Source organism: Gasterosteus aculeatus, chromosome 5 (genome assembly GCF_964276395.1).
Source record: "Gasterosteus aculeatus chromosome 5, fGasAcu3.hap1.1, whole genome shotgun sequence".
Taxonomy (NCBI): domain Eukaryota; kingdom Metazoa; phylum Chordata; class Actinopteri; order Perciformes; family Gasterosteidae; genus Gasterosteus; species Gasterosteus aculeatus.
Genome location: NC_135692.1, coordinates 11,671,984 through 11,741,987, shown reverse-complemented (window position 1 = coordinate 11,741,987; position 70,004 = coordinate 11,671,984). Strand labels below are relative to the sequence as shown.

Genomic DNA, 70,004 nt, shown 5'->3' with positions numbered 1-70,004 from the left:
CAAAGATTTAATAACGCTGTGTGTGTTTCGAAGGGCTCATTAAAAAAAAATACACATTAAAATGTGCATTATTCAATATTTAAAATGAGATGCATTAAAAAGCTGTTCCGGTGATGTTCTTGCAAAAATAATTAACAAATGCACAGCACTTCATTTGGATAATTTGTGTTTGATAATTGACAGCTAATTAATTAAATAATAATGCATCAACCATCCATCCCACAGACCATGTGTTCAATGTGTGCTTTAGTGCCACATCAAAGAAAAACCTGCAAGCATTATTATTCTGCTTATTAGACCTGGGCAGGTTATTCTGGAAATGGATACGGCTAATGTTATTTCTCATGACACTCCAGAAAAACATTAATCCATGATAATTACCTTGGAAGGAAGCAAATAAAGACAAACTAATGGTGGGGTTGATCATCAATTTCAAACATTCGACTCAAATGCCCTACATTTTTATGCAGGAAGCATCCAGTTGCCTGTGCCTCTGCTTGAAATGCCTTTTTAAGTGTATATTATCCTGTCCTTGACTGGGGAAGTGCTAGGAGAAATCATTAAAGCAAATTAGACTATTAACATCCTAAAGAGCATTTATCTTGTGGATCAATAGGCTCTCATCTTCTTTAGAGGACCCTTCGGTGTCCCAAATCCATTACGAGCCAGATCATGAGGATAGAAAATTCATTACATGAAGAATAATTATTGACAGCTTAGCTACCAATAATGATTTCAATAGCATATGTATTGCAACTTTGCAATGTTGTGCACAAGTTTTAGTTAATTGAAACAACCTGAGCTGAATTTATTAAAAACGACACAAAATCCAGCCGCTCGCTGAACAAGATATTTAAATCATCCTCTCAGAAAAAGCAAGAAAAAAAAAGTCTCTTTGGCTTTGACACGCTTGTCGCAGATCAAGCAACACTTCACCATATGATTTTTCCTGCTTTGTTGACTGTGTGTGAAGATGCCATACACCGAGAACGGATTGGATCGGCACTCTACCGTCACAAGAGCCGCGATGCTCCAATCAACACGCAAGATGTTCAGACATTTGCAATTGCATCATTCTGCAGAGCGCCGCGCGTGACGTCACCGGCGCCTCGTTTGTGTTTGCGCGCGCTCGCGTTCGTTTCCCTCGGACTTGTCAACGAGATAAATCGACGCATACATGTGTTTAGTTCCTCCCGTTGTCGTTCCAGCTATCTATTGTGTGTCCAATATGCATTTAAAGAAGTGGAAAGAAAGGAATAATGAGATCTCACGTGGCCCAGGAGTCAACACACACAAATCACCCCGAGCAGCCGCCTCTGACATGATGTTGATTTGATGAACATGGTGTGTTGCCATTATCTCTGCCCGAGCCATCCTCAGTGTGTCGACCAAGAAGGGTATTGTTCAAAACCCATAAATCTCACCCCCTTGCGTCTCGCCAATAATAGCCCTAAATGGGGATAAAATGACTTTCCCCCTTTTTTCATCAGTTGTTATGCTAAAAAATGTAACCCTAAAGTGACCGCTGCCACGCATAATACGCTGCGCCTGTTTGATTGTGCGCTGAAAAGGCGAGCGGGAGATCCTTCTGTTCCCCATATGGCCCCATTGTCTTGGTAATGCCGCACAATGCGCCCCCCCCCTTCCAGAGCATGCTCCCGGCCCTGCTGGTAGAGAATAAACTGTTGGTTTCACAGAGGCGAGCAGGAGGCCCGTGGACACAGAAGTGTGTAAGATGTGGGGCTGTCATGCGCGCGGCCGGTCGATTCCACCCCACGGCCCCCCGCGACAAGCCAGCTGGAGAAATGGGAGAGCGTTCCCTGAGCAAGGGGAGGAGAGGAGTCCGGCACCACGGGAGGGGGTTTTGAAAAGTTTGTCGTAAGTTTTTCTGGGCTCATAGCTAGAAAACGGGAGGGGGGGGAAGTGGTCAATGAGTTCCCGAGTCGCCGCCCTGTTGTTATTTCCGACGGATGGTCACTCGCCATCTGATGACTCATTCCCCGACCCAGCTAAGAAAATTCAATTTCAATCAATCAAAACGGCCATGACTTTTGCAACGTCTCAGCTGCATCCATTTGGCTTCATTTAAAAAATAAGTTTTGATTTTTGCTTTTGCACACACTCCGTCAACAAATAACTACAACAACCTCCGTCGACAAATAATTGTAAATACTTAATTTATTGATTCATTAGCTATTGACAACAGCTGTAGAGCATTACCCTAGCTGCATGCTTTGTGTGGGCTGGGAGTGTTTTCCCTCCATAGCCTCCATTGTCGGCCCGTTGGTGTCACTCAAGCTAAGCTAATCAGTCAAGGAGTTGCTGAGTAGACAACAACGCCCGCGTGGTAAAATAAAACTGACCATTAAAACACCAACTGGCCATGTACTTCACTCTTTGGACGGATGCATACAAGTAGAGGGGGAACGAACAATTATTGAATAGAAAATTTGAAGAAATTAGTCAAAAATGTCACATCACAGTTTCTCGGAGCCCGATGTTTCAAAAATACTCCTTTTTTCGGAAGAATAAATTCACATTTGGGACCAAAACTGAAGTAGACATTCTGTGTTTGGCATTTGTAGGCAAAAAAAATATAATTGAATCAATCCTAAAAATAGTAATCCATTTAATAATTGACTAGTCATTTGCCGGTGAACATCCCTCATTAGAGCATATGCAGCCTGCAATAATCGTTCTCCTTCCTTCTTTGTGTCTTAATAAACAGTTTGGACATTAATGAGAGCTCGGTGGAGACATGGACCAGGGAGTTTGTGTGGACACAGCTGGACGCTTCGGGAATGCAAGGGTCACCTGCTCAACGAATACCAAGGCCCCCTCTCATTATAAGTTTGTCAATGACAAATAACAAACTGTTGGTATATGAAACGCTCCGTTGTATCATTTTGTGGAGGACAAGGAACATTTTAAGCTTGGCTGCTCGTACACCAGCCTTTGAGCTGGCCCTGGAAATGCTGTTTGTTTGACCCTAAGGAGTGAGAATTGACAAAGCAAGCCGGGAGCATTTGTTTCATCTGCTAAGCCATAGATTGAAAATGATTTCCCAATGCCCCGTTTGAGATCCCCGTGAAGGGGGTCATCAATTATTTCCTGATACGTGACACACTATTGTACCTATTTTACTGACCACTGCTTTCTGGTTGGTCAGATAGCATCTCTTTTATCAGCCCGTTATTGATGGTGAGCGGAAAGCCCAGCAAACAGACCTGTGGGTTTATTTCTACTTTCTCTCCGCCCAGGTGCTGCAGCTCTGCAGGTTTAGGTGTGAGGTCAATAACGCAGAATGAAATTGGTACCAAAGAGCACGAGCCTGGTTATACAAACATTTTAGAGCTGAAACTGTTGGTTGATTAATCGTTTTGGGCATCTAAAAAAAGTTTGTTTAAACATTAATTCACTGTTTCCAGCTTTTCATATGTCTGCAATTTACCGTTCTTTCTCATGAATGACAATTAGCTGATTATCTTCCGAGGAACAAAAAGATTTGAGGACACCCCTTTGGACCAACTCGATGCCTGCACATCTAATATGTTCTGACACACATGTTCTTGACAAAATGACATTGGAGAATTGAAAAAAAGTGCAGATTAATTGTAAATAACTCTCGCAGTCATAAGACGCTAATACATGTTTATTCAACCCATTTCTATAAACATACATCAAACAGAAGAAGAAAAAAGACAACTAGAACAATTGTAAGACATTCATACACAATAAAACTCTTTTAGGCAATGCTGTTTAATCTTCATTGTGCTGGGAGAAGTGTGAGTCTGCTGAAAGCACACTGTTTTTTGAGCAAATGGAGTTCTAAATTGCTTTTTTTAAGTACCACGCGCCAGGGTAATGTCTAGAGGTACCGACACAGCATTCCGGTGGCAATGATTTATGGCGTGGGGCAGCCACAAATTGACTTGTATGCAAGAAATGTAAATGGAAGTGGGACATTTGATGGAGAAGCTCATTTCCAGCCTTAAATGTTTTAAATTAACCACACAAACTCACGAGGCAAAATGTTAATGGGCATTTTTCACTTTTTTTTTCTTTCTCCCATTCTGTTCTCTCCCTTGACTTAATCTACATTACAGGTCAATTTGTTATACAAACAGTAATATTGCACCAGATTTGCAAGGATCAACGGATTTGACAAACGGGATTCATTTCAGGAAATAAACCTTTGAAATTAGCCAGGGAATGAGGTAAACATATGAAATGATGTATGTTTAGCACAGGGCAGTGCAAATTACATGAAGGTGCCAGAAGAACAAAGGAAGCTGGAAAAACAACAACAAAGACAGCAGTGAAAACCCACTCGCTCCTCCACCCGGCAAACTGGAGACTGCGTTCTTCTTCTTTTTCTTAAATAATACTCCAATATATATAATCTTATGCCTGTCACACTTTACACAAACAAGATTTTTGCGGTTCCAGCTGTTTTTTTGTTCTTAACCGCCTGGTGAAAACAATGAAATCCGTATTACACTTTTCATTAGAACTGAGAATCACACTTTCTCTAACTTTGTCGCGTCGTGTTTTCACTCGTAACTTGACGACAGGTCGGAGGAGTGAAACCTGAAGTCGGCGTGCCCTCAGGCTGAAGAAGAAGAAGTGGCCTAAAGGGAGAAATTGTTCTCTAATAACAAGAGCCTCTGGTCCCCCCCCCCGAGGGACAATTACAACGTTAGTTCACTTGTCAAAGTAAAAGCCGCTTTCAAGCTGCTCCTTTCATGGTGCTATCATGTTTGCCCCTGAGGTAAGCCCGTGGTCCGCGTGTCTCCGTCTCTTTATTTCTCTCCATCACTATTGATTGAGGGGCCATTTATATTCACAGTAGGGGGTCTTAATTATGAGTGTGAGTGAGGCCGGGCCAAATAGGGCTAAGTGGTAACAGGGGGCCGATGCCTCTGCCACGGGGCTCTTTACCTATTTAACATTCAGTGCCTCACTGCATGATCATTGGCAGTGCACTTATGAAATCAACGTTGCTCAGCGGAGTAATAACAGTTTTTCGAGTGGCTTCGTTTAGGCTGGAGGCGCGAGGAAAAAATTGGGAGTTCAGTTTGGGAAAACGATGTTTATTTTTTCACTCAGCGAACGCTGTTAAACCATTTACGAGCAGTTATTTTTAAAAAAGTGTGTTGTTGCTTTTAAACAACAACTGTGCTTTTTATGCGTCTCTTTTGTGTCACTCAGAGATCCCTGCGGTTCATTTTCTGTGTGTTTTTAGTTTTGAGTCTTGGTGGTGTGTTTGAATTTTAAATAAAATGATTATCCACAATAAATGCTTTTCCATGTCATAATTCTGAAATTATCTGATGCCAAGTGAAAGTATTACAGAATTCACATCCGTTTGCTTTTTATTTTCACGACATGACTCTGGTTTCCCTCTTCTTTCATTTAACATCCCCTTTTGCAGTTTTGCAATGTAAGACCATCCAGCCGGTGGATGTTCTGGGTGAGTGTTCAGTCTCTACCTTCCAGTCAGCCGGGGGAAATTAACCCGACTAAAGTAAAAAATATCATCCTTCTCACAGTGAAAAATCGGCTGAATTCTTCTGATCGCTCAGTGTGTGGACGCCGTTTGCTTGGACAGTTCCATCGCTGGACTCTCAAACACGTTGCAATAGCTTTGATTAAGAAACATCTTGTTGTAGCAGCTGGAACTGGACACGCTACGTCTTCTTGACATCTGACCTGGTGCGGGACTGAGGAGCGTTTGGGTTCAAGGCCTCTCTCTGTGTGGCATTGCTCACGGCCACCGTGGTTGAAGCGGCGGCCCACGGGTCACACGGTGCCTGGCTCGTAGGCCTCTGTGTCTGCAGTTGCTGACAGGGGGACATTGTGTCCCTCCTCCGTTTTTCTCCTTTAACCAGTCAGCCATGGCTTACATGGTTTGTTGTGGCCCCAAGATCAGAGGGAGGAAGCCGAATAATGTGTTCCTATTTTTTAAGGGGGGGGGAGAGCCACGGTTGGTTGATTATAGAATAGCTTTGACAGACCAGAGGGAACTGTGGCTTTTGTCCAATTCCCCACACAAAGAAAGGTAGGTTCAGAGAAGGGTTGGCTTTTTTTAAGCAGATGCTGTCTGGCCTACTCCTCATCATGCCATCATAAACTTAAAAAGCCTTTCGGGGCGTCCCATCTAAGAACAAGGCCGTCAAACAACGAGCAGCAGCTCACACTGTCGTTTTCATCAAAGGCCAGCCTGAAGTGAAAGAATGGATTTAGGGTTCAGACAGAAATCTTAATGATTTGTTGTATGTAACCGGCAGATATCATCTTAAATGCATTTATTTTACCACATTTAGACTATTTATTCTTTCGAAATGTGTACGTCACAAAGTCTTATTCCTACGCACAATGTGCAACGTGTGTGACCACACACACACACACACACGCAGACAAAGACCAACAATCCTCACAATCCCCACAATCTGTGGAAATTAGCATTTAATTCAGTATTACAAGGGCCAATATGTTTCCAGAAGTGCTGCCATACTGAAACAAGTCCCTTTACAAAAACAGAGCCCGAGGGCTGTGGGACGGACTCGCGGGACCCCGGCAGCCTCCACGGCCTATTTGTTCAGGCAGAATCTGTTATACTGTCGCAGCAGGCCTGTCACAAGTGAAATCATTTAAACGTCCAATCCTGTATTTAAGCAGACTGCCTCAGCGCGAGCAGATGAGCGGCATTCCCGAAATCTACAGCCAGACGAATGCAGAGGGTAAGCGGAGCAGTGTGCGACCTGGTGAAGCAGGGGGTCCCGCGGGAGCTGATTTAGTGGCGCTCTCCCGTACGCAACAATGGCAAACAGTCCCCCATAATGAACGTCCTGGGTATTCCTCATCGCAAATTCAAATTTAGCACTTTACTTTTGAATATTTGATGAAGGACTCTTAATACCACTCATTACAAATAACTGTATGAATCAATTCTTAAAAGTTGCTGCTACTTTAATACAGCACTGTTATTATTGAAATGAATGTCCAACACAAACAAAAACACAAAAAAAAAATCGAGATCACAATTTCAAACTGCCGCTTGTAATACTTTGAGTGGGACACAGTGGACAGAAAGGGTTCGGACCACCAAAAGCAGTTTGATGTTGGTGTGTAATGGACCTGTCAACTCTGATGGATTTTCAACTCCGCCGTGTTGTTTGTCCCACTACGGACGATGGGAAGCTAAGGAGGACGGCCATGCACGTCCGTCCGTGTGGGCAACACACTTTGATCAATAGTACGTTTTTATCTGCAATCGCACCAAAATGTATAATTACATGAAGCAGACGGGGGGAAATACGATGCAGACTGCTCTTAGGGTGATTTCTCATAAACATAAAAGCTGTTTGGAGGATTATAATCAATGGTGCAACACGACCCACCACGTTGATGATAGACTATCATTACAGATTGTTCGCCGTGAGTAATGGGACTGAAGCAAAAACAGATAATGTGATTCAATAATATATTTACTGAAATTGTGAAAAGAAAGAAATGGGAAAATCTCTGGAGTTACCCAGAGGCCTTAATTAGAAGTTAACCGGAATAAGGAGGACGCCACAGAGACGCCAGTGAGCCGGTCATTGTCCGTCCACTGAATGTGTAGTCAGATTTGAAGTGTCTCTCGGCGGCCAAATGTTTGTTGTGTACTCGCATTAAGATCGATGATTTGTTTATTAGCATTTGAATCAGGATATAATGGCCTTGAAGCACCGGCTGCTGCCGGGTGGAGTGTGTCTTCTGAAGGGCCCCCCCACACCCTCCCTCCCTCCCTCCCTCCAGGTTCCGTTGCTCTTCCCCTGAGTGTAAACAGACCAGAAAAAGAATTAAAAGAGATTATATCGCTGTGCGCCACGCCACTGTGCAATTCCCGAGAGATAAACATTAAGCAAAAGGCAGAATGGTTGTGTTGTGTTTTTTTCTTCTTTCTCAGAGTAATAAAAAGGCCCCACCCTCTGAGACTGTTATTAGCCGGGGATCCCGGGGAATGTCATATCAACAATGAATGCCTGGTAGTGAGGGAGATTGTCCTAAGTATGAGGCCGGCGGGAAGCTCTCTTTAACTCTAATTCACAGTGAAATCAGATCACCCTGCTAGGATCTCATCAGCGTTAATGCTCCTCTGCCCATCCAGCTCCTTCTCCCTGTCCGTGTGTGTCCTGCCATCGCAGCCCGCCATTACCACTCCCTCTCAGACTAACGTTGATCGGGTCCGAAAGAGAGGAGGGGGGGGGGGGGGGGGGGGTAATATACCCTCCTCTCTACTTTTTGTTTCCCTTTTTCTGTCCCTTGAGTAGAGCGTCTGTGCAGGGTTAATGTCCTTGCTACATGAAAGAAAATACATTTAAGATGGATTAAAAATGAGACTTCATCGGGCGAGGACTCCGCTTCGGGCGTGATGTGTTTGCTTTTGGCTGAGAGGCCGAAGGGGGTCGAAGACTTCACTTGTTACACTCAGATGGATTGGACGGCGCGGAGGCTTCGCCGTCTTGATGGCAAACTTGATAGAGCAATGGGCCGTGGTGGCACTGAACACGGGCTTACATCGATAAAATGCAGCGCACTGTGTATACAGTGTATATCCGACGAGATGTGTGTTCAGTTGAAGCCATTAAAAATGCTGAGGGAACCTTATAGCGTAAATGAAGTTGTTGTACATACTCACTGGGCCCTGACCGACAAAATGGAGTGCAAATGTTAAGTACTGAGATGTAGAGAACAAGCACATTATGAGCAGGTATTACCTTATAAAACCAGCAGGGAAGAATGTGAACAGTCCTTTTTCTGCTTTAGCTCCCCCAGCTTCATATAAAGGTCTGTTACTGTTTTCTGAAAAAGTAGAATAATTCGATATCATGTCATGATATTTAAGAGTAAGCAGAGGGATGTGCACCGTAAAGCAGTTGCGTTTTCTTTTTCATTTGTGTTACTAAAAGGTATTTGGACCTGTAATATTCAGCACAACATTCAGGTGTATTTGATCTGATAACATTTGAGCGCCTTGTCATTTACAAATCCACCTCAAACTTTGCCGGAGTCTTTCGTCTTTTCGTCTTGAAGGGGGAATGCTCACTGATTTGTTACCACTCAGCAGTACTTTTCCTCTTAATGAATTTTTAATATCCCTAATGACAGCAGAAGAATGATGTCATTAGGAGTGAAAACGCTGACTTGAACTCTTTTGGGCGACCATTTTTATAATGATTTAATATAGATTAACGTCATAGTAATGAGCAGTTTGGCTTTGAGGGGGGCAACCATTTAAATTAAGACCCCACCATCCATTTGGCTGTAAACTTTTTTTTCTCTTTTTTTCTCTGACCCTTCAGTTTCTTTGAGTTTTAGATTGATGGCAATAACTATTTAAAACAACAGGTTATGGTGAAACCCGACACTCGATCATGCGGACATGAAATCAAACGGCACGTGCGCATTTTTAAAACATTCAGTTTCCTCTTCAAAGATTTCGTCTGACCCATTTTCAGAATATCCGTGGCCCCTCTTCTCTCCCTGCGAGTATCTGCGCCCACTGATGCCGTGATCATCTCTGGACGGAGCAGTGGTGCCACGCAGGCACAGAATTAAGATTGTGTCCTCCTGGTAATTTACCTACTGGACCTTGTGCTCTGCTGAAGTGTGAATCAATTTGTAAAGGATAGTTAAATTTCTATAACAACCTCCCCCTTCTTCACACTTGACTATCCCACATCAGCTATTAAAAATGAAACGAAAAAAAAAAGAAATCACGTGGCGCCTTATGAAGATGATCAAGGGGAAGGCCTCTCGCTACGAATGATAAAACGACCGACTGCACAATTTAAGCCGCTTTTTCTTTCTTTTTGCTGAATGGACGACCTCTACCTCTGTGTACAGTGTGTGTGTGTGTGTGTGTGTGTGTGTGTGTGTGTGTGTGTGTGTGTGTGTGACAAGCACGTGTGTTTGGCCAAAGATAAATAAACAAGCCCGGAATATGAAATGAATAAAACAAGTAGGAGGAAGCATGCTGGCTAGGACACTGATATCCCTTGGCAAAATGTTTTATCATATTCAGCAAAGGAAGAGCCTTTATTTTATTGATTTAAAAAAAAAAGAAAACCCAGAGGCACTAAAAGGAACAGGCAATGATTAATGTCCCTCTCAGAAAAAGAAATTATATGGAATAAATTAAACTACTGCGGCAGCAAATTGAAAAATAAGGATGTAAATGAGGTTTGAATACTTAATATCTTATAAAGGAAAATAGTCAATGAGGCCCAAAAATGATGAGGGATTGCCAAAGAAACATAATATTAACACTAATGACTGAGGGAAGATATTCTGTACTGTCAGAATTCACCTGTCACAACTGATATTCTGGCTCGGGCATGAAAAATGAGGGACAGTCTTCGAGGGAATTGTACGAACCCACCGCGTTCCCAGTGGGGAAACAAGAGAAACAGAATGAAATGACCCAAAAAAAAATGTAAAAAATCACTTGATACTCGCTTAATCAATTAAACAAATCCTGAACTACATTTACTGTGTTGCCGGCAAATGCTTCATTGTAATCACACATCAGCCTGTTGCGATAGTACGCAGGTTGCTATGTGCATCATTGGAGTGCATTATCTTCAACTGCGGAGCTCCCGTTTATCACAGACTTCATCTCCAGGCTCCATCAAACCCACGAGCACGTCTTTATGCTTAACGCCAAATGATCTGTGTGTAATTTACCCGGCATTATGCCGTTTGCATTTCCCTTCTCTATCATCGGCAAATTTCGAGCTGCTTAGAGACAGCTCCAGCGGTAATTGTCATTTGCGAATTTTTAAAACATTTTTTTTTTTTACATCGTTCTCATTGCGATCTCGTGCTCTCAACTCCTCCAGCTATCGTACACGTTGCAGTTTGCAGTAGGGGGGGAGGGGGGGAGAGAGAGGGAGATATCTGTGGCGTGCTATCAGTCGAAGTCGTTGTAGAGTTGGCCCCCGGTCCTCCCCATCCATCAGAGGTGGGGTAAAGATGAGAGAGTGAAACGGGGCCCGGGGAGTGGCAGTCGGGTGCTTGCATTGCACCCCATTACTTCAGATGGATGGCAGAGGGGTGCTCCACATTAAACACTGTTCCCTCACTCGGAACCTTTAATTATAACTCCTCAGTATCACTTACAGCAGCCCAGCACAGATGTTGAAAACCTTTTGCGGCTTGGTTACCCCACCTTACTTAATCTCAAGAAGGGTGGGGGGGCGGGGGGCATACAGATGGCATATCAAGAGTCTGAGGATATGCTTGATCTCTGACAACCAAAGTGTTTTTTTCCTGTCGGGGAGGGTCGAAGGTCTGTGTTTTGCATCCGTGTGTGTGGCAAGTGAGTCAGAAGTTTGCAAAGTCGCCATAAAAACTGGTGAGGGGTAAAAAAAAAAAAAGAAAAACGCAGCGGAGCTCGTACTGTCACTAAAGCGGCGCAACCAATTCAGCGGGGCGAGCGAGACTTGGGGCTCTTAGGCCGGGAGGGGCCGGTGTAAATCACAGCGCCTCTGAGCAGCTCTGTTTACATATCGCACGCTTTACTCCACATCAGCCGGCCTTCTGGTCCGTAAAACCAGAGGAGGAACATGAAGCTGGTGGCGTCAGTGTCCAGTAGACATGGAAACATCAAAAGGATGTGTTGATTTATGTATCCCGGGACGTCAAACCCAAATGTACAGAAATAGTTATTTTGTAGCTACAAACACACTCAAAGGTGATCCGTCAACACATTCTCATTTCCAACGCTCGAAACTGTGAAGCTCTATTTGCGCCTCTATTGTCACTCTTGGACTTGTGTGTTACGTCTCTGCGCCCTACATAAGTGGAAGTCTCTTAAAATGATATTGTTTTTATTTAGCACAGGTTTGAAGGTCCTTAGAATATGTTGTTGGATTGTAAGTGTTACATGTCCAGTGTCTTTTTAGATGTAGGTTTGTGTAGTTTTTACTTTTATTGCACAACAAAACTACTACTTGTAGTTTCACCCCGGGTGACCTAAAGACCCCATTTTATTTAGAGAGGTTAATAAACACAATTCCTCTGCAATTGAGCCGTGCTGTGTGCCGTTGTCCTCCAAAACAGTCATTAAATAAAGACCCTACAAGAATCCCTTTTCCCAGTCACCTACATTAAACCAAGCAGGTAGACTCGTGGGCAGAGAGCAGCGGTTCATCCTGCCTTTGCACTCCAATCACTGTGTTAGAATTACATTATACCGCAAGAGCTCCACTGTATGTCAATGGGAAACAATTTACAGGATGTTACTTGCTTTTCACTTTTAACTTTTTGCTGTTATCGCTGGCTCTGCACACCTGCCTCTTGCCTTCATGAGAGCCCACTCGTTTCAAAATGCAATAAACTGCGTGAAATCTTGTAAAAAATTGCTTATTGCTGTCACCTTCAGGTTTGCGATCACAAAAAAACATTGCTGTGTTTTTCACCTCCTTTCGCACCGCCCAAATCTAAAACACTTTTAAAGATGTCATTTAATCGCACGTCCTTATTTGATTGTATTTGGACAACCAATGCAGAGTTATATTGGATGAGTATCAAGGTCCTAAAGCTTGGTTGTTAACTCCCTCATCCAGCTGATTTTATTACGCAGGGTTTAATTAATTGACCTCTCTTCTGCGCTTTTGTTGTCGCAGGTCGTCGGTGAAACACTGTCCATAGAGGAGATTTTATATGGGCCAGAGGGTGTTTGTGTCAGGCTTGGATACAAGGTGCCACACTCTAAAGGTTTGGTAAGTGTGATATCCTGACATCAAATCCATTTCCCCCTGAATCTATAAGCCTTGCCTGAGTGACTATGTATTGTGTGAACAGATAACTCCCTCTCCCTCTCCCTCTCTCTCTCCCCCCTCCACCTCCCCCCCCTTCTCCTCTATACAAACATTCATTGCTGATGGTGCGTGCATGGTACCTGAGCAAACGCACCAACAATGTGTTACAACAACCACATTTCAGTTTTGCCACATTGCCGCTGTGATCCTGATGATCTGTCAAAATGTCGCACAATTTATTCTTTGAAGTTAATAAATTGCGTCATCACTCATGTAAACCCCACACTGCCTCTTGTGTTCAGCCACCGCTGATATTTTTATATATATACACGCATATATGGTTTTCATACAAGGCAGGGGAGGAGAGGGACTAAGCCACCAAGGACCAACACATTAGAAATAAATAAAATGCAACTGTGTATTGTTGTGATTGTCCGCTTAAGGGTATAGGGGTTAACTTACTGACGTTTGCTTAAAGATAACAGTCAACCATCAAAGTCGCATAAATAGACTTTTTTTTAATTATGTGAATCCTTATTTTGAACAGAAAGAAATCATAATCCACCAGATGAAAACACCAGTGCGGATATTGACTGATGTGTTCTTGTTGTGGCACTTGTAATATTGTCGACTACACAGGTGACTTCGCTGCACAGCAATGGAATAGAAAACTTAACTTAACAGACCTATGCATTAAACATATTGTAGAATACAGTGAAGCATTTATCACTGTCAGGGAGAGAGTTTGTGTAAATTTAAATGCACTGAAGCGTTGAGAGCATTTTTTTTTCCTCCTCTTCCTTTGTCTATGGGTGGGAGTATATGTGTATCACTATCAAGCAGCTGTGTTCTGGTTTTTATTTTTTTTGTAACACTGCAGAATTAAGTATGAAGACTTCAAGAACACGATGTTCTTGTTGTATTCAGCGAAGGTCAAATTATTTAAAGTGAGCTTAACCATTAGGGCTGCAATGCTTTGTCTCAGTGTGACGTGAAGTCAATTCAATAAAAACCCAAGCAAAAAGAATCGCTTTGAGATTCGTGGGAATAGCTTGTTCAAAGATGTAGCCTAGTTTAAAACCAATCATGGCCCCAAGTGCCGAATGTATTGGGAACCGAGACATGGCTTTGTAAGTGCCTGACAGTTTTAACATTAAAATAAATTGCCTAACCTTTCCAACATCCAGTGACAAAAACAGGAAAAATGGAAGATAATGGGTTATTATTCACTTAGGGATCCTATACATAATGATATCATCAATAATGGTGCACTGGGGCTCGCATGCAAGGGGCTGCTGTGGCTTAAAAAAGAAATTAATGGAATTACTTATTTTCAATCATCATTCCAAGTATGTAGCTATTCAAATGAAAAACTGGAGTGTAAACGAAGAGAGTAGAAATATCAGTTGGCATGAAAAGAAAGGAAAAGAGTGAAACAGAGACAGAGAGGGACAAAGAGCCGGAGAATGTAACACGTCACCATTTCCAACCTTCAGCCACGAGTCAATTTGCCAAATAACACAAGCAGAACCACACAAAATAGGCACCATCAGTACCGGCTTAAAGTACATGGCGGTAAGTGGCCAATAGACTTACACAAAGCATCGTGGCGCTCGCCTGACAAATGCAATAAACAGCATTATCCTTCAGAGGCGATGCCGGCGGTGGCGGCTGTGCTCCACGGCCCCGTGCCCGCCACCTCCCCACTGCGGAGGCCGGGAGGGGGGCAACACACAACACTTGGGAGAGTCGGCGAGACGTGGGGGCAGCGTAGCGTGTGTGCGGAGTGGAAGCGAGCGTGTGAGTTCTTATGGGTTCTTATGGGGGGGTTGGTAGAGCGGGACTGGCACCAACATGCAGGCAATCTACAGAACAAATGGGGGCACTATCGCCTGTCATATTTCACGTTTTTCTTCGTTCTAAATAAGACAAAGACCGCGTGAGCCGGGCGAGCAGAAAGCTCTTAGGAGGCGTAAACAGATGGAGGATGCGGCGCCTCCACTGCACTGTGACCCACACCACCATAAATCCGTATGAAAGTGATTATGATGAGGCAAAGTGATCAAGCAAATGAAATATCTGGGCTTTAGCATATAACTCAGTGAGGTGAGGTGAGCTTTATAGCCCTTGCTCTAGGGGAGCCATACCTTGCATGTCCTGGGCAATTTACTTCTTCTTATTGAATGTTCCTTCTTTACTCTGAGAGGGTTTTTGGCAATGTGAGCGCTGCATGTTTTAGTAGCTTGCTAATGTTGTTGTTTAGATGCTTGCAAATAAAGATTAGATGGATTTGAGGATGAATTCCTACATGCTGCTGTAAAGTATCTCATGTGTTGTAAAACACTTTTCTTCACCTGAGTGGCGAGTTAGTGGAGCAGACAGGTGGAATATAAATGTTCTTTTCCTGAGCTGGACCGAGTCGTGAGCAGATGCTCGGGATCCCTCAGCCGCCAACAAATGACAATTGGAACTTTCATCGGGTGTCTTTGTGTGTTTTTTGATTGTAATTTAAATATTTAAAGATACATCACTTGATTTTTTATTGTGTGACGTAAATATTGCACTCAAGTAGGATTCAAGTAGGAGGTATTTATAAAGCAGTTAGGGAATTATGAGAAAATGTTGAGAAGCAACGCTTGATTTGGAGCCATTTTGTCAAATTTATAGATTCTAAGAAATATTTTATTTGGAGGATTTCCTAAAATAATCACTACAAAAAATATAAAGGATGCCATACTCAATTTTGATATTTAGGTGTTTGAACAAATTAACAGACGTTTTTGCATGTGGTCTTAAAAAGCTACATTTTAGGAATTTAGGGTCCTATCTAAGAAAAAAGTTGGAATTACAATGAATAACAGAAAGATAAAAGTTTGAACCATCTCTGGCCTGAAGGCCGCTCTCGTTGCCTTTCGTTGCTGAGTTCAATCAGTTTCTCTCTGAGTCTATATAGTGATGATCTAGCAATGATAACTGGATCAATACCTCCAGCCATGTGGACAGCCGGCCGGGAGCTGCATCGCTACTCTCACAGGCGAACGAGTTACAAACCCCCCCCCCCTCGTCACACCACTCTCCCTCCTACTGCCACTCTTCACAACTCCTCTGACACAATTCATCTTATAATTTGATCGAGGAAAGTGTCACATTAAGCAGATCTTACGGTCATAAATGAGAAATATGTGGATTTTATGAACTGTAAATGAGTGCCACTTCATGGACGGTTATTTTAGTGTCAAAAAATATTAAATACATAGGACGGTAAGGCTGGACCCACCCGAATGCTGATTTCATATAGTCAGCACTGCATTGTAGGTGTAGCTTGATCTGCTTTGGAAAAATCGTATTCGATCCATTTAATAGTTCCGGATAACCAGCCAAGGGATGAACTATCAAATACCTTTTTTTTGTTGCAAAATTCTATTCAAAATATAAAGAATCCCATACATGTGAGCTTGGAATTCCGCATAGGTAAAACCAACGGGATGTTCCTTGTAGAGGAGGGAAATTGGTTAATACAAAGGCATGTCGGTAATAACAATGTCCTTTCTCCGGTGACAAAGACAAAGTGCCTGCGTTCTGGAGCGCACGAGCGCAAGAGACAAGTGACGGCTGAAGGTAGACTTTCGGAGAGCATTTGAATTTCATGTCCAAGAAGAGGCAGCCCATCATTAAAAAAGCCTAATTTCTGTGTCAGGTAGAGTTACAGGTAATCGATCATCTTGTCACACATTTATTTTTTTCTGCCCGTTCAAAGGGAATTCTACTTTTTTTCCAATTAAACTTGTTGCTGAAAAAGGAAAAACGTCTCTGGCTATTAAAGGCACATTTTGCCATGTTAGGTCTTTTTTCCACCAAAGGTAATTTCTGAACATTTGGAAGACAAGAGCCCAAGGGAGGCTGTGGCTTTCAGGCAATTCTGATCTGAACAAAGCAGACCAAAGCAGTTTGGCATTGAACATCTATTTATGTACATGCAATGTCTTAAAGCCTCCTTTTGGATCTCCTTAACCGGCACTTGAACAAAATAGAAATGCTGCTTTTAGTATTTATTTTCCTTCAGTAATTATTCTTATCAATTCACTTACAGCTGCAGGTATCAAAGGAGCCTTTGACGAATGGCGTAGCTGCAGCTATTGAATGAATAAAGTTTATTAATAAATTGAAAATGATGTGTGTTTCACCAAAGGACCGATAGATGCTGCAGGTCTCGAGAGGGGCTCATGTAGGTTGAACTGCTGTGACAGCTTCACCCAACCTGACTCTGGTGAAGTGCGGCCGTGACGGCGTGCGCCACCAGGGCATTGGGCACGCGACTGCATAAAAAACATTTATTGGTACATTTCTGCATGTTAACGGTTGTCAGCTTCAGTTTCCTTTAAAGACCCTTGACTCAAAGGGTGGGGGGGGGGGGGGGGGGGGGGGATACAAATGTGCTGTTCTGGGGAAATACTCCTCAGTGCCTGACAGACAATGACAAAAAAAACGCCACTGCTTGTGGCCCCCGTCGCCGACACCGAGGTTTCACATGCGAGCGAGTGCTCCTTTGTCCCATGGTCTAATCTATTTATGTGGCTAATCTTCAGGGGGTGGAGCGGCCATGCTCAGAGGTGTGTCATTTCACTGGGGGGGGCGACGGAAGGATCAGTGACCTTGCGGAGACTCGCCACGATCACGTGATTTGTTTCAATTAGCGCACAATATCTGTCATTGCTTGCAATCACATAAACAAGGATCATTAAAGTCAAGAAAAGTCCTGAAATGTTGGTGTCACTGCTGTCACCTGTCACCTAGGTGAGCTAAATTCCTCTCGCATCCATCATTTACGGTTGTAGTCAGCAGAAAGATTGGATTAGATTACCTAAATAGGACAAACCACTACTAAACACATTCAAAGTGGACGGTTTCTTTGAAAGTTTTAGGTCCGGTTAAACATGACAGCTGCATCACAGACTCCGCATTCATCCTCACCCAACAGCATTTATTTGGACAGAGATGCAGTGGCAGCAAAAAAAGAAAGAGCGGAGGAGATGGAGCCTTGATTAGCAGCAGCCTCCTATGACAAATGAATGACTTCGAACAATATCTAAGGCGATCAGGATAAAGTACAAGCCATTTCAAGGCTCAGCAAAATTCTAATTCTAATTAGACTTTGCACCACACACACACACACCAAATAAAAATAGTTCCCATGGCATTTTGGCCCATCAACTGTTTCCCCCGATCGCTGAAACAAAACGAATAAAGAAAATGATTAAAGTGATAACAAAGGCATAAAATTTAAATTATTGAGGCACCACATCAGGGATCTGTATGTCACTGCGCCGCCATTCTTAACCTCTCTTTCAGCACTCCATTCATTCTGCATGACAGAAACTGCAAAATAGAGGAGGAAGGAAAGGAAAGGGGGAGAAATAGCGGGATGAATTTGTAACATTAAAAGGTAGAAAGCGAGAACGCAAATAGGCCTTCAGCTTTAGAGTTATTAATGACTCTTCTAAGATCTCCGACTTTTCCAATCTCTCAGAGAAGCGCATGAAGGAGTCTGAAGATGAAGCTGACCTTCAAAATGTTCTTTGGTCTTTAGTTAAGAAATTCAGTCGCCATTATGGCATCATTAAGGAAACAAGGATAAAATTACTCCATGGTTAATGGCCTATAGGATCCCCCACCAAAATTTGTTTCAGATCTAATAAAACTGTGCTTAACACACTCGGATGAATTATGAGGACTGTTATGTGGGTTATTAAAATGTGGAAAATAGATTTTCGAGAGCTTGGAGGACTGGACTTTCTAAATCAGATAGCAGAATGGTATTTTCTGCACAATAAATTCCACCATGTCTCAATTTCATTTATTTTCTCTCCTGAATCTGAAACTATGATTTATCGTGTGGTTTTGATAAGCTCTAGAATACACTGTTCAATGTGGCCAACTTTAGCATTTCCGAGAAGAATAAACATTAGTATTCATTCACATGTTGTTCATACATGAACACATAAAAAGCTGGTTTTCAGACATTATGTTGATTATGGAACTACATTAAGAAAAGCTAATTAACAAGATGAGTCATTTGAGGCAATAACTCATTATGAAGATCTCAATTAAATTGCGGTTTGCTTTTATATTTGTTTGACGTGGTTTGGAAGTAAAAGGCTGCAGAATTGGTTATTAGCATATTTCATATGAGGTTAGAGAAAGCAGGCAGGGAGAAAAACGAAGCTGCAGGCTATTGAGGCTCTGCATTGTCTCATATGCAACCGCATGGCAAACCTGCAGAACTGTGTCATTTGCACCACTTATTACCTGCTATTGTAATCCGGACCTCGATGCCATGATGAAATACAGACTTGTTATGAAAAAGGGTAAAAGTTAGCCCAAGATGGTGCCACAGAGAGGTGGTTTGTGTGGTAATGGCATTTGCTCTCTTTAAACTTTAATCTTTCCTATTAATTCCCTGCAACTGGAGAATGTACGAGAGTTAATGTTCCATGAACGTGTTTCTCACTACGCAATCTCTTCAAGCTAATTACCTTCAGGTGCTAAATGGTAGGAAATTGCTATCCATTTGGATGAGAAAAATTTCACCTCCTGCTCCCTAGTGAAACATTTTTTTGCCGGGCACATTAAGGAGGGGAAAAAAAAGAGAGGAAAAGAGGCTCGCCTCCACCAAGGTAAACAGTGGACATAAAACTGCCTCTTCTTGGTCTTTTCTGTCCTCCGGCCTGAAACAGGAAACCATGGTCCCTCTCTCTCGCCACGGAGGTCAGGTGGAGGTCAACAGGTGCTCCTCTTGACAAGGGGAACGCAGAACAGATGTTTGATTGGCGTGAATCATCCGTGCTGCCCATTAGAAACTTATGATGTGAAAGGATAGCTCTCCCGGTACCGGGACTCGGTTTAATTTGACATCCAAACAGACAGGAGTCTGGAGTTGCATACGGTTCTGTATCTAACTTCCATCCAACGGTTGACCAATTATTGAATCATTTCCATAATTCGGTAAGCACAGACCACATCATTGGAGTCAGTGGATGTTTGTGTCACAGTTTGGGTTTTAGAACTGTCTCTCCAGGATACCTGAAGTTTCAGCGGAGATTTAACATTCTACACCAACTTTGTCATCCCAGCTAAGCGTAAGAAATGTTGTTTTGCGAGATAAAGAAAATATGCTTTTCTGCATCTGTACTGTTTACGTATCAATAAGAAATGTGTATGACAATGGAAATGAAACAAAAAGAAGTGGGTAGAAAACGTAATGACTGACCCAGCTCCAAAACCAGTTATGCAGGACAGCCACTCAAGTATTTAGACATATTTGAAACAGGTCCATAATATCTTATGGGAAATGGCGTGATAAATTTGACTTTTTAAAAAAGATCAATGGTTTGTGTGTGCGTCACCATGGAGATAAAAAAGGATATTCCCAAGTATTGATACAACTACGATTTAAGATGAGTATTCAATCAATTTTTCAATATAATCAGTGTCAATATTGACTATTCTGTATGAAGTCCATACTTAAATTAATTTCAGGGTAAAAACAATTGCAGCTTCAACACAAACACAACTACCGTAACGCAATGAGGTGAAAAGTTAAATCATGCAAACCACATGAAAACATTTTATTTCAGCGTTGACCTTTAACATTTTAGTTTATTGTTCGAGGCACACAACTTTGCATGCCAAAACCCCTCGAGTCCGTCCAACTGTATTCAGCGCCACGTGAACTCCATGTGAAACCCTCACGGTGCAGTTCAGCGGGTTCTCAGAAAGAGTCCCGGGAAGATGCATCATATGAGGGGAGTAAAAAGGCCAGCTGGGATGGGTGGGCCACATTGTGATCACTCACCTTCATCCCTGATTTGTAGTCATTATCCCTACCAGCGTTTGAAGATCAAAAACAAGGACAGGGAGAGTGATGGGGGACAGGGAGAGGCAGCCGGAGAAAGAGAACGGGGGAAATGAGTGAAGGAGGGAGGGACAAAGAGACGGCTGTCCGTGTGTGTGTGTGTGTGTGTGAGGCGCGTCTGTCCCACTGACTGCCATTTGCCCCTGTTTGGTGGATATAGGAGCGTAGGTGGCGGGCGATGCTGGGAAGTGGGCGGGGTTAGGAGGAGGGTGGATAAGGGTGATAGCACCTTAAAACCAACCAAGCTGCAAAAGCAATGAATATTAAATCCACGCCTAAATAGCTGGGTCTATGTGAAGCATTACTGTATTATAATTTTAGATTTGTCACCGACGGGATGCAGGTTTGACTTGGAACAACAAGGCACGTCAAAGCAATCTTTACTTCTCTGATAACGGCACAGCTGTAAATTGATAATCTCATGTGAATTATTTAGAATTTGGCTTTCGATGGTCCTGCAATCGGACAAATGCAAATAAAGTGTGTTTTTTTATTTGTGCTGGGAAGTGCGATAAGGTAAGACAGTGAAAATAGGGACGTATAACAATTAGAGGAAAATATCATTTCTCTTTACCCATCCATGTCCCAGGCAGAGTGTAAATGTTGAAGGACTCCCATCAGGCCATTGTATAAATTATCCAAACCCTCACTGTGCTGAAATCCATCCCCAACTGTTTGACTGAGAAAGCAGAGATTTTTCCCTCCTTTTTTAGATTTAATTATCTTTTGTTGTTCTTTTTATCTACCTTCAAGGATTGTCCTCAGTGGGGGGTTAAAAGAATGGGAAGTGGAAAAGACGAGGGGGGTGTCTGATAGCTAGTGCTGGGGATGTAGGGCTAGTTTGTCCTCTGTTTGATCTGATTCCTTACAATGACACAGCGGGAAATTAAATATGAAGCCGAATTAACACCACTACTTAATGAACAACGGGGAAATAAATCTGGCTTCCTTCCAAATTGAGTGGAAGTCTAACTCCTCCTCAGAGTATTTCCTCTTTAGTTCAGCTTAGTCTGAGCTAATTTTCGCTTCATTTAGACACAACATTTATGGAAGTGTTGATTTGTAATAAAATCCTAATTTAAAACCATCTATCATGCAAAATATAGCGCAAAAAAAAAGTGCACAGAACATTAAATCTACGCTTACTTTTGACAGTTTGAAGTTTACAATTCGGCAGTTTAATTGCTCACTTCCCTTTTCATGAGATCTATTGGAGGTGAGTTATCCACATAGTGGCAAGCCTTTCCTCATACCTATTTAATAGACTTTCTGGAGCTTTGCCCCTTTGAGAGAAATAACACGTGTAGAACATTAGCTCAATTGTTGTTAAATAATTTTGTATCAAGTTGCTCTGTATGTGCAGTCATTCAAGTGACGGCTGAAGTACGGCACAGAAATAAAACATCGTCATAAGCTGTTCAATTTGTTGTTCGGTACTTCTGCCCCATTCCGCTCTACATCGCTGCTCTTTGGAAACTGTTGCAGCCATCAAAAATAACCGCAGCTACTTGAGTTTTTTGTCATGTTTTTACTTCATTGAACCTTTACAGACGAGTGTGTGAGAATGTCAGCACGCGAGTTAGCGATAACTCACCTGAACAAAAGCGGGCATTTAATAATAATTGAATACAAAAAGAAAAATACGTTGTATTTCTCGTTTTTTCTGTCACAACAATATTTTCCTACCCGTAAACATCTCTGCATATCGTTTCATTCTTGACAGGTAGAAATAGGGAGGGATAACTTAACCTGACTGAAAGAATACTGCATGTCAGGTAACACTGTCGAATGATGCCTTTGGCAGGTGGAACTGCTCCCCTGCCAAACTGTCACCATTTAGGCCCCGATAACGCAGGTAATTGCATTTCCAGAAGAGCAGGAGCAGATGAAACATGCCGCGGACAGATACTGCTGGCACACCGGCCCCCTTCTGTTGGAAAATTTCATTTTTCCACAAGGAAGCCATGAATGCTATGAGGCTGAATCCCAGTGCGTTTTTCCGCACTTTATCAGTGTGTGGCCCACCAAGTGGGGAGACGGAGGTAATTCATTCGGCTGAGACTCACCACCCTAATCCAATTTCCAGCCTCCCCCAGCAAGAGATAATTACAAGTATTAAAGCTGTTAGGACAGGGGGGGGTGGGGGGGGGGGGCTTACTCTGAAACTCTGCTGCAGGCCCTGGAAATATCGACTGAGTGGAGGGGGGGGGGGGGGGGGGGGGTCTGTTAGGAGAACTCAAGCTAAGGTATTGTTCAAAACTAAGAAAGTGTGGTAACTAATGAGGCAACGGGATTCTCAAGGTACGAAAGGACCCCCACCCCCCCCCCACCCCCCCCCCCCCCCCCCCCAACCACACGTCATTACGGATGCCAGGAAATCACTTAAGGCTGCACAAACAATTTCAGGTGTCAAAGAAAAAAACGGTATTCATATAATTGTCTGGTCGCTTTTATCTACCTGTGAACTTCACATTCAGATGTACAGCACTCAACGAAATACACTGAACTCAAGCTCTGCCTCTTATGACTATTTACAAAAGTGCTTCCCAAACTACGTACAAAGTCGCCCAGTAGTTTATCATAATGATCTCTCGGCAAAGAGTCTCAGACACGCAGCCACCTACACGCCGACCAGCGGTAAACTACACCCTTTTCCAGCCTTTGAAGACACAATGGAGGAGTGGAGGTTGGAGCAACACAGAAGATTTTCTTCTTTCTCTTCTTTTTTTTTTTTTTATCTCTCCACCGCTTAAACTTTGACTCCTCAAGGAGCAGAAGCCCCCCCCTCTCAAAAAAAAGGCTCTAATTAACGGAAGCAGAGACGCTCCTTCGCTCCCCTCATTCAGGGCTCCACAATGGGCAAACCTGTGAAGCAGAACCAGGAATGGAATATTAAAGGAATGAATGGAAACACACCCAAATAAGAGCCCCGGCATCACCCCCGGCCACTCTCAGTCCTTGCTCCTCATTGTTTTTGCTTTGTGGAAGAGGGTCTCCACCAATTACTGGAGATCAAAGAGTCACAGAGAAGAGGCATGCTGACGTTAAGGAAGGTTTGTATTTCATATATCATCACACGCAAAATAAGAACCACACCGCTAGTTCCACAAGGCCAGACAATCCTCTAAAATTCTTATTTGACAGTGGAAGTGGAGCAGTTTTTTACTGTGCATCTTGTCGGTATGCAGAAGGAGCACAGGTATGAAATATTTAAACGGTGAAAGAAAGAAAAAGTGTTGCATCTGGGGACAGAAAGAAAAAAACACCTGTACCTGCGGACCTGCATCAAAGAAAATCTGTTGTTTCCACACAGGAGCTCTTTATCGTAAGCAATATATCTGAAACAGAAATTTACTTTTCCGCTTTAATAAACACTTCTCCACATATAGATGTGAAAATGTTCTGATTCTAATTACTTGAGCTGAAAGTGTCCTGTGTAACTCACATTTGGGAGACTCCCTGCAGCTCCACGCGTATTCTTACGGCCTATTCAGATGGTTGTTAAGCCGATTAATGAGACTGAAACTGGTCCTTTCCCATTGCTATTTAGGCGCTCCGTGATGAGTCAGTCGGCCCTCTTTGAATGTTTTAGTAATTGAAGGAATGCGTGTAAAATGTTTCTACGACATTTTCCGTCAAAATAGACGAATGCTCTTCGAAATTCTTAATCGATGATATTTTTGTTGAGAGCATTAGGTCATTTTCCCCCCTGAGTGCAAACTATAAATACTTGACATATATTATATCACATTACATTAACAGACATATACATCGTTTTAATAAGGCCAGGCAGGTTGTTTTGGTAGAATACTTTTCCACAGCAGGGCATTTAAAAGTGCTTTACAAAGCAGGCAAAATGTCATTTATAGGATATCAAAGGAAAGGAGGCAACATAAAAAGACGCACCAATGGGAAATGAAAATGAAAATAAATAAAAGATTTTAATTTAATTGTCAAACAGAAAGAAGACAGAAAAGCCTTCGAGTCGTTACCTACGTAAGTCTGGGATAAATGTTTGACATGCAGGTGTGAGGCATTTGAAGAATGACCTTACAATAAACAATGTTCTCCATTTAAACACTTTGTCTTTTGTCATTAACAGTAAACATTATATATAAACAGTATATTGTTATTTTATATATTGGTGCCAAGGCAGCAGAAAACTTGACGTTACGTACTGAAAAGGTTTACTACTGTTTGCAGGCTTTATTTACTTGAAATATTACACATCCTTGGTGAAGGTGGGGGAACTTTTGTGGGGAGTTTATAATGTCCACCCCCCCCTCCCTCTCTCCCGATAATCTATTCTGCTCAGCCAGGCGCACACATTGACAAATGTTTCCAGCATTAGGTATTTACCTGGTGGAATGTAATGGATGTAAAGAGTTTGTAAACGCCTGGCGCACTAACAGCACGGGCAGTGGCAAGACTATCTAGACTGAGGAGAAAATACACTGTTCAAAAAGAGAATCGATGCTTCTGAAGGATGGTGTGTGCGTTTGTGTGCATGTGTTCATCTCGCTCTGTATGTACGTGTGCATATTCATTTGTGCTCTTGAGCGCCGACTGTAAACTTTCCACACAAAGTCACTCCTGACGCTGTAATAGTTTTGGCAAAATCCATGCAGTGGAAACGTAAATAGAGACAAGGTAGAAGCAATTAGTGTCACAACGTGTTCCTGTATGAAATAGTAAATTGCTGCTGTGAGTTTAGCTGGTAGAGACGTTGATGCAGACTGCAGGGTTTTTAAAAACACTTCCACCACAAGACACCAAGGATTGCGTCTCTTTTTTTTTGTCATATTTCATCAATGAAGTATTTTCATATCATTTGTTTCCATTTCTGAGCTTTACCAAACGTCTACTCGGGTCTAAATGCTGCTATCAAAGAGGGACTGAACAATGCCAAATTCTGTTTTACCAAAGATAGCCAATAGTCAAAAGACACAAAAAAAGTGTTCCCATACACACTTTCTGCTGTGATCATAAACCTTTTTATAGCCAAGCAACTTCTTGATATGTTTGTAGCAGCTGCACAAGCACGTTCTCTAAATGAGATTAGATGATCTCATATTCTGTCGGGAAGTTACGCAAGGACACAAAACTATGAATCTGACAAAGCATTGGACACAAACTTTTAGCATTTGACATTTTTGGTCTCCAGTTATCGAAACCCGGGGCTCTGGACAGATTAAGTCTTTTCCTACGAGATGCAAACGCAGGACGGTTTGAAGTGCTGATCATCGGTTCAGCTTCGATTCTTCTCTCAACATCTGTTGGCTGATCTTTTTCTCTCTCTCTCTCTCTCTCTCTCTCTCTCTCTCTCTCCCTCCCTCTCTCTCTCTTTCTCTCCCATTGACAACTTTTTTTGCCCTGTGGAGGCCACACCAGCCATCTCATTCATTACACGTACGATGCGTCCAGTCAGACGTACAGGCGGCCGGGACGCTTTCAGACAAAACGGGGTAAGCTAATTTAAAGTACGAACGATTTTTACTAATACTATAAATACTAACACTGCACTTTACAAACTAGTAGCAACGTTATCGGCTTTTGTATTGGATCAGATGTCTAATTGCCATACGTGTAAAGTAACTTTACTCAGCGGCTTTAAGGTCTCTCTTAAAACACGTGGTTAGGGTCAGGAGACATCCAAAGTCCCATATATCTTTTCCGAAATGGGATTTATAATCCAGCCTACAATAGGAGGGCTACTGTGATGTGCAGTCAATATATGGGTGGCACTCCCCATAAAGGCCTCGGCCTTCTTTCGGTGTTTGATTTATCGTCTCAGTAGCTCGGCTCAGACAGCCACATGAAACCTTTGTCACTCCAGTAACGACACTGTTTTTGTTGTTTGAATCATTTTTTGCCATCCTTTAAATGTTTCTCTCTATATCCATTCCCCAAACAAGTCACTGTTTTACGTCCACAAACAGTAACAGAACTTTTATTTTTGCCATTGAAAGGGTCCAAGGTACAGTACTGTTTCTAAAAAAGAAACTGATGGATATAATAAATCCCCTAACGTTTAAGAGATGGGCGGTTTGAACAATTATCCAATCATAGTAGATGGCTCAGGTTCAAGGGTGTTGTTTACGTTTACATATAACCTGATTTAATGTGGACACAACCTTCTCTTTCTACTTGAACAGTACGATGTTTTATCGCGGTAAAATAAGTTTGTCCGTTCAAAATGATTATTGGAGATTTGTTTTCCACAGATTTAAGGTTAACACAGGTCTACAATTAATAGAAAATCCATGCATTTTCTTGGTTATTTTATTGATTTTTCCTAATATTGACATTTCTTTACTTTAAAGAACAGACATGTCATCTGATGAAACTGACCTCGGCTAAAATTTGAAGTTTAACGTTGCTGCAGACAAATTAAGTGCAAGTTAATGATTAAGCCATGAATCCGAGACACTTGGTATGGGAAAGTTTTAGGGAGGAACCGCTCGGCCCGGCTCAACGATCATTAAAACGTGCTGACAGCGATGGGAGAACGAGTTCTCGCTTTGATCCACTGACAGACCTGAACTCTGTGTAACGTCATCATTCTGCTCGCTAACATTTATTAACTCTGAGAAATAACGCCATCCACTTCAAATCTGGCACTTATATGAACATGAAGGGTGTGATGCCAAAAAAGGAGCATTATCCACCGTCTGTGCACCTAAGACCTGTGTTGCCTCTTTTTCAAGTTTCATACATAATTGGTTATGGATCACAGATGATCAAAGTGGGGAGTAAAGATTTTAGGATGTATAGTTTTTCTCTATACTTGTTCTAGTGCCATTGTGCATCCTTTTTTAATACTTGACATCTAACAATACCGCCCATTAATGTCCATCTGTGCAATGGCATCGGACATCCTTTGCAATCTCACAGCTATCTCTTTTTTTTTCTCAAAACACAAGGCTCACATAAATAAATTAAAGATTCGTTAGGAGGATCTCTAGGAATAAAATAGAATTCGCATTAGACAATCGTCTTGCTGTCAGTTACGTTAGTTAAGTCTGACTTTCTGCATGTGTTTTAGCCTCTGAAGCGAAAAGACAAAGGAAGGAATTAAAGGCATTCCTTGGAAATCTTTGTGCAAACTTCACTGTTTGTTTGTGAAGGACTTATCAGCAGCCTGAATGGTGTCATGACTTGAGTGTGAGCTGTGGGAGACGGTGGTGGAAGTCAGTTACAAGCAGCTGCCCCGGAGTAGAAAGGAAGGTCTTCTGCTGCCCCCCAGGGGTTAGCGGAGGAGATCACACACGGGCCTGCAGCCAGAAACTCCCTCATTTGAGGTGTGAGAGCTTAAACACGTGTTTACGCTCATGCTGAGGGAACCGTGTCATGACAGTAGGTTGAACATTGTTTGGTTCCGTACGAATGCTCAAAACAATATAAATCCAACTTTGCTACCTTTGCGAATATTTCTTTACATGTGTTTTCAGGGCTGCATAGTTAGATTTCACATTTACATTTCTATATAGTAAAACCAAATATTTCTATTATGCTACAGATGAAACCAACAAACTTTATGCAATAATCAAATATGGATTGTATTTTATTGCTAGTGCTTTTAAAGGAATTTTCAAAAGAGAGTCAGAAAAATAAATCAAATTAGTATTTAAATGACAATTGTGACACTCGTAGAAAAAACAACCATGGCCTTTATTACCGAGTACATATTTTCTCCAGCTACAGAACACGAGGCCTTAACAACAAACCTTGTGTAAAGACATTCTATTGAGCCCCACTGTATAGAGATCAAATGCTGAAGTGCATTAGGACACAGAAATGCTCATAACATCTGTTTCCTTTGTGTTACAGAGGATATCGCTTTGTACCAAGCGATGTATGCCTTCAGTGACTGGTGGAATAATATTTGTGTTCCGCCCTCAAACAGACACACTGTCACAGAAGCACTTGTCTACATTTTGTAGTTGCTCGTGGAAAATAATTGCCCTATCTGCAACTGTCAAAATGATGAATGCCCCCGAGAGCGCCGAGAATTGACTGATGGAATTGGGGGGAAATCTAATCCCTGATCTGAACACTTTGTGTAATACATTAACCCATCTGGTACAATACGCTGCACAGAAACAGATTTGTATGGACTTGTAGAAATAAATTCAACAGAGGCTGAAGGATCGATAAAAACATCAGGAGTTATGGCGTTGTGTGCAGCGAGTCAAACAGCGTCAGGAAGCATCAAGTGTATTAAGATGCATGCAGCGTTTGAGTCTAAGAACATGGGCCAAAAGATATAATGCAAACATTCTGCATCACTTGACACACATAAAACTAGAGGCGGATTTGAATAAATACGTTGTGGGACGTTGAGGGTTTACAGCAACTCAGGTGAAATATGAAAATGAATTAAAAAGGTAGAAATCTAAATAAAATTATTACTTAAATAAAATAAAAACAATAAAATTAAAAAAAAAATCAGAGTGGTAAAATAGAAACTTCTAAATGCACTGAATATACAGTATACTGTACAGTGATTGTGCTAAAATATTTATAATGTTTCAATTAATGCTTTTGGTGACAGATCTAAAAAATAGATAAAATAAAATACTAAATAAAAAACAACTTTTTTCCCCCTGGCAGCAAAGAGAAGCACACTTCCGGAACACGTATCAGACTTATATGTTAATTATGAATACCCAATATGCTATTTTCGGCAATATGAAATCATGTATTCACAATTTCTTATAAAATGGCCGTACTGATGATAAATGCATCTATCGATGATCTGGCAAATCTATAACAAAATGCAATTTAAATAACTTCCATAAAAGCTCATGTCATATATACGTAATTCCAAACAATATCAGGAAATCTAAATATTATCACAAAAAACTGTTCTAATTGGTTTTAAAGAAGTTTTAATATGAAGCAAAGCCCAAATGTAAAAGAAAAAGGATACTCATTCTGTTATACAATTGTGCTTGAATGCAATCTTATCTTCAGATGAACATTTAAGTCACAATGGCAAATAAATGATTATTTGGTTAAGAATTTAGAGCTATAAATAAACACTGTGCTATATGCACAGGAGGATGATTGCAAATTATTTTGTGCTCTTCCTCTATTGGTCTTGAAGCAACAGAGTGGAAATCACCCAGATATGAAGGGATAGCGCTCTTGATTAAAAAACACATTAACTTTTCATAGGCTAATGTTCCAGAATGAAGTTTTTCAAAAAACGAATACCTGCGAACGACTTCTCCCCCTTTTTTGTCACACTTGGGTGGGAAACATTATCCCCAATATTAGGGGAGAACATATCTGTAACAGGTTAATGACCTCACACTTTCCACACCATTTCATTTAGCGGGCCGTGGCCAGGAAAATCGAAATGCTTCACTCCCAGTTCACTAAATTATGAATTAGCCAAAAGTTGAAGCGATTAAAGATTCAAAATGTGATGGTTTGGCCAATGGGGGATCTTGTCGTTGAGCTCGAGTGGCGTTACCTTCAACCATTAGCTGAAAACTGTCTTGATATCCATTACGGATGGTATAAATATTGGAAGAAGAGCACAAATAATCCTGAAATTACCAATCAACCTTAGTATGACTAAAATGAACACCACAACATACGTTTATGAATAAATTAAATATCTGAAAGCATTGAATTATGGGGATTTTACATATTTTTGTGATCAAATAGTGTCAAAAAACGACAATATTGGTCAATGTTATTTTCAACAAAATCAACTTTTTCATCCAAACGCTAACAGTTTCCTCGACGTGTCACACTTCTTAAGCCTCAGCTGCTCCGTAACGAGCGCTGACAGGTCACATGGCGCAAACTGTGATGTCTGAATAATTCGAACAAATGCTAAATCATTGCAAAGCAGCCAGAGAGATCAGCGACGTGAAAGTGAAGTGTTTGCACTTCCCCAAGGCTCAGTGGCATCTGTTCTACATGTGTGCAGCCGAAATAGCCATGTTTCACCAATTAATTGTGCTTGTATTAGAGTAAATATTTGAATTTGCGTTAATTGGGGGGGGGGGGGTCCCTTTCTGCAAGGAAACCCATGTGTTAATATTCAAAAGTAGAATGTGATTAATTTAATGGGGAATCTTTTGAAATGGAAATCCCTTCTTAAAGTGTCTAAAATTCTTATTTGACGGTTGTGAAGCATTTGAACCACATTTTCAAAATCTCCCTTTTCCTTTTTTTTTGTCTTTGAGTGTTGGTCCTGAGCAGGATGAGACAGGCTGATGGCTCTCCTTAATTCTGTAAATTGGGACTTTGTGAGTGCACTTACGGTCCGTTGGTTCAGCTGGAGGCCACCAGGGAGAGCTGCGCTGGTTTCTTAGAGTCACTGGAACAAAGCACTACAACAGCCTCTGCAAAGGAAAGTCAACCGCTAATTACTTCTCCACTACTGTAGTGGCTTTGTTAAATTGCAGCACTGTTAAAGACAAGGTAATTTGTAACAATAATCTTAAGTTTGAAAAGTTCAGATGTGGAGGTGAGGTTGTGACTTTCCCTAAATATAAGTCCTGAAGTCCTGAAGAAAAAGATATGGATTCAAAATTGCAATTATTATGAGTTTTCCCAATTAGGGACTTTTTTTAACCTGGCAGAGGAATTACATGAAAACCTGTGCAGGATGTGAGGCTGTCGGGGTCTGTTGCTTCTGCTGGCCATTAACTGGGGATTAGTGCTGGTGGACCACACATCCCTTTGAAGAGATAATTCCTCACACTTCCTTGCTATAGAAAATCAGGAAGCAATCATAGATGAAACTATGCAGATGGTCCAGACGGTGAAAAATCTTCTCTTAAGTGACCGTTAAGACTTAAAGTAGCTGCTGCCATTGTGAAAACATCAGGACATTCAGGAATTAGATCCCGGCTTAAAACTGAAGGAGGGGGTGGGGGGGGATTGTAACTGTAAACATTGTTTACAAGCTTGTGTAACCCTGTACAGTCACTTCAAAGTTCCCCAACACATCGGAGCATGTGCAAGTGGTTGGAGGGCAAATTATAATAAAGTTACTTAAAGGTTGCTCAATAAATATCTCCGTTGAGTTCTGCAGACTTTTCCATTTCAAACAAAATGAAGTCCTCTGTGTATTCTATCTAAATTCTACAAAAATTCCTGAAAGTTACTCTCAAGTTACGACAATCACCAGGTCTCACGCGTGTCTTTCCGGTTTCCTCTGGTGGTCTTTCTGGTAGATTGTTAGCATGTTGTTTGAGCTAACCAGTGTTGTATATAGCACCGGGGGTTTGTTCACTCTTCCCGGGCTGTTTCTGTATTTTAAATCACTGACTTAGAAAAACCAAGAGACCACTTGGTTTTACTTGCACAGCTAAATTGAGGGGTGGCGATAACACTCGTACTTAAAGTTTGAACGTGGGTGTTTATTCCGTTAAGTTTGACATCAAAACACCAACATGTTAATTACTTCTTTTATACGGTGAAATCCTCCCTTTAAGGAGTTTGCTTTGGTTTCTCCCAGTGGAGAGTCTGCAACGGTCCATTTTTTGGTCCTTGCGATAAGTGTTATTTTAAATCTGTGTAGATTTTGGCAAACTTGCATTCATCGCAGCAGTCACGTTGTAATGTTATCTCTGTTTCCCTCGAGCCAAACGTCGGCCGTGTGACAGCTGGATGGGCCCCGGAGCCGTAGTCACTTCTCCCTCCGCTTCAAGCTGCTGCCGCCGGATTATCAGCGGCTGGGTTCCATGCCGGCCGACCACAGGTTTCGATAAGCAGCATCGGCGGAAGAGAAAAAGTCAAAGGCGAGCATGGGAAGTGACTCATCCGCCTGTGTGCAACTGGTCATTTACGAGGCATGTGAGGGGCCCCCGGTGCCCGAGGCTGCTGACTGGCACTCTCTGGGGATTCTGCATCGGGCCTTTTTAAGGACACATTTTGATGCACTCGGTTACTCTGTGTAGTATGTTGAGACCACTTAGAAATGAATAACACTGGCAATGTAAAACCCAGAAAAGAGTTTTTTCCCCCTTCACAGATCAACTCAAATCAAATAAATAAACCTTGGGTTTCAACTGCAAGGTAACAAGGTGGTTAAGACTGAAATTTCACAGAAATAATTTAAATTCTCTTCACTGTGGAACATCAAACAAGCCAACAGCATCTCTCGAATCCAAAATATATATTTTACAGTGCATGTTAGAAATGTTAACATAAAAACATGCGTCATAAGACGAGAAGTGCGTTCAGTCCTTTCAACGAGCGTGTATATCTGTCACCGGTCCTTGATGACGGGTCCGGGCATCACTACCTGTTTAGTATATTCTAGTGCTGCGCCGGTGTTGCTGTAGCTGTGTGGGACGCGTAGCATTTGTTGTCCTGCACGGTATCTGCGGCACCCGTCCAGTTTGCCCTACTTCTGTGATTATGATGACGATACAAGTGTTCTCTGTTCTTTGTTTTAAAGTATGCACACCTTAAAGTATATTTTAGAATAAACAAGCTTGATGGACAAAGACATGAATCTTGCAATAGGAAATTTGACCTTTTTAGACTCATTGGCCTCTGTATATAACAAGCTCTGCTCCAGAACCGTTATTTGCACGGACCAACCATCCGTGTCTGAGAGCGCAGCCTTGTGCGCTAGGAATAGAGAAGCCTTGTGAACATTAATGGCCGGGGAACAGTTATGAAAATATTCCTTTCCTGCTGCCCCCAGTCAAAGAGAGGGCACAGGGCTGACTTGTTTTCGTCCGTTTTAACTCCCCCAGGTTAAAATTCGATGTATATTTAGGAGGAGATTGAGCTAGAACAGGAGGAGAAGAAAAGCACGAAGAGGCTGTCTCTGTTATTGGAGACATCTGACTCAATGTTCTCCAAATGCCTGGACATATTTTAGCCATATTTAGCCACACTCATGGTAAATTTCACTTACGGTTATTTAGATACCATCTTAAGTGACTATTAGTAACATTAAGCTTGAGAAATAACCATATGACCCTCATTTTGTTCTTTTATGTGTTGCCGTGCTGCAGTGAGGCCCGATGGACAGACGTGCGTTATTTTAGTACCGCGGTTTGTGGTTAAATGCGGACATAAGCATATATTAATAAAACGCTTAGCACTACTTTGGTTACTGACCTGTGTAAAAATCTTCTCAGAATAATAAAAATAACAAATCTCTTTAATGTTTGTCATGACAACTCCAAATTATGAATCCCACAACACGCCCCGATGGTCTGTAATTATTGTTCAACCTAGAGCCAAATGAACTCTGTGTTCCTCGGCCAGTGGTGTGTGATACGCTATGAACAACCCGGATGACTCTTCTATTCTCGAGCTTCAAAGTGGGCAGAAAGGAGACAACGGGAGCCCACGATGATGATTTTTCTCCACCATCATTTCCTCCGTGTAAAAATGGATACCCGCTGTCTGCTTCCGGTGGTCACGCGGGGTTGTGCGCTGTGCAAACATTTTTCTCCGTTGGCTCCTTTTATTTGTGGCAGCCGTGCGGCGGGGATCACATGGTTGGTGCTCACACGGCACTTGTTGCACAACCCGGTCTCACAGCAAAACGTGTAATAGCTACGTTGTGCACCAACGTGGTATTGTCACGCTTTGTTCCCCCAAAGCGTGACAATACCACATTTTATTTGCAACTAGGTCACGTGACTCTCAACTGTCAGTCTATTATCTGTGAAAAACACAATATTTTAAGAAAGCAGCAGCATTTGTATGCATTTCGATGGCATTTCTAGCAAGAAGTATCAGTTATATTTTATATGTAGAAGACCTTCCGTTTATTAGTTTCTAGTGACGCAGAAGGCAATGTAAATGAATGGGCCAAAATAAGACGTAGTATTGTCACAATTTTGGGGGAGAAAGCGTGACAATACCACGTTGGTCCACAACGTAGTTATTACACGTTTTGCGGTGAGACTGGGTTGCGTTGCGTCAAAGGCCTTTGAAAAAAGCATTACAGCGTTGAGGCTGGAAACTATAATCAATAATTGGTAAATGCATCGGCACCACATCTTACCGCAAATGACAACGCTCTCTGTTGATGCTTAATTTTTCAACATTAGCCCCCCCCCCCCCCCCCCCCATCTTCCTCTTCTCCCTCTTTTTTAGCACTAAACTGTAATGGCTGTTTTATTGTGACTAATGGTGGCACTAGAAGCGCACTTACTTTGTACTTGGTTCAAAGCCAACAGTGTGGGACAAATGGAGCGACCCATCCAGTAGTTAAAAAATAAAAAGTAAAAAATTGAAGACCTCTTCGCTCTGGCTCAGTGCTGACACACAAAAAGAAGCATTGATATGAGGAAAAGAGCCATCTTGTACTCAAGAAACCTACAGTGAGCCTGTTTTAGGAGAGTTCTGCGGCGCCTGAGTGACATTAGTATTTGAAGAGATTTAAGAAATGATTCTGTTTTTAATGTGATGTTGACATTCATGCCCCGAGATTGAATGATTTTAAAGTTTGAATATACACTTTAAATCCTTCAGACACTCTTAACTAACATGGTCAGTTTCTCTAATGCTTAAAACGAAGAAAACAATCAAAGAGCATATACATGCATTGTGAATGCTGTGTTTATTTGTGGCATGGCAGAAATGAATACAAAATAATAAAGAATGAATGTCCGTCTGGGTTTGCATGATGAGAATATTTTCACGTAAAACAAAGGCACCAATGGGAAATAAGGGAATAAAACCTTTCACAAAGAATTAGAGCGGCACTTTGTCATTTTGTTCTTTTTGCACCACCTGCTGACTCGGGTTTACTTAAACTCCCCTTAACCGCAAAGCCATTGTTTGTACAGAGGGCTGACTGCAACTACATGTCATGCTAGATTGCTAAAACCACAACATGTTTTTGGTATTTCCAACTAGAATAGATATCTAAATTTAGAGCGGGAGTAATGCCTAATGTTTTCTTGTGTGATTGGGCAGAGAGGTTGGCAGTACAGTCCACACTGAGCTCATATTCAAAATGACAAAGCCTGCCAGTAAAAATAAATGCAAACCAAGTAGGGAAAATGAATATTACAATGTATTTGGGAAGAAAATCCCTAGGGTTTGTCCTGTTACTTTGGTACTGCTCCAATAGGACCTTTTTTAGTGATGACGTAACATTCAAACTGTATTCTAAGAAAGAAAATGGGTTAGTTCATGTTTTTTTAGAAACAGTAATCACAATTATTGTTAATCTGTGTCCTCTGAGCACCATTCTAAATCCAGAGAAAATGGGCATCCATTAACGTTTTCCACATTTTTCGGTGCCACAATGGTGCCTCAAAGAAGTGTTTTTAATCTTCTGATACACAGCACAATGAACAGGATAAATAGCGACAGAAATAAAAAGGTGGAAAGCTGGCAGCGGATTTAGACCATTTTTTGTAACATACTTGATAAGTTAGCGAACGAGAAGTAGTGGAGAACGCACCAGTTTTATACGACAGATGTGTCTCCTCATCAATCATCAGTTGTATGCAGTCGTTTTTGTGCATAGAAATTCTGTGCCAGCTCCTCTAAAAGTCCCTCATTATCACATGCAACAACACGAATTGCATTCTTCAGTGTGAGATAATAGGCGGCACGGTGGCGCGGTGGTTAGCACTGTTGCCTCACAGCAAGAAGGTCCTGGGTTCGATTCCGCCCAGTGGCCTTTCTGTGTGGAGTCTGCATGTTCTCCCCGTGTCTGCGTGGGTTCTCTCCGGGTTCTCCGGCTTCCTCCCACAGTCCAAAGACATGCTCTGGGGATCAGGTTAATTGGGGACTTTAAATTGCCCGTAGTTGTGTGAGTGTGAGTGTGAATGGTTGTGTGTCTCTGTGTTGCCCTGCGATTGGCTGGCGACCAATCCAGGGTGTACCCTGTCTATCGCCCGAAGTTGGCTGGGATGGACTCCAGCCCCCCCGCGACCCTGTGTGCAGGATAAGCGGTTTGACAATGGATGGATGGATGGAGTGTGAGATAATTTACTGTGTGTTCAGATTTACGTCTCCTCCTCAAACCGTCATTATCGAGTTTCGTAGCTCAGAGAAATATCTGAACTATCTAACATTTAAGATCATTCAGAGACCTGTGATAATCAGACACACGATTTAGAATCTAAATTATGTGTCTGATTATCGCAGATCTTGCAGCAGAGTTTCATTCAGATCCTCTGCTATGTTTTGCATATGTCCAACCCCCTCATGGTTGATGTGGCAGGGCTCCACATACCAAAGCGCGAGGGTGGGGTCACCTAAATGCCCTCATTTCATTGCCAAGAGGGAACTCAGTGGAAGGTGGTTATTCTATATTTACTTCAACCATACAGTTACTCCACCCTCCACGCGTCCCACATAAAGCCACTTTAATATAAGAGTTTACGAACGCCGAAGCTCTTCTCATCAGGTTTGGACTCTTTAGAAGCAGAACTGGGAACACTTTTTTATTGAAAAGCAGGAATCAGCCCAAACTAACCAGATAATGATCAGTTGATGGGAGAGAATAACCTTTGTACCGTCATGTGGTTTTGCCCGGCAACGTGGGACAGTTCAGATGAGTGAGTTAATAAGTGTTTAAGCGAAAAAGTCACTTTTTAAGGTAAAAGTGAGAAAGGCTGTGCACGTGTGCCTCCTTGCGGGTGGGGTCAGGTGGATGAAAATGTCTCGGACCACATTACATGTAAAGCTGGTAATTACTGGGTTTGGAGATTTAAATAGCAGGGCCCACAGTGGTAAACACACTGGAAGTCCGGGGCAGCTGCCTCCAGTCTCCTTTCTTCTTGTCTCTTGAGAGAGAAACTCGTGCAGAAAGCTTGAACATTTGGTACAGAACCAGAACCAACAAAGATGGACAAATGTACCACTGCAACATAAATGTAAGAGGCTTCGTAAAGTGCTCGTCCTTCACAGCTAAATCTATGAAACTAACTCCTTCTTTTGTGCACAAAACAGCTCAACAAACTCACAGTCTTACTGCTAATGGAGAAATATACCAGATACCCGAAGTGTTCGTCAGATGGTGGAATACGATAAGAAGCCCGATCCCCCTACATCATTCCAACGAAGGGGGTTGTTTTCCAGAATGGTCTTACAACACATTGTACTGACTAATGGTTTGCTAGCATAACAGTCATAGTCTGATGCAACGCAAACATAACCAACCCAGTTTTCTTTTGCGTAATCTATGGTTATCTCTTGAAATGGTCTTCAACGTCTGCTTCTGGGTTGGTTAACCTCTTTGATCAGTAATGAAAGATAACTAATGAAGGTGAGAAAATGAAGACCTTTTGCTCATGACAGTTGAATGTGAAAAGTAAACTGGAATAACGGTTTTGCGACAGTTATGAAGGGGACGTGTTTAACAGTAAAAGAGTTTATTGTTACAAACAAGTTGCCGAAGGCAGAGATTGGAACATTAGCCAAGAGTCTGTCAGTCGAGACTATCGGGCCTCTTTTAATTACCAGCCAAGAGACTTATGTCAACAGATAGGCCTGCCGACAAACCTTACACAATCCTGCAAACCAGCTGCAGTTGGAATGTTAGCAGAACAGTGGCAGTGTAAACATCTGTTTTTACAGAATGTCCAATCACAAGGAAAGCCAATTACAAACATGCATGTGCAGCACACTGCGGTATATGTGTGCAAGAAAAGCCCCTACAGAGGGCAAAATAGCCTGTGCACATTCAGAGTCCTTATGACTCTCAGCAGAAAATAAATAAATAAATCAACACGGGACATTACTTAGTCTCATCAATAAGTGGATAGAACATTCTCACGTGCATTGCGATACAAAGCAGCTATTCTTCTTTTTTCTTTATGTAAAAGCTGCAGCTAAAAAAATAAGCAACATTTATTTTAAATCAGAGGTTCCATGAAGTGTAAAAAAAAACAGTTTGCTATTGTTCACAAACACATCTCCCGTGGGAATTGTTTCTATTGGCAAAGGCCTGCAGAACAAGCCAACGATACAGTTTGGACAGAGAAAATAGTCTGGAGTGCAAAAATAAAGATAGCTTCCTATTTTCCCATGTGTAAAGTCTCTATATACACTCTTGCTTCAATGTTAAAAAGCTTTATATGCACTTTCTGCTTAACAATACATTTTCTAGATTTTAAATAGTACACATTCTGAAAATATGTGGCTCTCTGTACTAGGATAAATTACCATAATAAATATGTAATTTTTTCAGTTTCCTGCATCTGGGTTCAGAGTTCATCTTTGTGAAAGTTTATAAAAACTTGAAAACTTTGTCCTCAATCAAACTAAAGGACTTATCTCTTAGCATTTCTTCACTGCTGACAATTTTATACCCGAAAAGCTTCAGCGTTGGTCCACAAACTTTCTGCACAACCTGGGCTATTTTAAAAGGTAAACTGAACCTCCATTTCTCCACTTGTTCTGAGGAGTTTTTCTGTGTGGAGTAAACGCCGCTGGTCCCCTTGGAGGCCTGGGTGTTCTTCAGGATCCAGGATCTCACCTGTGGAGTGAGCGGGATCCCAGCGAACCTGTACATCTCCGCCGCCTTCCTCAGGGGGAATCGAGCGATGTCCTCGTACCTCACCAGCATGTAACGCCTGCGCAGCCACGTTGGCTGTCTCAGGCCGATCTCGGCCGACATCCTGATGTTGTCGCAGTTCCCCTTCAGCTTTTTCACTTCATCGTTGTCAATCGGAACATCCCCATCCACAGCCCACTGCTTCCAGTTCTTGTATTTGGCCGCAAAGGCCACCATGCGCGAGGCGAGCACAGCCCGAGGGTCCCGAACCAGCTGAATGAACCTCACGTCGAGGCGCGGGTCCTCGGCCAGAGGACGCAGGTTCTCCAGCTGGCGCACTCTGACCGACTTGATCACCCTGTGCTCCTTTTGGAGGCAGGACCCAGACGCCATGGTCAAGTTCAAGGGGCCGCAGCGTCTGTTCCTGCAGTGATAACGCTCAAAGACCCCCTTGATGGCGGGGCTGCAGACCGAGGCCTCGCATAGCGAGCTGCTGGACGACCTGCGGAAAAGAGCGGCGGTGGTGTGGTCCGCGGGGAGGGGGTCGATGAAGCGCTCCAGCAGGGAGAAGTCACACAAGAAGAGCCGCCGGAGCACATCGCGGTACGCCTTGACCGCCGCCGTGGCGTTGGTGCCGCCGGTCTCCAGCGTCAACATCTTCTCCACGTGCCAAAGCGGCTCAAACAGGTAGAACATGTTGTCGCGCTGCTGGTTGAAAAACTCGCCCACTAACGAGGAGCCGGTCCTGGTGGTGGCCAGCAGGAGGATGTGCCTCCTGCCCTCCGTCACCACCTCCTGGTGCTGGCTGTAGTCCACCAGGCGCCGCTTCATCAGCATGAAGGCCGAGTCCATCTTGCCGAGTGGGGCAAAGGAGCCATTGTGCTTCGGCAGCGTGCGGTAGGAGCCACTGGGCTGCAGAGGAGTCTGGGAGGTCTGCTTTAAGGCGAGCTTGTCTGACACCCTGTGAGAGGAATCACAAAGCGTTGTTCTCTTTTACCCGTCATGGCCGTGTTATTCGACATGACATTTGCAGACACGTCATGTGTACAAGTTTCCTCTCGTAATTTCTTTAGAGAATACGAGAGAATCGCTAAAGCACTTACCTTGAGACAATGCTGTTCTCCTTCTCAATGATAACGAGTGCCACAAAAAAGACGATGGGTATTGTGTATTTGATCCTCATTCTTACAGATCGCTTCTTAAGTCTCCAGCTGCCTTCTTAGAGAGCCTTCCGGTTATGTGTGTTCCCTGTTGTAGGAGATGTTTCATCCTGTAAAGGAAATAAACATCAACCTGTCAATCACACATTTTGCACATTTGAGCACGGCGGAGTGTAAACCTGCGTTGGTGTCAATTCCTCCTGTCGAAGTACAAGTATTTCTACTACTCGTGAATATGGGGAAGTTGGGGGTTTATCAGTAAAACACTGTGATGCCGAGTCAGCGTTGTCATAGTTAGTAACTTCTGCTTCTCACCCCTTTTTACACCGCATCACTCTACTGTGTTCTGCACAACCAACAATGAAGGCATTTACTCCAAGACAAAAATAAAATATCTTCCAGGGTAAGAATAAAACTTAGCTAAGTGTTTTAGGCTGGACTCAAAGCCAGTTCTTACAAGGAAGTCGTTGATGACTTTAAGTGCACCGGTGCATATCAGGAACATGCCCACCCACCCTGCAAGACAGTTGAGTGGCGCACATAAATAAAGCTGCGGTTACGAGTCAGTCAGTCTTTGCAGAGAAACAATTGCGAGGGCACAAATGAAATATAAGACCCAGACTGCAATCAAACCCAATTATGTGATTTAACTCTAATCCCACAACTGCAAAGCTGCCTGCTTAAAAAGAACGTGTCTGGCTTAGAGTGATCATCCAACCTCCTACTGATAGTACAAGTGTGGTCCAGACCACCAGCTGCAGCTCAATGTCAACACTGGGAGCAGATCTTTTCAATGGAGGCCCTCCGTGACACGTGGGCTTCTGGTACAGCAGACCATCTGATGACAAGCTAACGACTCGCTTGCTTTCCCATGATGTGTCTTTGTGCTTCCGATTTGTGACTGAAGGGGATACGGGTCCAAACGCTGAGCGGTATAACTGCAGAGTGCTGAAATTGAAGGGAGAGGCCTGCTTGTCGTTGAGACATAAATTGCAGCGCTCTGTGCCTGCAGGCCGTTCAGTTACTTGCGTTGCTCTGCAGAGGGGCGACGGCGGCGGGGAAGTCAAATGAGGCTGAGAATGGGTTTAATGGTGTCTATCGGTATGCGGGAAAGTCCTGAAACATAATATTGTAAGATAATGGCAGCTTCACTCGGGACCTCGGATTAATCTCTGGATTTTAGCAAACCTTGTCCACCAAAGAAAAGGTCAATAACACGGCGAAGACTAAATGAGATCGTCTCCACCCTGAGGAAATTGGCGGTATGTCAGTTTGATGTGTGCCCACAAAAATGCCATGTTAGAAATTTAGAAGCATAGGGGTGTACTTTACAGTCTTTTAAAAATCTAAATCAGACGCCTGGGTCTGTGAAAGGATTTGTTTATTGGATCCGTCAGGTGTCACGCACAGGCTCCTGTGTGTGTCTGTGTCTGATGTTGTTGTTTTTTTATGGATCAGTGTTAAACGATTGCTGAGTCCAGCCTCTGGGCCAACACATTAGTTAAAGTGCTGCTATTAATCAGCAGAGCCAAAAGCCAACAGACCGACCTTTCCACTCAATAACTACAGCAAGGCAGTCACATGTTTGACACCTAAAACAAGCAGCAATGTGTGGGGAAGCTTGATAAATGAGCATTACATTCTGAGTTCTGATTCGCCCCGATTGACGTTGACTTTCAACGCGTCTGAAGGTCCACATCTCTCGACCTCTGTCCCAAGCCAGTCCCGAATGACTGACATCCAAACACACTGGGAACGGTCGGGCATCTGCGAGACTGAATAGGAAGTTTACAGCTGCGGCAGTGGACCGTTGACGTGGAGCGGCGTGTGAGGAAACGGTGAACAGCTGCTGTAACTGAGAGACGTTTTCATCGGGAGGATAAAAATGAGCTCTGCTCCGTCGCCACCCTGCCGCATGTCACAAACACAAAGGTCTCTTTACAGGGGAGTGACTGTAAACGTGCTTTGCGGCTGGGATAAACTGCCAGGTCACTCACACGTCACAGGGTCAGTGAGTAACCGCCCCGATGTTACAAGTCGCCCGCGCCACAGGAAACAAGTCGGTTATTTAGTTTTAAGTGGTCGTTTAACATTAAACAGTTCACAGTCTGTAAGTAAACCAGCAGAAGATCTGAGTAAATATACCGGTTTATTTCTTACACCACCTGAACCAATTAAGACAAACACCAAAAATGATTTTGCCTGATAAATAACACATTAGTGAACAATTAACTGTTCTTTTGGTGGAAAAACATTTATTTACTACTACTATGTGTACTAAAGCAGTTTTATTTTTCTCCTTAATCAATTTTAAATATACCAAAAAAAGCTGCATCTACAACTTATCAACAAAATAAATGGTCTTAGGTTTTGTCATTTATATGTTAAATGTATGCCAATTATCTCAGTGTATTGCATCTGCTGCGTAACGTGAAAAAAAAACACACATGAGCTGACATTGTTGAATATTCACAAACCACTGAGGCATGTGACACTTTTGATCATCTACTCATAACAAAACTGCCACTGCACCATTTATCATCTTGCTACAAATGCTTTTAATAGCTGCCTCTTATTTAATGCAAATCTATGTGAAGACAAATTAAACACCACCAAGCCAAACCCACTATGGCTGAGATTTGTCATCCCATTCCAATCCCCGTAACAACAGGCAAACGGATTATTTTAGATCCTCTCTTAAACACAGTGAGTTGGCGGGACAATTAAAGAATCTCAATGTACAAACATAACAGACTAGAAAATGTAAAAGTTTTGAAATGTATAAGATGAAGAAGATTGTGTGACATCCTGCTCCAAACTTGTCAACTGTCACTTTTCCATACCAATTATATTGTTTTTGGTGTAGTTTAATGGGGAGTGACGGAGGCCCTTTTTTGCACTGAATTGATTTAGCTTTTATGTTTACTTTGCTAATCGAGATTTTACATACAAAACACATCAATGACATATTAAATATGGGATGCATTGTTTAAGGTAGTTAGTTAGCAGATACAGATATTAATAATAAATACAGATATTCCCATCTGAAGTGTTTCCTTTACCCTCCAGAAAGAAATCTAAATGTACAATGATCATAAGGGTAAATTTGACACAACATTTCATAACCTATACTGTGATGCGTTACTTTCAATGCTATATGTATTATGATAGAATATTTATGATAACTGGTGTTCAATCACCATCCTGTTTCATTGGCAGGTTTGTTCTTGGTGAAGTGTACTGATCTGTTTCAGGGAGAGTTAGATCATTTAAAAAAACATTTTTGTTAGAGAGATAATACTAGTCGCCTATATGTGAAATGTTGCCTTCAAACTCTTAAAGGAGAACAGCAGGCGACGGACTTAATCAAGGTTGTCATGGTGTTTCCAGAGTCACACTCATAGTAGGCTTTAAATGCATTGTATTCATTTATAAACACATCGGTGACTTAGCCTGTAACATTTCCCTTCAAAATCAACAGATTGGATATGAACCTCAGACCAGAAAAAGCCGGATTTCACAGTGTTCGGGGGCCTCTGGAGAGCATGCGCTATTTCATTCAAAGGTCGAAAGGACAAACCGGCTGAACTGAAGTCATGCTTTCCTAATAGGAAGACACCTGAAAAGACAAGCCTCCTTCCTTTAACTTTGGACAACTGTGTGGTGATTGAATTGCACTTCATCTTGTTTGTAGGGCGACGTTCGAAGCTACCAATCCTCACACTATTAGTTTGTAGCGTTTAGTTATTGATAAAGGATTCGCTCTCCGTACTCACCATCACGATGAGCCGCGGTGGCTAAAGGCTTCCCGCTTCAGTTCGTGCGTAAAGTTGATCAGCTGTTCCGTGGGACTCCGGCTAGAAAGAAAATCCATTACTTCCCAAAAGGACTTCACTCGTGGACAAAAAAACTATCCAATCCAAAAGAAAAAGTTGATTGACGAGTTTTGCAACTCATGTTTTTTTTTTTTGTTGTTGTTGAGGGGGCTGCTGGTTAGGCCGCTCGGTCAACCGATTGACAAGTAAGTCCAACAGTTGCGACGGAGTGAGTCAAATGGGAAAGGTTTGGTCCAAAGGAGCGGAGCTTCAGGCAGGAGGGACACCGGCGAAAAGCCTCGGAGAACCCGACTGGTCCGTAATGAATAATAATAATACACTTTACACACAAATCACACAATAAGCAACTAAAAAAGTTAAATACTATTACAATTAAATGCTGCCGTTTGGCCAGCTTTATGCTTTTTTTGTTATTAATGATGTCGCAACCACAAAAGATGAGGCAAGCACTACACCTAGTGGACGACGTGCGTTTCAATTTATACATTGACTCCGTGTGTATACAAAAATACAGTACACGTAATACATATATGTTGTTGAATTATGTATTTGTATGTACCTGTATGTGAAGTAGTGTGAATTAATAAGTTATAATATACATTGTTAATGTAGGGTGAAATCATAAAACTCTCAAAGATGCTATTTGTGCATTCGGCTATACTTCTATTTTGAGTCTTTGAGTACCAATTGCTCATAACGTCTCATGATTGTTTTTACTTCAGTAAAACACTTAATTAAGAGCTTGCAGTCTTCCTATGAGATTTTGTTCAATTATATTTTTACATGGCTACTTGCTTCTTGGATGTGAATTCAACCAATGATTACGGTCACTGCAGTTTTATGGGCTTATAAAATGTAACGCGATTGCGAACTACAATTCCCAACAAACGTGTCGCTTAGTGATGACGCACTGACAGAGACCCACTACGAAGGTTGCAAAACAATTGCGTCAGGAAAGTCGCGCAGTTGTTTCTAGAAAGGTGAACGACGAACGTTGCTCTCTCGGTATGTAACATAAACTATACTTTAATGACTAAAAATCAGCCATCTTACGTCTGAAAATGATTTGCTAGTGATAACACTTCATCTATTTTGTCAGACTGAACGCCGTAATGCCGGAAGTTCACAAAGACTAGCGAAAAAGAGCGTCCAACGCTCGCAGCTAATTTAAGTTAGCATACGACAGGATTGCTAACTTTTAGCGTTAGCTAGCCTATTTAACTAACATTACATGTTAATATAATTGTCTTAGCTCTTATTACTTCAGCACTCAGACGCTATTGCCATATTGACTCTGTAACAGTAATCACAGCAATGCCAAATGTTGTCAAAACATGTGTATTATGTCACACAAGTGTCTGTCCTTTACTGTCACGCTACCTGACGCTGTCTTTATATTTCAGACTGAATAATCGATTATGACCATGTTGGTGGCGAGGCTGACGTGCCTGAGGAGTCTTCCTCTCGCCGGGCTGCGTCCTGTGCTGTCACAGGGCTCCGCAGCCCTGAGAGCCCCCACCCTGAAGACCTGTGGCCCCCTGCTCAGGTCCCAGCAGGTAACCGTGATGTTGTTACTGCTGCAGCACCACACACACACGTGACTGTTTACTTTGCACCTCTCCGTCAGAAGAGATCATCTAGAATCAAAGTAGATGGGGATTTACTAAAGATTACATCAGATGGTTGGCACTTGATGCAAAGAAAAACTTCTGCATAGGATACATCTAACCCCAAATCTGCCTTTCTTGGTAAAACCACATTGCAATTTGTCATAGATTTTTTGGGGGTTTATGTATATTTTTGTTTTGGTGAGGGATGGATAAAGACAGAAAACTATGGCAATATATTGGAGCAACTCAATGTGTTTTTAAACTATGGTTTGAAAAACAATGGCCTTTACCAAGGTGACCAAAGTTATAATCTTAAAAGCAACCTGCAGGGTAAGAAACTCCAGCCATATATTATAACCAATGGCACAGTAATGTCATTAAAAAAAATCATGTCGGCAGCAATTCAGAGTTCAGAAAGCTTAATAACCACCCTGATATTGAGGGTTTACCTATTTAGAATCGTGCAGCAGATTTCCTGTCCCATTATCACCCCTATTGATTGAATATTCTAAACTCTGACTTTTTAGTGAGAGTTTGAATGGAGTTCAGCACCGCACCCATATCATTCACTGGTTGTTTTTGGTTTTCATTGAAAAGACTGGGTGAAGAAACCCCTTTAACAACAATTTCAGTTTTGTGTAACATGAGTTTTTCTTTCACCAGGGTTATTCGACCAAGGCCAGATTTGGTTTCCGACGTGGGAAAACGACCAGAGACCAGCTGAAAGAAGCAGCTTTTGAACCAGCAACGGATACCGCTATTAAAAGTAATCACTTTTTACACTAGTGAAATATACTTTTATCATGTTGTTATACTGTACTGTTTCATGACTGAATTTTTTTATTTTTATATATATATATATATATATATCCACTCTCTTGGAAAGGCCACGGCTGTGCCAGTATTCAATGTCTCAAATAGCCATTACGCCCAAATCTCCCTAAAACGTCAAACGTTTTAACTTTGACTGTCCCTTTTTTTTATCTGAATCACGTCTAAGAGATTTATTGTGTGCACAGTTGACAGCATGGGAAGAATTATTCTGGCTGGAGGTGCAGCAGTTGGCCTTGGAGCTCTGTGCTACTACGGCCTTGGCATGTCCAATGAAATCGGAGCCATCGAGAAAGCAGTGTGAGTATCGCCTTTTTGGTTTCTGGCTTATTTTTGTTTTGAAAAACTGGTCAAGCGCTCCATATTCACCTGGCTCTCCGCTCTGCGCAGGATCTGGCCTCAGTATGTGAAGGACAGGATCCACTCCACCTACATGTACTTTGCAGGCAGTATTGGGCTGACGGCTTTGTCTGCTGTAGCAGTGAGCAGAACCCCCGCCCTCATGGGTCTGATGATGAGAGGATCCTGGCTGGTAAGCTTTGTAAATCGAGTAGATCATACATGGGTCCTCACGGTTTATTGACATTTATTTTCAAATAAGATTGCAGGCTATTTCACCATAGAGCTGGTTCAGCAATATTTTCAATATTGAGTATTTTTTGGTGTCCATGCAGGCTGTTGAAATGAATGGCTGCTGTTTGTTCTGACCCAGGCTATTGGAGCAACGTTTGCGGCGATGATTGGTGCCGGAATGCTGGTTAGGTCCATTTCGTATGAGCACAGCCCAATGCCCAAGCACCTTGCTTGGATGATGCACGCAGGTTTGTCATTATGTTCTCTCTCTTGGCCCCTGTATTCTTATCATGTAGTTGCCTCAATTGGACACTAGAGGGAAGTCCTGTAAAGGCTCAGTCACATCTCCTATTTGCAACCACTACATTCAGACGAATGTCGTGTGTTTTGAATGTGGTCTTAAGATGTCCTTTTGCTTCATCTGCTGATCAGGTGTGATGGGTGCCGTCATCGCTCCCCTGACTCTCCTCGGAGGACCTCTGGTGATGAGGGCGGCCTGGTACACAGCAGGAATTGTGGGAGGTCTGTCCACTGTGGCCATGTGTGCTCCAAGTGAGAAGTTCCTCAGCATGGGCGGGCCGTTGGCTGTTGGCTTCGGAGTGGTCTTCGCCTCCTCTATTGGTTAGTATAATGCATTTGCACCTCCATGAACCGGTCTCAGGTGCACCACAGGCAGTATGGATGCAAGTTAATTGCAGCTGTGGACTGAACTCTTCCAATCCTGAATTCTGAACACAGTAGGAATTGTTTGTCTGTACTCGTTAGTCTCACTGCAAATCTTCTGCTCTTCTTTAGGGTCAATGTTCCTGCCGCCCACGTCAGTGTTTGGGGCAGGCCTGTACTCAGTGGCCGTCTATGGAGGCCTGGTCCTGTTTAGCATGTTCCTCCTCTATGACACACAGAAGGTCATCAAGAGGGCAGAGACACATCCACTCTATGGTGTACAGAAGTATGACCCCATTAACGCGTAAGTCACCCCAGAAAATATTCAATTGTACATGTATTGTAAATGTAGTTTTCAGGCAAACCATGTTCGCTATGGCCTTGCTCAAATATATGTCTTGTGTTCTCTTTTGTCACACAGGTGCATGGGGATTTACATGGACACACTCAACATCTTCATGAGGATGGTGATGATTCTTTCAGGTGGTGGTAGCAAAAGGAAGTAAACTAAAAAAATGTACAATCCACAGCGCTGAACAATTTCCTATCTCGTTACAAGCTGCATACGCCAGGTGTTAACTCTTAGTGACAAGTCTTATCCAACTTAAAAAATACATAATAGCTTTGAAAGAGTGAAAAAGAGTATCGAACTCTGGTGGAAAGAAGACAAACCGTGTAAATTTAAAACGTACTAAGAGCTCTTTCCCCGAATGTGGCATGTCGGGTTGATCCTGAGGGTTGCAGATGGGTTAAATCTGTCAGCATCATTTTGCTTGCCTGAGTTGTTGTTGGTAATCTTATGTTTTGTATTTATTTCAACTTGATTGTTTCTGTTTAAATGCTAATAAATTCAAGTTTATCTGGTACACGCAGCAGACCGTCGACACACGTCCACCATGCACTGACACAGATTCATATTCATACAGTTCATATATTTCTGAGAAAATGATTCACTCAATAAATACGTTAAAATGTTCTTTTGTCAGAAGTTGCTTCTTGCGATGCCACATGGATCGTTTATAATAAACCAAATATATACATTGCATTGCTTCTGGTGAAACATGTTGTTTACTTAATGGCTGTCATTTTAATAGGATAATGTCGAAAAGAATGGACTTATCCAACAATGGTATAATCCACTCAATTGTTTGAAAAATCTTAATCATTTAAATTTTAGTTGCCTTTCTGTCAACATTACAAATTAGTTCAGTAACCTGCAATACTAATAGCACAAACGCAACTTCCACACTACCATTAATTGTGAGCTTTTTAAAGTATTTGCAACACCCTCTAGCAGCTGTTCCTATATGAGCCCAAACCTAAACATAGAACTTGTACTATTCGCCAGCAGCTCTGACCAGTCAGAGAAGCACCGGCAACGTCCACCTTGTATTCGCTTCCCACCCGTCAGTGTGTAGCCGCAGACGACAAAGGCTTAGCGAAGTAATCCTCTTGTCCACCAGCTGGCTGCTCCTCTAAAATTAAACCTTCAAACCAGGACACTTGCAACAGACGCTAACATCTGTAAATGTCCAGGTGCTTTATTAAAGCACGTACACATGGAGCAAACAGCTGTCAGGAAGTGTTTGAATCTCTCACATCATCTGCATGTTAACCACGCGTATGATTTATATATACTGTGTATTTAAAAAAAATCCAGGCTGCAGATGGACGGGATCGGGGAAAGCTTCAGCATTTGGAGATCTGGTATTACTGGGGATAAGAGATTGATGACCAATATTTGGTTAGGGACCAAGGATTTGCTTAATGTAGACTTTATTATTTTTTTTCTGTGTGTGTGCGCGAGCGATGGACTATAAGCAGTTACAGGGACATTGAAAAATGGCGATGGTCAGTCATTTCGCACCTTAAAAACTATCCTGTCGAGCTCTTTATCTTTCAATGTATAATAATTCCCTTGTAAAAGAGCTTCAAATACATAAACAACTATCAGATGACGTAGGAAATTCATGCTCATTCAGGTGGATCCTCCAGTTTTGTGAGCCCAAGAATTTTGGCACAAGGGAATTGACATTTGTGATTTTTTTAGTGGAATGTTTTGACAAATCATTTTTTGTACTCTCTAATTTCTACTTTTGCTGCAAGCACTCATACTGTACTTGAATAGAAAATATGAGGTTCAGGTTGTGTCTGTGCTGTTAAAGTGCTCTAACACCACTGAGCAGCCCCTGGATTCTGTTTATTCTAGTAAACAGAGCAGATTCATCATTGGCTGCTAAGCAGTGAGAGCATGAGTGTGTCACTCAGCGTCAGACACTATTTTGATACCTGTGAAAGTAGGCAGTGCCCATGTCTGCACCCCTACGTGAGCCAGTCAACACACTTGAAACACCTCTCAGAAACAGCAGGAAAATGTGCACTTTCATAACACCTGCTCACGGGCGGATCTGCTTTGAGAGAAGGTGCAAAGAATTGGAACGTTTCAGGCTCTCAAAACGTTACACTCCGTTTTCTATTATCTATTTCTTATCATTTTAAACAGTGATTGTGGAAAACGTCTGCGAAAAATAAAAACGTTTCGACAGGAAATGTAAAATCAACACAGACTGTAGCTTTTCATATTGGGAGATGGTGATTGACAGGTATCTGGGCTTTGCAGCGAAAGTGGAGTCCATACAAAGCCTCTCGGCCATAAGTGCATCACAGATCCACAAGGGCATTTGAGGCTCGTGTTGATCAGCGAGGTGCCAAGAGGAGCAGCCACGTGGAGGCGTAGGCCAGTGGGACTCACATGTGGCTAATCAGTTGAAACCCTTTAAAAACAATCGGCAAGAGGAGCCCAACAAACAAATGTTTGAGCTCGTAACTTGAGTATAAATGTTTATTATAATTCCGGCGTCTTGATCAAAAAACCCTCAACAGTCAAGTCAAAATCTTCGTAAATCTATCATGCAATAAAGCCAGTAGTCACGGATCGGGGGCCTCGTGTGTTCATGCTCCGCTGTTCTGCAGAGGTGCGATGATCACACCGTAATGTGTGAAACCTGAACACTCACCCCTCCACCCATAGTTCTACAGATACAAATTGGAGAGAGAGAGAGAGCGGTGTGAGATGTCTGAGTGGGGAAGGGATGCGTCACTGGATTAGTGCCTGAGAATCTTCCCCAGCCTCTTCCTCCTGAGCTGCTGAGACGCCTCCAGAAGGACACGACACTGGCCGGCTCGTCTTCCCTCCGCCAAGCCTCCCACATGAGCCAGCCAAGCCTCGCCTCGCCACCAGGATGAAGAGGGAAAAGAAAACGCACACTTTACTGTTGGTCCTCCTGCTTCACTTCTCCCTGGGTAAAGGCCTTTTCTTTGCTGTTGTTTCTTTTAGTTCTCTGTGCGTGATTAGGACCTCTTGCCTTGATCTCATCTGGTTAATCCTCTAAAGGCACGGAGGGCATGTCCATCTTAGTGTACAACCATCATGCTGAGCGTGTGGTAGTGTGTTCGTGTTGTGGTCATTCAAAGTGCTTCCGAATATGCTCATAATTCATCCTATTCCTTCTCCCTGCTTTCGGTTCCCGCCCTGTTTAGCAAGTGAGTGCAACAGTTGTGTCTTAATCATAGAGGCCTTTCCATTAGAAATAGGACAAATCTGTGTGACGTTTTTCTTCAGATTCATACAGTATGTGGAGATGCTTCTGCTCAAATAACCTTGTTTGTTTATTTGTTTAAAGGGCAATCAGACTATGCTCCGTATTTTTATGATAATGGACCCAACAGCACAGATGGAAATATGGCCTTGTTCAGTATCTCTGAGGATACGCCAGTCGGTGAGTCTCACTTCAATTATTACACACGGTCAGTTCCAATACGGTATTGGTTTTTTTTTTCAGCTGTCTGAAGTGTAAAAATGAAATCATCACACTGGTATCGATGTGCCAGCTGATCACTGTAATACCTTTTTGCATCGTGACGTGCGTCACGAAAAAACAACCTGGGCGGTGGCTGATCATCAAAGCGACTGGATCACAAAACTCGCCGTTCACTCCGAACAAAAAAAACTAGAATTGTAACACAGGATTCCCAAGAGTCTGAGCAACATTTACACGTCGTGTTTTAGTTTGACTTTAGTGTTTCTAAAGTGTTTCTTGTCATTTTCACCACGCAGGTACACAGATATACACTCTGAATGGTTCGGATCCTGAAGGGGATCCGGTGCGATACGGCCTCACTTTTGAAATGGGCTCCAAAGAATATTTTAGGGCGGACTCCAAATCGGGAGAGGTGACTCTGATTCTGGAGCTCGACAGAGAGGTGAGTCTGTTGATGAGATTCCTATTTTATTCTTATTTATATTATTCTTTCAATTGGTCCCCGCTGTGGCTCAACATGACGCTCACCTTTATTCTTTGTAGAAGCAAGCTGAAATCTCAGTGCTCGTGAGCATAACAGATGGTCGCAATAAAGTAAGTTTACATTGTTTTTGTTATTTTCTTTTCTTTGATATTTAATTGTCTTGAGTTTACTGATCATATCATTAAAACCAGAATAGGCACGTGAATCAATAAAAAACATTATATAGGATATTTACGCATTGAGAGGTTTTGTGTTTCAGGGAAGACGGTATTCACAAATACAAAATGATCTTTTTCTGGACACTTCCACTTGTTATGTTATTTCTCTCTGAGAAAGCGCGTAGTCAAGAAATAAACACAAAAATGTTGAGTTTCTTTCGCGATAAATCCGTTGATTCTTCCTTTCAGGTCTTTGAGACCGTCAGAGTGTTTGTCACTGACGCCAACGATGAACCGCCTGAGTTTCAAAACCTGCCTTTCATCATTGACATCCCAGAGGTACATACATCATATAAACACACCAAGTATGATAAACGTGACACATGTCACCGCAGGTCTTTTTTAGGGTTTACGTAATCTTTTGCTTCTCCTAGGATACGGCTCCAGGAAGCAGCATCTACAGGGTCCAAGCAGCAGATAGAGACATGGGCTCAGGAGGCAGCGTCTCCTATTATCTACAGGTAACACTTGATCTTTGGCGTTAACCATGTGGCTCTCTCAAGCTTTGCCTTGTGGACGTTCTAGATTTTGCTTTTATTTTGACGCAGGTGAAGAGAACTATCCAAATGCGCAACACAACCAGAGCCAAATAGTGCAATTCATCCTATTATTCAGTCTTGATCAGAACACTGCATCCATCTTTAATTTCTGCATTAGGCTGGAAAAAAATCTCCAGGCCTTAATTCACTTTAGCCTCATCGCACGTGGCAACAACAGGTGATTTCAGAGTTGATTGTAATATGTAATCACATTTACTGTGGCTTAGCTCCCGCCCGCACCTCCTGACCTCTTTATCCCTCTCGGTTCCCAAATCCCTTTTTACGCTTCTTTTATTGATGTTTTTCTATATTGAAAAAAAAAAGTATCTTATTTATTATAACAACCAAACTGCCTCTGTGTGGCATCAGCACTCGTCGAGAGAGACCAGAGGTCGAGCTAACATCAGGAGAGCTGTGCCGCCGTGTGGAAAGAGGAAAAGGGCCCTCGAGTGACACGACAGTGTGTGGACAGGAGAGATTAGTCTCACATCAGAGAGCAGCCTGGAAAGAGTTTTACTTTAGTGGATTAATTTTCAATTACATTTGAGCAAGGCACTGAAGGGCTAAATAGGAGCTTAAGTTTGGTTCGGGCCAACGGCTGAAAGCACAGTAGTTTTTTTTTTATGTTCACTTGTCAACTGTGAGATGAAATAAAGTACGCTTGATGTTACCATAAACACTGTAACGGTGAGGCTTCGTACGTTACCAGACCTCACCGTTCGCCAAGTTTACCATCGACGGGAGCAGCGGGATCCTGAGAGTCAAACCTGGGGAGACTTTGGACTACGAGACCACGCCCACTCACTTTGTGACCGTGGTTGCAAAGGTGAGACGCTGCACATTTTAGAGGATTTGTGAGGCAACCGGTACCAAGAGTACTAATCAGCTGAACTCAGGTTAAACTACAATAACGCACAAAATGATCTCTTTGCTGTCTTAGACGAATCAAACGATGACACATCAGGGCAAAATGAAATGACAAATTCCACCGTCCACAGTGATGGATTGAGTTGTGAATTGACTTACTTTAAGTGTATACGTTCAATTAATTTTCTTATGCCCTGGATAAAAGTATTAAAAGACGTTAACTATACAGACTATAACGTGTGTTTTCTCTGCCTCACTGTTGTGTCAAGGATGGAGGTGGAAAGTACAAAGGGAAGCACCAGGTTTTGACCTCCACAGCCACTATGACAATCAATGTGCTTGACGCCCAAGACATGCCTCCATCATTCATAGGAAGCCCTTACTTTGGCTACGTCTATGAGGTCTCAGTTCCTGTAAGTCTTCCGCTCATTCTTTACCCGTCAATGAATGTTGTTGAGGGAGATCACTTTTTTTACACGATTAATTACATTTCATCCCTTCCAGGGGTCTGAAATATTCACAGTGTACGCTAAAGACGGAGATCAAGGCAACCCTAACCAAATACAGTATTCCATTATGAATGGTAAGAACAATGCATCAAGAAATAAAACGGTTGTCTTTTATACTTTACTTTTTGTCAGACACATTCACAATGTGTTTTAACGCCTTTCAGGTAGTGATGGTGTCTTTGACATTAATAGCACCAGCGGGTGCATCACCCTGTCAACTTATCCAAATCTGCTGAGAAATGAATTGTATGAAATCTTAGTGAAGGTAATTTTTCACAGTTATTTCATTGAAATTACGCTAAATATAACCCGCTATTATTACCGCTGAATGCATTGATCGTTTTCAAACCAAGGCGTCCGAGGTTGGACCTAACGATCAGCAGCAGGACTACGACGTTACCATGGTGACGGTCCGCGTGGTGGATCTCAACAACCATCCGCCGACCTTTTACGGGCAGGACGGACCACAGAGCAACTTTGAGGTGACCATGTACGAGCATCCGCCTGCAGGGGAGATCCTGCGAGGCTTTAAGATCACCGTCAATGACTCAGATCAGGTGAATTTCATTTAATCTAACATGCATTTCATCGTCACATCTGCCAGATGTTTCCCCCTTTTTTCTATTCACTAAACTTTGCTAACCTTGGTTTTCTTGTTTTTCTTGGCTGAGTATTTGAAGTTTGTAAAAAAACACGCTGTTTCTTTTTATTTTCAGGGAGCAAACGCTAAATTTAAACTGAGACTAGTGGGACCGAGCCGAGTTTTACGAGTGGTTCCCCAGACCGTCCTTAATGAAGCACAGGTGACCATCATCGTGGAGGACACATCTGGCATCGACTATGAAAAGGGGAGAACACTGTCTTTTAAGGTTTGGCTTATACATTACTTGACAGATATATAAAACAACTAATTAATACATGTATTACAACTGAGGGCCCAAAAAAACCTTTTGACTTAAAAAATCAAACATTTCAACAATCAATCTTTGTTTTGTCCAACTACGTGTTTTATGACGAACTTTATATCAGACTGAATGACCTTCCTATTCACATTAGAAGTGCTTCTTTGCATGTTAGCGAATGTGTACTTTTAGAGTTCTTAGTCAATAAACAAGTTACACTTTGCATGCATGTGCATCTCTGCAGCTGCTGGCAGTGGAGATCGACACTCCGGAGAGGTTCAGTGCAACAGCAGATATAGTGATCAACCTGCTGGACACCAATGACAACATCCCCAAATTTACATCCGAGTATTACATCGCCGGCGTCCCTGAGAACTCCCACGGAGGCTCCAGTGTTGTGCGTGTAACGGTGCGTCAATCAAGATTAAACTCTCCTTTAACCCAACCAAAATGATCGTTTGAGCCAAATCTTTCAATAAATGTGCATTGCTCCATGCGGTCCTTTAGATGCAAGCAGGTTGTTGCCAAAAAAAAATAACCTCAATGTTTCCTGGCTTTGTTTTTGTTAGTCCTACTTATGAAATCCACGTGTCCATTTGGCACTCTGGCATGGACCCCTCTGGCATGTGGTTGATGCTACAACTCATGCAGGGCTTTCATTATCGGACATATTAACATATTTATCTCTTCCTTTGCATTATAGTGCATGCATCCTGCAACTAGGAATTATGTCCGAGCTACACAGTGTGCGGTAAAAAGCTTAATTTTCCCCCACGGTTAATCATGCTGACCTATACCTCTATCTGCACTCAGGACAGAAAGAGACTTATAACCCCCCCCCCCCCCCCCGTCCCCTCCCACATGAGCTTAAGACCCTGGCTGGTTATCCTCAGCCATCGGCCGTGACTAACATCTAAATGCACCACCTTCCATCATCTTGGTTCAGCTTTTATGCCGCTCAGATTACTTTTATTAAATGTATGTTTTTTTTCACAAAGTGTCCATGTTTCAGACTTTGTGTTTGATGTTTTGGGGTTTTAATCTCTCTCCTGCCCCCCCTGTAGGCAAACGATCCAGATTCAGGGCCCTGGGGGGAGGTCAGATACACGATTTATGGATCGGGATCAGATTTGTAAGTAAATTCCTTCAATCCTGCCAAGTTTAGATCTGATCAGATACACTTGCACTTCCTCAAAGCTGAGTTTTATAAAAAATATTTGTATATGTTCATGACTGAAGATTGATTTTTTGTTAAACTCAGTCAGTAGGACGGCCAGACTTGATTAATCTCTGACTCTTTGACGGAAGAGGTAAGCAAAAAGCCAATTTGATTTGATTGGTCCCACTGCAACACTAACAGCTCCATCTAAAATGGCTGCAAGATTCTGGCTAATCTCTTAATTGGATTGGAGGATTAAAAATAGACCTGGGTCGTCTCACATAGAGAGAGCCAATTAACATGCAATGTGACAGCTGGAGCCACATAAATAGCGGCTTTGAGAGAAGCAAGGCAGAGTGAAAGCAGAGTGAGAATGTATTCTCGTCTTCATGCAGTGACTTGGGTAAATAGTGCGAAACCTATCAGTTTCAAGCCAACTTGTTAATTTTCACAGTGAAAATTGAGGCGGCTGAATAAAATGGCAGTGGCCCAATGTTGAACTAACAGCACTTTGAAAGCAAAAAAAAAACACAGCTAAATTTGTTTTGTGTCAAATTTTGGAAAATGGCATAACAACAAAAGCAAAATGTCTTTGTGTGGCTCATCCAAATATGACTAATTATTAACTAACCATCCTCATTCCTCACATGTCTATTATTATTCCTCAAGCCCTTTAGAAATGGCAAAGTGGCTGAGAATAGTGGACACGGTTCAGGGGATGATTCCATGATTAAGGTCCGGTTTGTTTATATTAGATATCTCAGATGAGCCTGTGATCCAATTTTGAAATAATATGTATAATTTTGAAGCAAATTCCTAAAAATAAAAAAGAATCTTTGAAAAAGGAATGGGTTGACGTTTCAGGGGATTTAGTTCAGGCCCCTTCCAGTTACAACAACGGATATTTAATATAATTATAAATCTTACTTGTGATATTCTTATTTTAAACAACTATATTGTGGTATTATAATGGAAACATAATCCTTAATTAGCTCATAAGAATGTAGCTGCCCAGAAATGGCAATACAATATAATATGAATCAGTATCAGCAGGCAGACAAACACACATTGAGGACAAACAATGAAATAACTAGTTGCCTGAGATGACTCAGAATGGCCAGCTCACCCCGCGTCACCTCTTCTGCCCCTGCAGGTTTGCCATCAATCAGTCATCGGGCCTCATCTCCACGCAGCCCTGGACCAGCCTGGACGCAGAGGTTAGGTCGAAATACAACTTCTACGTCAAGGCAGAAGACTCAGAGGGAAAGTACAGCTTATCCGAAGTCTTTGTCACCGTCCTCGACATGAACGACCACTCTCCAGCGTTTGATGAGAAGCTCCTGGAAAAGACCATGATTATTGGTACACCCGTCAGAGTGGAGGTACATACTGTGAAATGATTTCCCCTTGTTCAGAGAAAACTAGTTTTTTGTGGTGCTGACTTAATTAAATATATATATATATACAGAATTTCAGTTTTGCTTATTTTGGGGGGGATTTACAGAGCAAATGATTGACGTTTGATTGAATCCATTGATTTAAGTCATTACTACAATGATCAAAACATGCGTCCATTTTATGGGATTCTTTTCACAGGCAGTGGATGAAGATGCAGAGTCCCCGAACAACGTCATCGAATACTCCATCATGACGGCCGACCCTGACAATGCGTTTGACATTAACGCAGACACTGGAGAGATCAAGCTGAAGCCTTACATCAAGACCATGGAGATTGTGCAGAACATCACCGAGCAAAAGGACTGCAAGTGGTCTCTGGTGGTCCAAGCCAGGGACAGAGGCTCTCCGTCCTTCAGCACAACGGCTGTGGTCACCATCGACATCACAGAGGCGGTAAGACGAAGCTCTGACTTGCAGCATTCTCGCAGCGCTTGCAATTGGAAGCTTTAGGCAGCGTGAGCTGTAGATTCAAGCACTTATGATAATATACATCTTTGCCACGCAGCTGCTAATTGAACATCTGTCTTTCAGTCAGTCACAACTGATCAATCTCATATTTTTAAAGGATAATGCCGGCCATTTTTATACTTTTATTATTCCATTAATAGGCCAAAATGATTGAAAAAGCCCTTTTTTCACTATTCATTGTTTTCATATTTCTATGTTTATCCAGGTTTTATCATATAACCATATGGCTGTCATGGATACACAATTGATACTTTAAGTAGTAAAAATGTATCAATTTTTGTTTCCTCCGTCAATTTTGAGATATTAATAAGAAATCACTGGAGCGTTATCCTTTAAAGTTTTTAGTCATTGACATTTACTGTGTGTTTTCACAATGTGTTCATTCCTTCGCTGCATGATAAGGTGACTCAGTGTTTTTGGTGTTGTTTTGGTGTTGTGTATCGTGCTTTTCAGATCAAAGGTCGAATAATTTCATACTTCATGGGCCTCAGCAAGCGTCCGTTGACTGTTTTTGGAATTTGTCTCAGCATTGTCTCATCTCTCATTTTGCTAACAATGTGCATATCCACAATCCTGTACTGCAACTCAGTGAAAAAGTCCAGAATCAACCCTGAGAGCAACTACATCAAAGTGGTGCGCAGAATCAAGTGAAAGATATTTAATACCTGCACCTTTAAAAGATTTTTTTATTTTTTTACCGACTAAAGACATAGAAGATTACATTATTTTTGGTTATTTGTTTTATTCCCTTTTTGTGTAAAAAAACAAAAAAATATATATATATATATAAAACACAATATCTGGGGATTTATACATCACACCATTTTCTTTTTTTTTGCACTTTTTTAGCATAATTTAGACACATATGAAGCCATTTTCTTGGCTCACTTAATCTCATCTTTATCTCAAATGTGCACGTTTTGGTCTCATTAACTATCACCGCTCATGTTCACCAGTCACACACCAAAGTGAAATCCCAAACAGCTGGTGTGCTGCATAGTCTTCAGCTTTGCACTAGCGGTTCTGCATTGTAGAACAGGAGCAAGACGGACGTCTGAGTGTGAGTGTGACAGTGTCATATTTTCGGTAGACACATTGTCCGTACCTCTTCTTGTCCCTGCTTCGCGCATCCATCTTCCGCTTGCATGCTTTTGGACTAATGCGCCCGTCGAACACTTGGATTCGGTCCCTGGGACTTGATTTAAAATATGTTTCTTCACTTTGCTCTTTCACAGACTCCTCTCAAGGGGCCTATGGCAGTCTTTTTAATGAAAAGTAGGGACAGTCCTATTAGAGTTCTCGGCGTGGTCGCTATTGCCATTAGCTTATTGGTAGGGGTGACTGCCTTGATCTCTGCGGCTTTGTACATGCGAAACTCAAAGTCAAACAGGGTCATGCCAGCACGTCGCATCATTAAGAGGCGACGCAGGGACCAGCGGCCCTGGATCTTCGACATGCCCGTGGTCAAATTCAGCAACCCTGCGGATAAGTTCCTCGTTGACAACCAAGGGAGAGGCCCGTGGCCGAAGCCTCCTCCGCCCAGCGCCCCCCCGCCCCCGTGTTTCACACGGCCACATGAGAGGCCCCGAGCAGTCCCGACCATATCTGGTGTTCTGGCCTCCAAAGGTTCCAAAAAGGCGAAATCTAATCGGCGTAAAGAGGGGAATATCAGCTCAGCTCTGGTGTCAGAGCTTAAAAAGAAGCTTGAGCAGAAGATGATTGAGAACAACCAAGGTTATTATTAACTCCTTCATACAAGCGTCTTGTTGAGGGTCCTTTCAGTGACTCTATTTACTCTTTGCTAATCTCGTGTGTCCGCGATTTCACACCTTTATGTAATGATCCGGTAAAGGGGGGAATACCTGTAAATTATTTGTGAGTGAATAGGAAAAGGAAGGTTTACATATATTTGAAATAAGATGCGTGATGAAAGAAGTGGGCATCCTCAGTTGGCTTGGCTAAAGAGGAGAACGTTCGGGTCGGTGTGGTATGAATTTAAATAATTCAACACACTGTTCTATGGGAAGATAACACAACCAGAATCACCTGTTAAAATAAAGAGAGAGGATTAATACGGCCTATTGTGTATGCATAGGTTGCAAATGCTTCCTAAAAAGTGTCATTTGAAAATATCCAACAATTAAAATGACGATATTGCTCGAGGTGGAGCGTGCAGCTGAATGAAAAACATGCTTCTTATAAAGTGCTAAAGGACCTGTGTTCATATTTTTTACTGTGTTTCATCAGCCGCTTGAAAGCTGACCGGTTGCTCTTTTGTATGATTACAATGTGCCACTGTAGGTTTTCACAGTAACAAAAATTTAAAGAGTTGCTTTTATTCATTCTAATAGGTTATAGTAGAAAAAGTATTTTATATAAATAACATGTATCCATTTTAAATGTATTTATTTATACATGTATGACGGGATATGAACATTTCCCTGTAGCTTGCAGAGATAAATAAGCACAAATGAAAAGATTAAAGTCAGATTAAGATTTTGAAGATATACAGTAGATTGTAGTTGAAATATATATATGTTGAATTCCTCTCGTGGTTACTTACTCATCAACGCCTTCAAGTATAGGCACCTAAACTTTAAGTGGGTTAATTTCTGTTGCCCATAGCTTCTGACTGTATCTTAACTCATAGCTATCTCAAATAAGTTGTATCTTAACTATGAATTAAACTTGCCTGGTCCTTTGAAGTAACATATTTGTACCCGTCTTTGTACAGTCCTGATTTTGAATAAATATTTGAAAATATTTTTCTGTCGTCATTTTGTCCATATGCTGTATTGGGAAACAACCAAGATCATTATTGTCAACTTATTTAGGACTTTCTGTTTGACATTCCTTAAGACATTTTAATGGAATACCATATTACTTTTTTATAAAATACTTTTTTGACAATTTTCTAATATACTATCCAACACTATACTGTGCCTTTTTAAGACGTGCCACACAATTTAGATGTGATATTACGTATTATCGAAACCGTTGCTTTGGCTTTTTACAATATTTACTTATTATTCTAAAAGGTCATATAGAATGTTTTAAAAATTGATGATAATCCATGAAAACATCATTTAAAAGTTATGATAAAGTATGCTAAAAAAGTTACACTATTTAACAATAATTCTACTAAAATGTTATTATATTATGTCAGGAAAATTTTGTGAAAAAAAAAACTTTAGTATGTTATGAAAAGAAAAAAGTCACACAATAGGTGGTCAAATGAATGTAAGAAAACAAATGTAAAATTATTGATTATATAATATCAGCCCTTATTGCTACCCATACTCATATGGAGACACGCAGTAAGCTTGGAGTTGTCATTAAATGGAAATATCATTTCCTGACCAGGATTCAGAGAAAATAATTTTAATCAGCTTACAAATGTATCTGTGAATGGATGGGAAAACACTGCTTATGTAACAAATCCGCTGGGTGATTGTGCTAAAAAAATCCAAGTATGTCTCAGCATTCATCTCTGACTTCTCTTTATTCCACATCAAACATAACTTAATCATCATAACTTTCAGACAGAAAATCGGGAAACACATTCAAAATATTTTAAGCAGATTTAAATCTCCTGACGTATCACACCTACCATTTAGTTTGGTAATACACACAATATAAATTGTAAGAATAACATTTTATAAAAAAAACAAAACCAAAGAACTGTCAAATGTATTTCATCACAAACTTTGTCCTGTACATATATATTGACACAGATAATAGAAACTCTCCTTGTAATAAGGCAGGAAGGCATCTCCACTTTGAGTTGATAGCTTGAGATGTATATGTACATGATGACCATCTATCTATTAGCATTATTATGTTTTCAACATCATTTTTGTATTAGCGTTACAAAAATCTTGAAGGTTATTCCAAAAAACATGACATTGTTCTGAAGGTATTTCAAGACTCCTCAAAAGGTATTTTTATCACCAGACAACAAAATATTGCTACTGCTGCCAGATAAAACAACGTTGAACCAATTTACACTTTTGTCTTGTCCTTAAAAATCTATCAATCTCACAATAAAATCGTGGTTAATATTTTTCTGGTGTAGAAAAATAGGTGTATTATTTCTGTGGTCCTGGAAAGGAAAAACTCACACAATAACACATATAATATGTTTTATTGTGCAGCAGATGGGTATTTTTGTCCTCCAGATGTTGAAAACATTTTAGAAGATACTGGAAACCCCACCAGGACAGCAGTAATCTTTGTTTTTGACGATCTCTAGTATATATTTTTGGAAAATGTTATTATTCTTCCACCCCGATGTAATAAAAAATACAAGATATGCACACTGACATTATTTACACATTTATGTACACTTCTCAACACTGATGTTAGTGCAACTGAGGTGCACTTGCGCCTTTGCCTTTATCCTCAGACATTCGCCACTTTTTCGGCCTTTGCTCCGAGTCCCTGCACAGGCCTTCGTCGCTGGCCGCCTGCAGGCTGTCAAAGGTGCCTTGCCTCTCCGTTCCCTGCAGGTCCTCTCCCTGCAGCCTGCGCCTCTTCCACACTTTGACGCAGCGATCCACGCAGCTGAATCGAGCCTCCGTGGTGCAGGCGTACATGCCGGCTGGCACCGCCAGCACCATCGCGCACACGATGACCACGATGTGGATGAGCTTCGCCCTTTGCTCCAGCTCGCTGATGTCGCTTCCTGTCACAAACACGATGCACTGGCCCTCCCTCGGCGGGTGGTTCTTCAGGGTCACGCACACCTCGTATTTGGTGGCCGGGAGCAGGTCGCTGACGGCGTAGCTGTTGATCCCGGGACCAATGTAGATCGTCTCCTTTTTGTGTGAATCATATTTGCCGAAGTGGATGGTGAACCAAGTTCCCGCCGGATCGCCCGTGGCCGCGTACCACTCCAGGGTGATACCGTAAACTGTCTGCTTGGCGATGCGGATGTCAATGTCGACGTTCTCATTTGAAGACAACATGGGGACAGGTGGAGGGGGAGCAGCAGAGGAGCTGGAGATGTTGATGTTGACCGTGATGCCGACAGAGCTGTTGCCAATGAAGTTATTGGCCGTGCAGGTATAGAGTCCTCCATCTGCCGGGTGAAGAGAAGGGATCACCAGCTGAGAGCTGACGGTCTCCTCGTCTATGTGGGTCTCCGTAGCTGCAAGGAGAAACCGTAACGTCAGAGCGTTAGATTCAGAGGTTTGTTTATATCTGGTACAGACAACCAATATTTCTCACTTTTTCATGAAGCAAAGGCGGCCTGACAGTACAACATATACCAGGTTTAATGGATAGTAGTGATGAAAAAAGCAATCTTACCAGTAGACCCTCTTTTAATCTTCAGAGTGTACATCCACTGAATGGTTGGGCCTGGCCTGGCCTTTACTATGCATGTGAGTGTTGCATTTGCTCCAACAGGTAAAGTGATGTTAGTCTCTAGAGAAGAGGCCACGGGCTTCATGCACGTTTTTAACTGGATGTCGTGGAAAAACGTGTTGGCTTTGGAGGCGGGGCCCGAGCACATCAAATAGGAGTTCATGAGAATGATGGGAGGGCTGACCGCTCTGATGAATTCAACGAAGCCTTTGAGGCGGCAATCGCACGACCAGGGGTTGTCGTGCAGGGCCAGAACCACATTGGAGACCAGCCCTTCTTTACCCCACGCTTTCTCTGCTGTTTGGTAAAGCGGCCAATTGATGAAGACGTCTTTTGATATGACACTAAGCCGGTTGAAGGACAGATCTAGGTAGGTCAGTTTGAGTAAGTGTCTCAGAGCGTGTTCGGGGAGGACGTCCAGTCGATTGTGCTTCAGGTCCAAAATTTTGAGGTTCGGGGTGTCCCGAAAGGCCGTCCATGTTACTGAAGTCAGCTTGTTCCCTTGCAGCCTGAGCTCGGTCAGGTTGGCCAGCCCGTCCAGGCTTTTGACGTTCATCAACGTGATCTCATTGAAATTCAGCCAAAGGAACTCCAAGGCACTGACATTAGAGAAAGATCCTCGAGGTAACTCGGTCAGATGGCAGTTTTCAATTCGGATTTTTGTGAAATCATGTGGGATGTCCTCTGGTATTTTTGCCATAGAGGTTTTCATACATAGTAAAGACCTAAGACGGTGAGACGAGATATGTTTAGACAACAGAGATGCTTATTCTACGTTCTATCCATCTATCGTAACAATCGGGATTGTAGGTTCTAAAACGCCTTTAGCGGTTAGCAGGTTACATTTACCCCAATCGTGTTATGACTAACACGTGACCTACTCTTAATATATAAAATAAGTATGCATAGTACTAATGCTCACCTACCTTCCCAAGTGGTCATCTGTGCAGGAGCAACCGCTCAGACACGTTGATGATCCAGGCGTCACGAGATAAATTACCAAAGCGATACGTAATGCAACATAAAATGCGTCCATATTCTGCCAGGAGCATGTGAAATAGGCCCGTCTGGAAGGGACATGGGCTGTGTAGCAGAAAGCCTATTACCTTAATCTTCCTTGACGTAACAGTTAAGACACCAAGTGACATGTGAGACAAACATAGGTGAGGTGTTTATTTATAGCAAGTGTCAACTTTGTCAAATCTCACGAAGAGCACGAAAACACTCTCCATAAATGTTCGATCAAGATTCAGTGGGTTTAGTCTCGATACGGCACTTCTGCTTTCAGGTATGACCCCCCCCCCCCCCCCCCCACAAACTGATTTGCATCAGTTTTATTTATTGTATTCGTCCCCCACCAAAGTGGAGGGATTGCCCATGACAGGAGGGCCATCTGCATTAAGTGGGCCGGAGCCCTTTGGGCTTAGCAGCAGAGGGAGGGACAGATGTCTGGAAAGGCCCGTAATCTGCCCTCAATAATCTGAACATCGGTTGCCTCTCAGGTCGGTAAATCAGCATGGATGGGTTACGTGGAAAAAGGACAACATCCACTGCACTTTGCATATTCAAAAGGCAAAACGAGGAGCTTTAATCATATGTTCCGTAACGTAGGCAACTCCCAGTTGTGTGACCGATTTTGGATCGAGCATACTGATACTGACTGCACAGCAATAATAACATTCTGGAAGCATAGATACTGATATGGGATATCTGTCCCATACTAACTCAAATAGCTGAAACAATAAGATGAACTTATTTTCGATAACATGATCGAAACAATAACAGTTGAATGCATTAATATCTAAAGTGTTTATTTGTTTGATTTTAGTATAGAAAGTTTGGAAGAAATGTGATGCCTGATTTCACTTCTTTTTTTTTAGCCCCGCTAAAATTGATTAAACATTGGTATCCCTTAATAGTCTAATATGTTACTCACGTGTTCAACAGGTATAATTTTGAATTGTGATTTAAAGGAAAGAAAATGTTGTGTAATAAATATATCCTGATCAAGCTGTCACATCATCTAATGCTGCTGAGATGAGCTGTGTCTATCCTCACAGCAGGCACTTTCAGTGAATTAGCGATTTACAAAGTTGTCAACGTATTTTCACAGCTATTAAATTATACTTTTTATTGCGCATGTAGGGGAAAAGAGTGGGAATAATTGTTCTCCCTGTTAATGTTTTTATTGGGTGTTGTATGTTTGCAGATTTTAAAGACCTTTGCGGCAAAATAAATTAGATTAAAAACAAAAATTTGATGAATCAATATAAAAAATATTTATTTTCATACAGTACATTAATACATACATATATTTCAGGTCAAAATATTTACACATTATAAAATGAAGGACTGGTGTATTTTAGTACCAGTAAACCTGGCACATAAAATTCATACTGACATACAAAATAGACTATTCACTGCTAATGATTTCCCTCAATAGTTCAAGACGTTGACAAAATAGAGAGCTTACATCTTCAAAAAAAATGAAAAAATGATTGGGTTTCAAACAGTTGTGTGCAACATTTTCCTCAGCAAGACATCACCTTTAAAAGTGCATGATGAATAAAAAAACAGACATTTACGTTTACGTTACTCCACATGTAAATACTGAAACTGTGTATATGTTCCTTTCTTTGACATCCACCAAAATAATGGTGGTTTTTATTCCGACAAGGCTGTAAAATAACAATGCTGAGTAAGCTACACGTGACCACCTCAGTCTTTCGAGCCTCTGAGCAACAGCAGCTCATCTATTTACATCACAGGTTGGTAAAAAAAACAACAACAAAAAACGAAGTACGTCCTCTCCGGGTTGAGGACTTTGTTTTGGTTTTAGCAGAAGTACTCGTTGGGTGGCACTTCAGTCCTGGCTGTGGCCTCCGAGTCAACGCTGGACCTCGCTGAGAGCAGCCTGTTGGACTCGTCAGGATTTAGCCTGGTCAGGTACTCTCCCTCCATCCCCTTGGCTTTGTTGCCGGGGCCCAAGGTCTCGAAGGTGACGTACGAGTCCTGGATGTCCTTGGACTCCCGCCCCAGCAGCTTCTGGCAGCGCTTCTTTAGCGCCCCGCAGCACACGATCAGCGTCAGCGGGACGGCGATCACGCACGCCACCGTTATCACCACCACATTAATGAGCTTCTGGGTGCCGCTGGCACTCGCCGCCTCGTCTGTCGAGAAGATCACGCACTGCTCCTTTTTCGGGATGAGGCCTTTGACGCAGACACAAGCGATGTACTTTGTCTTAGGCACAAGGCCGTCGATGGTGATCCGATTCTTTCCGGCCGCCACGTTGAGCCGACGCATGTCTCTCTCGCCAAATACAGCGTACAGGACGCTGAACTCGGTGATGTTCGTGGCCGTAGGGGCCCGCCAGTTGAGAGAGACGGTGTGGTCGGTGTCGCCCATCACCTTCACCGAGCGCACCACCCTTTTCTCCGGAGGCTGCTGGAGGGACGAGGCGTTGGCTGCTAAGTTGCTCAAAGCGCTCATCTCCACCGGCCTCGGAGGGGCTGGAGCCTTGCCCCTTCCCTCTGAAGCAGCGTCGGAGATGCTGTAGCTTTCGACCTCATACTTCCCAGTCACACCTTGGCTGTTGAGAGGTTGGATGATGGGCTGGTTGGCGGTGCTGGGTGGAGGTACATATCTGGCAATGAGTTTCTCCTGGTATGCTGCTCTGCCAATGCCACTGGGTTTCTTCCCTCTGGTTCTCTTGGAGATCCCCCCACCGGCTTCCTCTGACCGAATGGAATCCGTGATCACCAAAGAGATGAGGGCGTCTGCAGAGCCCACAAAGTTGGTGGCTTTGCATATATATTTCCCAGAGTCTCGGTACGCGACCGCTGGCACGCTCAGAATCGACCAAATGACGCCCTCCTTCGAAATCTCTTCCTGAACTGAGGGACAGAAAAGCGGACAACCAACAGGCGAGTTAAACGGATTACCTCAAAAAGCGAATCATGCTAATATCGTTCACCTCCGATCCGAGCACGCGTGGACTCACCGGTGCCGTTCATCTTCTTTCCGTCAGCGCGGCTCCAGGAAAGCTCGGGGATGGGGACTCCGACCGTGCCACAGCGCAGCAGCACGTTGTTGCCCAGCGAGCTCCGTACACGAGCCACGGCCGTGTGCACCCGAGGGCCCTGGCACTTTTGCAGCTCTGCTTCGTTGAAGAGGACCCCCGACAGGCTCTCCGGATCGGCGCACCTCAGCCTGGTGTCGATGAGGGCCACCGATGACGATGGGGATTTCTGATACTGGACCAGGTCGTGCAGCCGGCAGTCGCACATCCACGGGTTGTCGTGGAGACCTGCAAGAGGAGATTAGGTGTGAGAAAGTGAGCAAATAGCATCCTCTTAGCGAATGAGCGTCACTATCCTCCGGTAGGATTTTTACTTTTTGAAGACCAAGCGCGAGTGAGTTAAAATACATAGAATTAGTGTGACACTGGACACAATAACTATAATTAGACTAATCCCGTAACTCTGTAAAAGCTATTGGTGTCAAAGAAGTAGTTGCCATGGAAGGCAGCTTAAAAAGAATAGGTTCCAAATATGTCCCAGCTTGAGCCTCACCGAGAATTAGCTTGGAGGAATCTGCGTCCTGAGACGGCTTCACGCTCAGCCACATTGCGAGAACGTCAGCAGGAACGGTGGCCAGAGAGTTGCTGGATAAGTCCAGATAGGTGAGGTTCTTCATGTGCACGGTGGCATCGGCAGGGATGGCGGTGATCTTGTTGTTGTGCAGGTCGAGGAGCCTCAGGTTAGGCGTGTCCGTCAGAGATTCCCAGGGGAAGGAGGTGAGGGAGTTGCCCTCCAGCCGGAGCTCGTCCAGGTTGTAAAGGCCTCGGAAGCTGTCAACACTCAGTAGATTCAGCGAATTGAAAGACATCCACAGAAACTCCAGGCTGTTGAGGTAGTGGAAGTTGTCGCTTGAAATGCGCGTGATGGATGTCTTTTCGATGCGCAGCTTCGATGTGTCAATGGGAAAGTTTGGAGGAACCTCAGTGATCTCTGGATCATTGCAAAGTACACTCCTGCAAAAAGAAAAAGATAGAAAAGTATTTCAAATGTATTTTAATTATATCCAATACAACAGTTATGGGGATTAACAGTATTAAACTCACTTTCAATGTTTACAGGATGGTAAAAGTGGAATAAGTGAATTTATTTGAGAAAAACGTAGTTATCTATTGTTCAGTAACAAGCAAAGCAGATTAAAAGGCAACCAAGTTAATCCTCCAATAAACAGAGTGACTGAGCAGAGAAGCTTTTTGCAGAGAAAGAAAATAACATGTAAAACATACTGAGAATACAAATGAAACAACAACATGTATTATAGCAAATAGCCATATTTACCTTGCTTTTGATCCGTCGCTTAACTTGTGGAAGAAGCAGCTGCATTGTGGAGGACACGAACTGCTCAGCAAAGGAAGAAAAACTAAAGCCAAACCAAAAGCAGCAAAAAAATGTCGACTCATTTTTTCCTCCTGCAAGCTACTAAACGCTATGCAGCTAGACTACAATTGAAAAAAATACTAGCGTTTTAATGCGGCATCAAATGCATGGTCGTGGTGTGCAGGCTCTCAGCTCCATACTGCTCCAACTGGTCTGAATCCTCAGATAAAAAGGATAGGCGGGGATTAGTGGAGGACTTGGGTTATTTTCATTCACACGATTAGGCTATTGCTTCCCGGAAGCTGATAGGCTGCATAGTTTTTCCTTTATTCCTCTGGGGAATAGTTTTCAGTATTGCATGCATAGTTATTTAATGCAAAAAAACAACTACAACAACAACTGCACAGCACATAAATGAAGACGAAGAAGAAGGCAGACTGAAAACCATTAAAAAATATATATTTAATACGTGGAATTTCTTCAGATATACATAGATTATATGCTCTAGTTTCTTTTTTCTATATTTCTAAATTGACTGCTACATATTGGAGTAACAGCTAACATTTTAAGACTTCATACCTCAAATTAGACCAACAATTAGTGACCAAAAACAGATCACCACTTTTGGATGTGCTTAAGTTTTCATTAACAGTGATTTTGTTATGTTAGGCTGTGCTGACTTATGCAGTCTAAGAAAGTCCCACCCATTGACTGTAGTTTGAAGGCAAGAAACGTAGCAGCACGTGTCCACTGGGTGGCGGTAGAGAGTAGCTACAGGCATTTACGGTGTTACTACCTTTTTTATTAGACATCAAAACAGATAAATGACAGCAGAATGTAACCAAATTCAGCCAAAGGGTGGCTTTGGATAACAAATAAAGATCCACTTATAAAACCAGAGAAGTCAAAGTAGATCGTTATCTCAATTTCTTTAAGATTACTAATGTGCTTTTATTCAGCTG

At 42.3% G+C, this 70,004-nt stretch overlaps 5 protein-coding genes and 1 long non-coding RNA gene across 8 annotated transcripts; 3 read left to right on the top strand and 3 right to left on the bottom strand.

Moving 5' to 3' along the window:
* The first annotated feature begins 26,090 nt into the window (after window positions 1-26,090).
* LOC144408010 (uncharacterized) lies at window positions 26,091-35,418 on the top strand. Its single transcript, XR_013467751.1, has 2 exons — window positions 26,091-26,189; window positions 32,336-35,418. It is a non-coding gene; the product is annotated as an uncharacterized LOC144408010 (long non-coding RNA).
* A 2,622-nt stretch (window positions 35,419-38,040) lies between these two features.
* chst3b (carbohydrate (chondroitin 6) sulfotransferase 3b) lies at window positions 38,041-44,392 on the bottom strand. 2 transcript variants are annotated; one of them, XM_040176623.2, is made up of 3 exons: window positions 44,118-44,392; window positions 40,285-40,451; window positions 38,041-40,142 (listed from the first exon to the last, which is right to left on the bottom strand). In XM_040176623.2, the coding sequence occupies exons 2-3, from the start codon at window positions 40,362-40,364 to the stop codon at window positions 38,915-38,917; spliced, it is 1,308 nt and encodes a 435-aa protein (XP_040032557.2). In that variant the 5' UTR covers window positions 40,365-40,451; window positions 44,118-44,392; the 3' UTR covers window positions 38,041-38,914. The 2 variants fall into 2 exon arrangements, with proteins under 2 accessions (XP_040032557.2, XP_040032558.2); XM_040176624.2 differs by lacking the exon at window positions 44,118-44,392 and adding an exon at window positions 40,657-40,825.
* A 505-nt stretch (window positions 44,393-44,897) lies between these two features.
* On the top strand, window positions 44,898-48,830 carry ghitm (growth hormone inducible transmembrane protein). Its single transcript, XM_040176625.2, has 9 exons — window positions 44,898-45,182; window positions 45,581-45,733; window positions 46,451-46,553; window positions 46,807-46,918; window positions 47,009-47,150; window positions 47,331-47,439; window positions 47,624-47,812; window positions 47,987-48,158; window positions 48,276-48,830. The coding sequence occupies exons 2-9, from the start codon at window positions 45,596-45,598 to the stop codon at window positions 48,358-48,360; spliced, it is 1,050 nt and encodes a 349-aa protein (XP_040032559.1). The 5' UTR covers window positions 44,898-45,182; window positions 45,581-45,595; the 3' UTR covers window positions 48,361-48,830.
* Window positions 48,831-50,885: 2,055 nt separating this feature from the next.
* Window positions 50,886-61,042, top strand: LOC120819327 (cadherin-related family member 1a). Of its 2 annotated transcripts, none has more exons than XM_040176621.2 (17): window positions 50,886-51,157; window positions 51,538-51,633; window positions 51,972-52,117; window positions 52,219-52,269; window positions 52,567-52,656; window positions 52,752-52,838; window positions 53,626-53,742; window positions 54,053-54,196; window positions 54,288-54,366; window positions 54,457-54,557; window positions 54,646-54,849; window positions 55,009-55,161; window positions 55,439-55,603; window positions 56,259-56,326; window positions 57,507-57,735; window positions 57,950-58,204; window positions 59,515-61,042. In XM_040176621.2, the coding sequence occupies exons 1-17, from the start codon at window positions 51,097-51,099 to the stop codon at window positions 60,022-60,024; spliced, it is 2,556 nt and encodes an 851-aa protein (XP_040032555.2). In that variant the 5' UTR covers window positions 50,886-51,096; the 3' UTR covers window positions 60,025-61,042. The 2 variants fall into 2 exon arrangements, with proteins under 2 accessions (XP_040032555.2, XP_077959529.1); XM_078103403.1 differs by having other exon boundaries at window positions 58,733-61,042.
* Window positions 61,043-61,762: 720 nt separating this feature from the next.
* Window positions 61,763-64,747, bottom strand: LOC120818851 (leucine-rich repeat, immunoglobulin-like domain and transmembrane domain-containing protein 2). Its single transcript, XM_040175706.2, has 3 exons — window positions 64,573-64,747; window positions 63,590-64,371; window positions 61,763-63,428 (listed from the first exon to the last, which is right to left on the bottom strand). Exons 1-3 carry the CDS (start codon window positions 64,680-64,682, stop codon window positions 62,641-62,643), a joined length of 1,680 nt encoding a protein of 559 aa, XP_040031640.2. The 5' UTR covers window positions 64,683-64,747; the 3' UTR covers window positions 61,763-62,640.
* A 1,163-nt stretch (window positions 64,748-65,910) lies between these two features.
* On the bottom strand, window positions 65,911-69,347 carry lrit1b (leucine-rich repeat, immunoglobulin-like and transmembrane domains 1b). Its single transcript, XM_040177054.2, has 4 exons — window positions 69,004-69,347; window positions 68,221-68,681; window positions 67,650-67,955; window positions 65,911-67,542 (listed from the first exon to the last, which is right to left on the bottom strand). The coding sequence occupies exons 1-4, from the start codon at window positions 69,123-69,125 to the stop codon at window positions 66,482-66,484; spliced, it is 1,950 nt and encodes a 649-aa protein (XP_040032988.2). The 5' UTR covers window positions 69,126-69,347; the 3' UTR covers window positions 65,911-66,481.
* Window positions 69,348-70,004: the final 657 nt, after the last annotated feature.

Excerpts from the sequence above, each read along its gene's own strand:
- chst3b (XM_040176623.2), bottom strand. The coding sequence starts at position 40,364 with ATGAGGATCAAATACACAATACCCATCGTCTTTTTTGTGGCACTCGTT. Across the intron at positions 40,143-40,284 it reads GAGAACAGCATTGTCTCAAG|GGTGTCAGACAAGCTCGCCT; the intron begins GTAAGTGCTTTA and ends TTCCTCTCACAG.
- ghitm (XM_040176625.2), top strand. The coding sequence starts at position 45,596 with ATGACCATGTTGGTGGCGAGGCTGACGTGCCTGAGGAGTCTTCCTCTC. Across the intron at positions 45,734-46,450 it reads CCCTGCTCAGGTCCCAGCAG|GGTTATTCGACCAAGGCCAG; the intron begins GTAACCGTGATG and ends TTCTTTCACCAG. Across the intron at positions 48,159-48,275 it reads AAGTATGACCCCATTAACGC|GTGCATGGGGATTTACATGG; the intron begins GTAAGTCACCCC and ends TTTGTCACACAG.
- LOC120819327 (XM_040176621.2), top strand. The coding sequence starts at position 51,097 with ATGAAGAGGGAAAAGAAAACGCACACTTTACTGTTGGTCCTCCTGCTT. Across the intron at positions 51,634-51,971 it reads CTCTGAGGATACGCCAGTCG|GTACACAGATATACACTCTG; the intron begins GTGAGTCTCACT and ends TTCACCACGCAG. Across the intron at positions 52,657-52,751 it reads TCATCATTGACATCCCAGAG|GATACGGCTCCAGGAAGCAG; the intron begins GTACATACATCA and ends TGCTTCTCCTAG.
- LOC120818851 (XM_040175706.2), bottom strand. The coding sequence starts at position 64,682 with ATGGACGCATTTTATGTTGCATTACGTATCGCTTTGGTAATTTATCTC. Across the intron at positions 64,372-64,572 it reads ACAGATGACCACTTGGGAAG|GTCTTTACTATGTATGAAAA; the intron begins GTAGGTGAGCAT and ends TCACCGTCTTAG. Across the intron at positions 63,429-63,589 it reads GATTAAAAGAGGGTCTACTG|CTACGGAGACCCACATAGAC; the intron begins GTAAGATTGCTT and ends TTCTCCTTGCAG.
- lrit1b (XM_040177054.2), bottom strand. The coding sequence starts at position 69,125 with ATGAGTCGACATTTTTTTGCTGCTTTTGGTTTGGCTTTAGTTTTTCTT. Across the intron at positions 68,682-69,003 it reads AGCGACGGATCAAAAGCAAG|GAGTGTACTTTGCAATGATC; the intron begins GTAAATATGGCT and ends TTCTTTTTGCAG. Across the intron at positions 67,956-68,220 it reads TTCCTCCAAGCTAATTCTCG|GTCTCCACGACAACCCGTGG; the intron begins GTGAGGCTCAAG and ends CTCCTCTTGCAG.